Source organism: Schistocerca gregaria, chromosome 4, assembly GCF_023897955.1.
Source record: "Schistocerca gregaria isolate iqSchGreg1 chromosome 4, iqSchGreg1.2, whole genome shotgun sequence".
Lineage (NCBI taxonomy): Eukaryota > Metazoa > Arthropoda > Insecta > Orthoptera > Acrididae > Schistocerca > Schistocerca gregaria.
The window spans coordinates 51654109-51726197 of NC_064923.1; positions in this window are offsets into that span (position 1 = coordinate 51654109).

Here is a 72089-nt window from a genome sequence, read left to right on the forward strand (position 1 = left end):
CTACACACCAACGTGAATAGTCGTTTTGTTGCCACTTCCCCTAATGATTTTAGAAATTCTGATGGAATGTTATGTATCCCTTCTGCCTTATTTGACCATAAGTCCTCCAAAGCTCTTTTGCATTCCGATTCTAATACTGGATCCCCTATCTCTTCTAAATCGACTCCTGTTTCTTCTTCTATCACATCAGACAAATCTTCAACCTCATAGAGGCTTTCAATGTATTCTTTCCACCCATCTGCTCTCTCCTCTGCATTTAACAGTGGAATTCCCGTTGTACTCTTAATGTTACCACCGTTGCTTTTCTTAATGTCACCAAAGGTTGTTTTGACTTTCCTGTATGCTGAGTCTGTCCTTCCGACAATCATATCTTTTTCGATGTCTTCACATTTTTGCTGCAGCCATTTCGTCTTAGCTTCCCTGCACTGCCTATTTATTTCATTCCTCAGCGACTTGTATGTATGTATTCCTGATTTTCCCGAAACATGTTTGTACTTCCTCCTTTCATCAATCCACTGAAGTATTTCTTCTGTTACCCATGATTTCTTCGCAGCTACCTTCTTTGTACCTATGTTTTCCTTCTCAGCTTCTGTGATGGCCCTTTTTAGAGACGTCCATTCCTCTTCAACTGTGTTGCCTACTGCGCTATTCCTTATTGCTGTATCTGTAGCGTTAGAGAACGTCAAACGTATCTCGTCATTCCTTAGGACTTCCGTATCCCACTTCTTAGCGTATTGATTTTTCCTGACTAATGTCTTGAACTTCAGCCTACTCTTCATCACTACTATAATGTGATCTGAGTCTATATCTGCTCCTGGGTACGCCTTATAATCCAGTATCTGATTTCGGAATGTCTGTCTGACCATGATGTAATCTAATTCAAATCTTCCCGTATCTCCCGGCCTTTTCCAAGTATACCTCCACCTCTTGTGATTCGTGAACAGGGTATTCGCTATTACTAGCTGACACTTGTTACAGAACTCAATTAGTCTTTCTCCTCTTTCATTCTTTGTGCCAAGCCCATATTCTCCTGTAACCTTTTCTTCTGCTCCTTCCCCTACAACTGCAATCCAGTCGCACATGACTATTAGATTTTCGTCCCCCTTTACATACTGCATTACCCTTTCAATATCCTCATACACTTTCTCTATCTGTTCATCTTCAGCTTGCGACGTCGGCATGTATACCTGAACTACCGTGGTCGGTGTTGGTTTGCTGTCGATTCTGATTAGAACAACCCGGTCACTGAACTGTTCACAGTAATACACCCTCTGCCCTACCTTCCTATTCATAACGAATCCTACACCTAGTATACCATTTTCTGCCTCTGTTTATATTACCCGATACTCATCTGACCAGAAATCCTTGTCTTCCTTCCTCTTCACTTCACTGACCCCTACTATATCTAGATCGAGCCTTTGCATTTCCCTTTTCAGATTTTCTAGTTTCCCTACCACGTTGAAACTTCTGACATTCCACGCCCCGACTCGTAGAACATTATCCTTTCGTTGATTATTCAATCTTTTTCTCATGGGAACCTCCCCCTTGGCAGTGCCCTCCCGGAGATCCGAATGGGGGACTATTCCGGAATATTTTGCCAACGGAGATATCATCATGACACTTCTTCAACTACAGGCCACATGTCCTGTGGATACACGTTACGTGTCTTTAATGCAGTGGTTTCCATTGCCTTCTGCATCCTCATGTCGTTGATCATTGCTGATTGTTCCGCCTTTAGGGGCAATTTCCCACCCCACAAGAGGGTGCCTAACGGTGCTGGAAACGTACCAGGGGTAGGGAGGAGATCAACTGATCACACATCTACTGACACCAAGTATGTCGTAGATGGGTCATCAAGCACAATCGTAGAAATCGGAGTGCTAGCGAGTACACTCCAGCAGCCTGTCCAAAACGGCAGTGCCTGCTCGGCAGCAGCCCGCCGCGGCTAGAATCCGGCCCACCGCTGAGAGAGCGAGGCATGAGCGGAAGAACGAGGACTTAGAAACATTGTCAAAAAATACTGATGTCTAATAACGTTTTATTAGAGCAGTTGACACTTCACAGGTTCCTCAACAGCTTTGCCCACTTCTCGCAGAGGTGTCTCCACTTGGCCCTCTGCAGCTCACTAGAAACAGGTTACTCGTTTTGAGCGGCCTCGCTCCGCCACAGGTCACACTGCGACAAGTGGTTCCACTAGCGCAGGAACTCAGAACCAGCTACTGTCCGATACAAACCGCTGTCCGATACTAAGCGACCTTCGTCTGTTTGTCGTTGTTTGGAGCAGGGAAGGGACGGGCACGCCCGTTAGCACTGTTCCGCTGTGACCCTTTTGTCCACTGCGATCGGAGAGGAATCAGGTGTGGGACCCGGCCTCGGCGGCTGCAGACGAGGGAATTCGGTTAGCGGCGCGTCCAGCGGGCCAATCAGGAACACGTGGTGTCGGCGCGTGGAATCGCATTTGCACATTGAGTGGGGCGGCAGACAGCGCGCCGTCTCGTAACGCCGTTAATGCAGCTGCGACGCAGGTCCGGGGCGCGCCGCTAACGCTGTTAGGCCGGCCGCCGCCGCCGCCACCGCCGCCGACGCCCTTCACGCCGGACGCCCACCGGCGCCGGCGCCAGGTGCTGGCGGCCGAAGCTGCGGCGCTAACGAGCCGCGCGCACAGATTCTTCGCGCGGCCGAATTTGTTGCCGTCGTGTGGCCACGGCATGGGCCGGTGTATCCACTCTGCGTAACAGTGAAATGCAGCAGTCTCTGACTGTATTAGTCCTTGTAGCATGTTAAACACGTATAATTTGAAACATCTAAATTGTAATCTCATGCCCGATGTGTTTTACTCAGTGTTAATGGAAGGGTTTATTTGAATAGTGGTACCAGTCCATTTTTGTTTGTTCTGAGGTACATAGTCCTAAAGTTAAATGAGCTCATTCACGTTTAGGATTGTATATCTCAGAATGGACAAAAATGGACTTGTACCACTACTCAAATAAGCCCTTCAATTGAAACAATTGTTACTGGTAGCGATCGGACTTGAGCAAAGGATGGTTAAAAGAGAAAACAGGATTTGTCAGAAACCTATCTGTGTTACCTACAACGAAAAAGGGGCGTGTTATGTACAAATGTTAAACTTATAAGTTCTTCAACTTATGTAAGAAAGTTACACAGAAACTATAACAGTTCTTTACACGTACTTCGTTTATTGAGTTCGTTACCCACATCCTGACAATGGGTACGCCTGAAACCACCCCTTAGACAATTATGAAAATGATAGTGTTGGTAAACCCCTTACCTTATTTGATTTTCAAACAGGTGAGCAAAACTGAACGTACTCAGACATTTCTCTGTTTACTTATTCTCATCATCACTAAACTGACACACAATATTTTTAGCGCAACGCAATCTGACTTTCAATAATCCCTACAAAACGATGGTCCTGACTAAAAATAGCCTATACCTTTCATGAATCGCTGACCTCACAAAAATCTTCGTTACTCCAACTAGTGCAATACAGAGAGCACCAATACTGCCAGCTAAATAAAGGATTCTAACTACTGAAGGCACTATCCACTGATAGGCATAGTTAGCAAATGACAGATTTTGATAGGGAACAAACAATGTATTTACCTTAATAATGTTCAAAAGTCATCAGAGATTTTGATAGAGAACAAACAATGTATTTACTTTAATAGTGTTCAAAAGTCATCAGATATATAAATGTTCATGATATCCCAAATTACAAATTTACTCTTTCTCATAGACACACGTCCAGATCGTCCGCTCTCAAAATTCTGCTATCTCTCTCCCCACATCCACCACTGCTGGTGGCTCACCTCCAACGGCTCAACGCTACGCGCTGTTCACTTCCAACTGCCCAACACTACAATAGGAAATATTCCAATAATGCAAACCAGCCACAGACTGCGCACAGCACAGTCAGTGATTTTCATACAGAGTGCAACATGGCGTTACCAACATAAAAACCTAAACAGCCTACTTACGCACCCATCTCAGATCTTATTCAATGGCTTACCAACCATAAGGTTGGGGAGCGTGCCGAGGGTAAACCCACCTTCCCCCCCTACCCCAACTTTAACGTCTGGAAAGTTTTGGTCCTATTTCTTTCCCCCACCCCGGCCCACTGAAATGGCGCAAATGCAATTACAAAGAAATATCACTAATATGACCTCGTATCTTATGGATGAAAAAAGCACATTAGCAAAGTATCAGCCCCAGAAATAGGTCCCGCGTGAAAGTTTGGACCATAATAATATTCTGATAATACGCAGTTCTGAACATCTGAATGTACTGCTTTCAAATATGTCGCGGCCCCGTTGCCTGTCACTCCCTTCTCGTCACTGTAGCCACCCCATGGCCGAGCTCGAAGTGCATACAGCAGAGTGACTAAGAGGTACGTGTTCATAATTTCGATGAACCAACAAACGATAGCCCTTGTTCGTTGCACCAAAATACGTGGTTTCCATCCTGTAGCTGGGCATAGAAATCACTTTGGTTTAAAAACTTTCATGCCTCGATACACATATACATTGAAAATTAATGAAATGAATGATTGGGTCGTTAAGAAGTCTTTTGCCTGGAAAGCTGGCACTGTTAATGTGAAGGAGCTGCGTTATTCTTCAAATTGACTGCCATGATTAAATTGTAAAACGAAAATCATTAACTCCCTTTCATAATACACTGAAGAGCAAAGGGAACTGAAACAGGCATGCGTATTCAAATACAGAGATAAGTAAACAGGCAGAATACGGTGCAGCGGTCGGCAACGCTTATGTACGGCAGCAAGTGTATGGCGCACAACTTAGACCGGTTACTGCTGCTACTATGGCAGGTTATCAAGAGTTAACTGGGTTTGAACGTGGTGTTACAATCGACGCACGACCGATGGGACACAGCATTTCGAAGGTAGCGATGAAATGGGGATTTTCCCGTACGACTGTTTCACAAATGTACCTTGAATATCAGGAATCCGGTAAAACATCAGATCTGCGACATAGCTGCGGTCGGAGAAAGGTCCTGCAAGAACGGGAACAACTACGACTGTAGAAAATCTTTCGACGTGAACCCTCCCGCAAACTGCTGCCATTTTCAGTTTTCGCCCATCTATAAGTGTCAGCGTGCATAGCATTCAACGAAACATCATCGATATGGGCTTTCGGAGTCAAAGGCCCACTCATATATCTTTGATGACTGCACTTGGCCTGACTGTTGATAACTGGAAAGATGTTGCCTGGTCAGACGAGTTTCGTGTCAAATTGTATCTAGCGGATGGACGTATACGGAATGGAGACAATCTCATGTACCCATGGACCCTGCATGTCAACAGAGGACAGTTAAAGCTGGTGGAGGCTATGGTGGGACCTCTGATACGTCTAGATACGACTCTGGAAAGTCACACGTATGTAAGCATGCTGTCTGATCTCCTGCAACCATTCATATCAATTGTGCATTCCGATGGGAAATTCCAGCACGACTGTGCGACACCCCAGACGTCCATACTGCTACAGAGTGGCTCCAGAAACAGTATTCTCAGTTTAAACATTTGCGCTAGCCACCAGACTCCCCAGTCATGAATATTATTGAGCTTATTTGGGATACCTTGCAACATGCATCCGTACTCTTACGGATTTATGGACGGCCCTGCAGGATTGATAGTGTCCATTCGCTCCAGCACTACCTCAGGCATCAGTCGAGTCCATGCCACGCCGTGTTGCGGCACTTCTGCGTGGTCGCGGAGGCCCTACACGATAGTAGGCAGGTGGACCAGTTTCTTTGGCTCTTTATTGTAATTCTTCAGTTGCTTATGTTTATTCATTGTGATTTTCAGGCATCATATTGAACATATATGTGCGTCATTTTGTCGCGTAGAGCGATATGTTCGCGAACACGGTTTAATAACACGTTTGGCAGATGTGAGCCCTTCTTATCTCGCCATCAACTCTCCACAGGAGGACTCTCATTCATTTCCGCTGTACAACGTATTGTGCTCGAGCATGGAGTATGAGAAAACAATGAATTTGTCCACAGCAACATCTTTCTGCGACACCATTATAAAATAATCTGTAGAAATATTTCTGGCAGAAAATCTGTTGAACCGTGACAGCGGCTACCAGCTGGACAGTGCATAGAATCCCATCATCTCCACGATTTGGCCAACTCGACGACGACAGAGTGCGCCGACGGCCCCGGCAAACGGCAACACAGAGGGAGACTGAGTTATGCTGTTCCACCAAGGAGGGCGCTGCCGGCGGGCTGTGTCGTCCATCTATTAAGTTTTCGACGCATGGGCAGAACAGTTACAGTGCGCTATATATTGCGGAACGGAGGACGTTTTCGCCCACCCCGCATAACCCTATCCTCCATGACGATCGACCCTTTCCTGATAACCTCAGTAAGGCTAACATTTTGCTTCCCACTTCTCCAAGGTCTGCTCCATTCCTGACGATCCCCATTTCGATTACTCCCTCTTCCTCACCGTCCTTGATCGCACTGATACCTCTGTCCCACCGTTCGCCCCCAGCTTCCAGTACATGGATACGTTTCCCCCCACAGACATCAACACTCCCATCACTGAACATCACATCACACTCATCCTCCATGCCAAATGCAACACTGCTCCTGCTCATAATGGCGTCACCTACAGCCACCTCAAGGAATCGCCCCCAACCTTCCTGGATGTCCTTGCTACCCTGTACAATGTCCCCCTCTCCACTGGACTTTACCCCGACCTGTGGAAGGCTTCCTGCGTCCTGCTGTTCCCTAAACCCAACAAACCCTCCGCTGTTAGCTCTTCCTGCCGTCCCGTCTGCCTCACCTCCGTGTTCAGTAAGGTCTTCGAGACCATCCTCTCTCAGCTTCACCGCCACCTTAACCAGCACCGCCTCCTTCCTCTTAACCAGTGTGGCTTCCGGCCTTCCTTCTTAACTGACGACCAGATCCCTCACCTTACCAATAACCCCCGTCGCTCTGCTATCTTTGTTTCCCTTCACCTCCAGAACGCCTATGACCATGTCTGGCAACCCAGGCTCCTCTTCAGACCTATGCTCTCCCTATCAACTTCGTCCATCTCGTTGCTTCCTTCCTCTCCCATCGTCCCTCCTATGTGACTATCCACAACTCTAAATCCCGTACTTTCTATCCCTTTGCCAGCGTGCCCCAAGGCTCCATCCTGCCCCCTCTCCTTTATCTCCTGTACACTACTGATAAGCCCAAACCTCCCCTGCCTGTTGATCGCCTCTAATTTGCTGATGACGGCGCCTTCCTATCCTTTTATCCCACCCTGCAACTGTCCCAACGTACCATCCAAACCCAGCTCGACCAATTCACTGCTTGGTGCAACCAGTGGTTCCTCCGTATCAACCCCTCCAAGACCCTGGCCACACCAACCACTCTTTCCGTCTCCATGGTTTCTACCTTACCATTTATGGCTGTCCTATCCACCTCACTCCTACCCTCAGATTCCTTGGCCTCACCTTCGACTACCCACTCATCTGGACTCCCCACCTCCTTACTGTCTGAACCATCAATTTACTTTCAAAACTTTTTCTTAAGAATTTACTTTATTTACTAGCCATTCATCAAGAACATTAACACATTTAATCACACTATGTGAGTGTGGAAGTAGTTGCCAGTGGGTAACTGATGAAAACAAATAAAATTTCTTTCAACAAATGGAAATTATATTCCTAAAATCCCCTTTAAAAAAATACAGATTTAAAATTATAATCAGAAAATACCCTCTAAATATAAAGGTAGAATTTATTCAGAGGCAGAAAGAACAAATTTTTGACAGTATGAGCTTTCAGGCTGAGAACCTTGCCGCACCCTTTTGACACGGCTGTAGTCGCAACTTCTCACAACAACCTCTGAAAGACTACACTGGTTCAAATCTGCAACACACCATATTACTTTCAACGAAAAATTAACAACTTACACAAGCACATAAACTATGTACTCCGTAGGAGGGATGGAAATAGTACAAAACGCTAACATTAAAAGATTAACTTGCCACCGAAGGTGCAGCTTGAATGAAAAAAAAAAATCTTACGGTGCAAGGGTGGCAACTTTATATATCAAAATAACTATTCAAATAAAAACCCATGAAATGTAGTCTTACATAAAATATACAAGATTAGCCAAATATGCTCTACATTACACATATACCGCATCTCAAGATGATAGGCAAGATAAAAACATATTTCAGGAATTCGGCCGTTACACTTCAAGGAATAAATTCGTTAATACCGAATCCGACAAACATGACAGAGGCAGCTATTAACGTAAAGCAGATTGATGGGGCGATTACTGAGCAAACCGAACCGCAGGTTGCTCTAACCCGCCCATACTCCACAAGGGAAAACGGACCACCTAATTCATACATAACCACCTTCCCAGGGGTGGGCAAATGGAGAAGAATGGTAGAGCACTTGCCCACGGAAGGCAAAGGTCCCGAGTTCGAGTTTCGGTCCGGCACACAGTTTTAATCTGCCAGGAAGTAGAATATTACAAGTAAATAAAAGAACATATCTCCAATCACTTAACTTCTAATAAACAGCGATTTGTGGCGAACACCTGGCCCAGCACTCCCAACGCTCTCCCGAACCGTCGACAGCCAGCCACTTCAACTGACGCAGGAAGGCCCGCCAATCTCCCGTCTCACGGCGTCGCAGCTCGCGCCGGCCAGCCCGGTGTCATGGGTTGACTCCTGTTGCTCTCGTGTCGGCCGCGAAGTCACTATCCCTCGCTGTACGAAGCGGCCCACTGGACTCACATGGCGACCTCACATGTGCCGACGCTCAAGGCATTGTGCGACCGACCAACCGATCGATCCAACTGCCAATGACCGTTGCCTGAGCAACTTGAGCACACTGGCGCCCTAACGCGCAGAATCAGTTGCAGGAACTCAGCCTCGACCGGGCGACCACTAGCTGAGTTCTGTTACTGACAGAATGTCAAGACTCTCATTTCACCGGCTTTAAAGTTTGATCCAAACGACAGACATACTAGCACTCCGAACGACACTAACTGCTGCACAAATGCGAACGTGAGACAGAAAAACTGACCAGACTCCTGGAGAGCTTATCGCGCCCCTTAAATGCACGTGAACAGGCAACCTTCCCCCTTTTCCATCTGAGGGAGACACCAAAGCTGTGATTGCTACAGCGGCGCCACCGCCAGTATCGGAGGGAGACTGCTTTACACTAGGCGCTGCGGTGCGCTCTTCAAAACATCAGATTTTAGCATGGATCACAGTCCAGCACAAATCTCACAAGAGACTCCACCTCTTGAAACTCCTGTCCAGCCGGACATGAAGTTTGCATCCTTCCACCACCCTTCACACCTACAAATCCTTGATCCACCCCATCCTTTGTTATGCCAGTATTGCCTGGATTTCCTCCCCTCCCAAGTTCTATAAATCCCTCCAAATTCTCGAACGCCATGCTATCTGCCTCACCTTCCACATCTGCCTTCCGTCCCCCAGACGCATCCTCTATGACCTCATCCCCTTCTCCCACCTTCTCCTTTTCCTTGAACACTTCTGCAACCTATACATTGTCCGCCGCCTTGACCCCCCTCAACCCCTGCTGTCTCCCTTCCTCTCCACCACCAGCCCATTGCTGCAACTTTACCGTTGCGTCACAACCTCTCTCCATATCCACACCCTCTGCCTCCTTTCCCAATGCATCTTCCAACATCTACCCCTCCTGGATGATGAACTTCGCTCTGATGTCTACCCTTCCTGCCAACTCTAATGCCACCTTCCCCCTTCTCCTGAGCGGCTTTCCCCTCCTACTCCCCCTCCCTCTCCTGTGCTCCCCTTCAGCGTCCATGCCCTCCCTCTTCATCTCCTGCCCCACCTGTTTCCTGCCTCTTGGTGCACCTGCTGACACCCCTACTCTCTTCATCCCGCCGCGTCATCTGCTCGCCTTGCTCTCCCCTCCTTTTCCATAATCTCAGGCCTCTCCCTCGGTAGGTCCCACCTGGTAGTTTTATTCTTCATCGTGGTTTAAAGTGTGTTGTTCTGGTGTATTTTTAATACTGTGGCCAACTTTTAATCTGTGAGTGTGACTTAAGTGTCTTTCTTGTGTTCTACGAATCGCCAACTGTGTTTTTAACTTTATGTCGACTTTTTAAATTGTCCCCCTAGAACGTATCCATGACAGTGTATTTTTACCTACATTATTTCCCATTACTTTGTTTTATGTCAACCTTTTTTATCGCCTTATGTGTAACATTTTCGTCGACCGCTGGTGGCCGAGCGGTGTTAGGCGTTTCAGTCTGGACCGCTACGGTCGCAGGTTCGAATCCTGCCTCGAGCATGGGTGTGTGTGATGTGCTTAGGTTAGTTAGGTTTAAGTAGTTCTAAGTTCTAGGGGACTGATGACCTGAGATGTTAAGTCCCATAGTGCTCAGAGCCATTTGAACCATTTTTGTAACATTTTCTTCTTGTATTAGCTGTCTTGTCACTCGGCTGAAGAGCGGCGGATTCTGCTACTGACAGGCCTCCCCTGTCCATACGGGGATACCTTCAGTATTTACAAGTCTGCCAATGTAGGGATAACTTTGCGATTTGATGACTAGAAATCACGAGGTTTAGAGGCGATGAACATGCCACGTTCGAAGCATATTTTCATCCTGAAAAGTAGTTCCTTGAAGGTTGTTCGATAAAAAGTGCAAAAAGTGAAAATGTGCGGGCGCAAGATCAGGTGAATAAGGTGGGTGCGGGACGACATCCCAACCGAACCCCTGTACAGTGTTTTTTATCGGTCTTGCAGAAAGCGGGCTGGCGTTACCTTCGTGCAGTCTTCCTGGTCGCTGTTCTTAGGCTGCGTCTGCAAGACGTCTCAGTTGTTGTCAATAACAGTTATCAGCTGTGGTTACACCTCAAGGAGGCAGTTCGTATTTCACCACGCCGCCGCTGCTTCGCCAGATGCGTAACGTAATCCTTTATGGATGCGCGCAGGTTTTTGTACGGGGAGTTGCCGCTTTCTTTTCCTTGTGTTAGCATAAAGAGACCATTTGTCGTCACCAGGAACGATACACGACAGGTATGGTCGGTGTTGTTCACGGGCCTACTGGTGACTAGCAGGAAGGAATGAGAAGTATGCGCACCCGCTGATTTTTGTGATTTTGGCTCAGAGCATATGGTACCCATACACACGATTTTTGAACCTTCCCGGCTGCACGCAAATGTCGCACCATGGTGGTGGAATTATCACAATTAATCACATTTGCCAGTTGTCGAGTACACTGACGTGGATCATTCTTAGTTAATACATTTAAAAGATCTTCATCAAATGCTATAGGTCTTCCTGAACGTGAAGAGATACTAATGACAAAACGATCCTCCATAAATTAAGAATAGCATTTTCTTGCCGTATTCTGTCCAGTGGCATTATCCCCATACACGGCACAAATGTTTCTGGCTGCCTCCGTTGCTGTCATCCCTCTATTGAACTCAAACAGAAGAATATGTCGGAAATGTTCCGAGTTCTTCCCTTGGTACTCCAGTTTCTAGCGTACACAGCTCCACTCACCTAACAACAGCAAATTTCAAATGCAAATGACAGTCGATAAATAAACCCATAGCAACCGGAATTCCGACATGTAAAACGAAAACGCTAAGAACCCATGCACCAACCTAATATACAGGATGACTTTTTTCACTGGGTACAAGCTCCAGGACCTGACAGATGAGAGGATACGGAACAAAAAAGATATAAAGAACTTACGTCCGGAAATGCTACAAACCATTTATTTAATCATACTTTCTTACAAAGAATGCGCTCTAATACGCGCAGAATCGTGTATCCTCAGTTACGGTATGCATGGTTTCTTCCTACAAGCAGGTACCGTTCCTCATACGTCATGCACTAACGGCGTCTCCTGCCTTTTTTTTAAGTCTTCTGATTAGTTTGATGTCGACCTCCACGAGCCAACCTCTTTAACTCAGAGATGCAGTTGCAGCCCACGTCCTAAATATTTTGCTGTACTCTGTCCTCTGCAGTTTTTGCCCTCTAAAGTTCCCTTTAGTAACATGTAAGTCATTTCCTGATATTTTAATAGATGTCATATTCTTCTTGTCAGTGTTTTCCACATATTGTTTTCCTTTCCGATTCTACGCAGAACCTCTTCCTCCTTTACCTTATCAGTCCAGCCGGCCGGAGTGGGCGAGCAGCTCTAAGCGCTACAGTCTGGAACCGCGCGACAGCTACGGTCGCAGGTTCGAATACTGCCTCGGGCATGGATGTGTGTGATGTCCTTATGTTAGTTAGGTTTAAGTAGTTCTAAGTTATAGGGGACTGATGACATCAGAAGTTTAGTCCCATAGTGCTCTGAGCCATTTGAACCATTGTTGAACCTTACCAGTGCACCTAATTTTGAACATTCGCCATTTGCCACAGTCCATGTTTCACTGCCGTACAATGCCGTGCTCCAAAAGTGCATTCTTTGGGATTTATTCCATTAATTAAACCCTATGTTGGATATTAGTAGACTTCTCTTGGGCAGGAATTCCGTTTTGGCCTGTTTTTGATGTCCTCCTTCCTCCATCCATCATTGGTTATTTTCTGCCCTAGATGGTAGAATTCCTTCCTTCATCTACTTCGTGATCATTAATCCTCATATTAAGCTTCTCGCTGTTCTCATTTCTGCTGCTTCTAATTATTTTCATCTTTCTTCTATTTACGCTCAACCTATGTTCTTTATTCGTTAGATTGTTCATTCCATTCAGGAGATCATGTAATTCTTCTTTACTTTCACTCAAGATAGCAATGTCATCAGTGAAATGTATCACTGATACCCTTCCACCTTGAATTTTAATTCCAATCCTGAACTTTTCTTTTATTTCCATCATTCCTTCTTCGATGTACAGATTGAACAGCAGGGGCGGAAAACTACAACCCTTACATCCTTTTTAATCTGAGCACTTCGTTCTTGGTCGTGCACTCTTATTATGCCCTTTTTGCTCTTGTGCATATTTTATATTACCAGTCTCTCAGTATAGCTTACCCCAATTTTTCTGAGAATTTCTAAATCTCCATCTACATTAATGCTTTGCAGATCACACTTAAGTGCCTGGCAGAGGGTTTATCGAATAACTTTCATAATAATTCTCTATTGTTCCAATCTCGAACAGCTTGTAAAAAAATGAATACCTGTATCGTTCCGTGCGAGCTCTAACTTCCCTTACTTTACTATGATCATCGTTTCTCCCCATTTTCGTCGGCGTCAACAAAATATTTTCGCACACGAAGGAGAAAGTTGGTGATTGAATGTTCGTGAGAAATTTCCGTCACAACGAAAAACAGGTTCTTTTAATGGCGTCCACCCCAAATTCTGTATCATGTCCGTGACACTCTGGCTCCTATTTCGCTATAATGCAAAACGTGCTGCTCTTTGATCTTTCTCTATGTTCAACGTTTATTTTATCTAGTAAGGATACCAGAACGCACAAGAGTACTCCAAAAGAGGACAAACAATCAAAATGTAGGCAGTCTCTTTAGTAGTTCTGTTATTTTCTAAGTGTTCTGCCAATAAAACTCACTATTAGATTTGCGTTTCCCACAACATTTTGTATGTGTTCTTTCCAAATTAAATTGTTCGTAATTATAATTCCTAGGTATTTAGTTAAGTTTCCGGCCTTTAGATTAGGCTGATTTACAGTGTATCCGAAAAGTTTAACGGGTAGCACTCATATCGATGAACCCACATTTTTCATTATTTAGGGTCTGCTGCCAAATTTCGCATCATTCAGACATCTTCTCTAAATCGTTTTGCAATTTGTTTTGATCTTCTCGTGATTTTATTAGTCTATAAATGACAGTGTCATCTGCAAACAGCCTAAGACAGCTGCTGATATTGTCTCCAAAATCGTTTATATAGGTAAGGAACAGCAAAGGGTCTATAACACAACTTTGGGAAACGCCAGAAATCACTTCTGTTTTGCTGGACGTCAGTTATTACGAACTTTTACCTCTCTGACAAGAAATCACTAATCCAGTCACATAACTGAGACGATATTCCACGACCACGATAGTTCACAACAAGTCATTTGTGTGGTACAGTGTCAAAGCCAGTTGGAAATCTAAAAAAAAAAAAAAAAAAAACGGAATCAATTTGAAATCCCTATCCAACACAACTTAACACTTTGTTTGTGTAAAGAGCTATTTGTGTTGGACAAGAACGACGTTTTCTAAATCCGTGTTGACTGTGTGTCAATAGACCGTTCTCTTCGAGGAACTTAATGATTTACCAACACAATATATATTCCAAAATCGTGCTGCATATCGACGTTAAAGATATGGACCTGTAATTTCGTGGATTACTCCTACTATCTTTCTTAAATATTGGTTTGACCTGACCAACTTTCCTGTCTTTGGGTGCGGATCTTTCGTTGAGGGAGCGGTTGTGTATGATTGTTAAGTATGGAGCCTGAAAGGGATCTAATTGGTATACAATCTGGATCAGAAGGCATGTTTTTATTAAGTGATTTAAGTTGCTTCACTACTCCTCGTATATCTAATTCTAAGTTACTAATGTTGATAGTTATTCGTGATTGGAATTCTGAAATATTTACTTCGTCTTATTTGGTGAGGAAACTTCAAAAGCCTTTGTTTAGTAACAATGCCTTGGCAGCGCTGCCGTCGATAGTGTTTCGATTGCTATCGCGCCGAGAAAGTGTTGGCTGTACTTTGCCGCTAGCATATTTTACATACGACCTGAATCTCTCTGGAATTCTGACACTCCTGTTGACACTATTTCTTTGAATTCAAGCCAAAGCTGGTCTATAGCAACATTGTTTAGTAACAATGCCTTAGCAGCGCTGCCGTCGATAATAATTCGATTGCTATCGCGCCGAGAGAGTATTGACTGTGTCTTGCTGCAAGCATATTTTACATACCACCTGAATCTCTTTGTATTTTCTGTCGGGTTTCGAGATAAAGTTTCGTTATGGAAACTATTATATGCAGCTTGCGTTGAAGTCCGTACTAAATTTCGTGATTCTGTAAAAGATTGGCAATAGCAGAGATTTTTGTTCTTTTAAATTAGGCACGCTTATTTCATTGTTTCTGCAACTGTGTTCTGACCCGTTTCGTGTTCCAAGGAGTATCAGCACCGTAGTTTGTTAATTTGGTACAGCTTCTGTTGACACATCTGATAATTTGGAAAGAGTGGAGATTGTCTCTCAGGAAGCCTTGAAATTAATTTTTTCTGCTTTTTTGAATAGGTCAATTTTCGTTTATTTTTGGAGAATTTGGGGTTTGCAGTATTGAATCTCACGTGTGGGCTCATGAACTAACTGCTGGAAATAATTTTCAGAGAATGCGATTAGTACAATTTCGGATGACCTCTGCCCTTCCTAACTCACAGGGACTATCCACTTCCATTTCTACATCTACATCCATACTCCGCAAGCCACCTGACGGTGTGGGGCGGAGGGTACCTTGAATACCTCTATCGGTTCTCCCTTCTATTCCAGTCTCGTGTTGTTCGTGGAAAGAACGATCGTCGGTATGCTTCTGTGTGGGCTCTAATCTCTCTAATTTTATCCTCATGGTCTCTTCGCGAGATATACGTAGGAGGGAGCAATATACTGCTTGACTCTTCGGTGAAGGTATGTTCTCGAAACTTTAACAAAAGCTCGTACCGAGCTACTGAGCGTCTCTCCTGCAGAGTCTTCCACTGGAGTTTATCTATCATCTCCGTAACGCTTTCACGATTACTAAATGATCCTGTAACGAAGTGCGCTGCTCTCTGTTGGATCTTCTCTATCTCTTCTATCAACCCTATCTGGTACGGATCCCACGCTGTTGAGCAGTATTCAAGCAGTGGGCGAACAAGCGTACTGTAACCTACTTCCTTTGTTTTCGGATTGCATTTCCTTAGGATTCTTCCAATGAATCTCAGTCTGGCATCTGCTTTACCGATGATCAACTTTATATGATCATTCCATTTTAAATCACTCCTTATGCTTACTCCCAGATAATTTATAGAATTAATTGCTTCCAGTTGCTGACCTGCTATTTTGTAGCTAAATGATAAAGGATCTTTCTTTCTATGTATTCGCAGCACATTACACTTGTCTACATTGAGATGCAATTGCCATTCCCTGCAACATGCGTCAATTCGCTGCAGATCCTCCTGCATTTCAGTACAATTTTTCATTGTTGCAACCTCTCGATACACCACAGCATCATGTGCAAAAAGTCTCTGTGAACTTCCGATGTCATCCACCAGGTCATTTATGTTTATTGTGAATAGCAACGGTACTATGAGACTCCACTGCGGCTCATCTGAAATCACTCTTACTTCGGAAGACTTATCTCCATTGAGAATGACATGCTGCGTTCTGTTATCTAGGAACTCCTCAATCCAATCACACAATTGGTCTGATAGTACGCATGCTCTTACTTTGTTCATTAAACGACTGTGGGGAACCGTGTTAAACGCCTTGCGGAAGTCAAGAAACACGGCATCTACCTGTGAAACCGTGTCTATGGCCCTCTGAGTCTCGTGGACGAATAGCACGAGCTGCTTTTCACATGACCGTCTTTTTCGAAACCCATGCCGATTCCTACAGAGTAGATTTCTAGTCTCCAGAAAAGTCGTTATACTCGAACATAATACGTGTTCCAAAATTCTACAACTGATCGACGTTAGAGATATAGGTCTATAGTTCTGCACATCTGTTCGACGTCCCTGCTTGAAAACGGGGATGGCCTGTGGCCTTTTCCAATCCTTTGGAACGCTTCGCTCTTCTAGAGACCTACGGTACACGGCTGCAAGAAGGGGGCAAGTTCCTTCGCGTACTTTGTGTAAAATCGAACTGTTGTCCCATCAGGTCCAGCGACCTTTCCTCTTTTGAGCGATTTCAATTGTTTCTCTATCCCTCGGTCGTCTATTTCGAAATCTACGATTCTGTCATCTGTGCGACAATCTAGAGAAGGAACTACATTGCAGTTTTCCTCTGTCAAACAGCTTTGGAAGAAATTTAAATTTTTGGCCTTTAGTCTATCATCCTCTGTTTCAGTACCATTTTGGACACAGAGTGTCAGGACATTTTGTTTTGATCCACCTACCGCTTTGACATAGGACCAAAGTTTCTTACGATTTTCCGCCAAGTCAGTACATAGAACTTTATTTTCGAATTCATTGAACGAATTCATTTCGCTACAAGATTCAAACACGCCATCGCCGACAGTGTTGGGCTAACCTTTCGGAACACCGTTAGATTCCTCGCAAAAATTTTGGCTGAACATATCTCCGGCCTTAGCCAGCTTTCAGTGCATATAACGATTAGAGCATTAGTGCTTTGTATTAGCGCTTGGAGCTGTGGCACCTTCTCAACAAAGCTACGACAATTTACAGCTGTTATAGCTTAAGTTCTTCCTATGTTCGACAAGCACTGTTTGAGACAAAAGTCCTTTTTGTTTTTACTCGCCTCTAACACAAAAAAAACAGCCCAGTCCATGCCACACAGCCCCTGCCTCCCGGGTAGCCGCCTCTTGACCTGTTCAGTGAAACCTGAAACAACACCACACTATCTGCAGTATACACAGTCGCAGAATCGTTTGAGGCTCCATTCGGCTCTGTACCAGAGGTCCGCTATCGGTCCTATCGACTATGTTGCAAACGATGAGCTGTGCTTTCATCTCGCAAGCAAGACTGGCAGCATTTACCACTTCTGCTTGAAACCAGAGAGAATCTCTTCCTGTGCAAAGTGACACATATTTTACATTGTCAAACGCTTTTTGCAGGTGACTAGATGCTATGAACTTTTTCTTTAGTCTTGTTCCCGAGCCGTGGCGGGACCGGTACCAGTAGTATCTCTGACCATCGATTTCCTAGTAGAGAGGTTTGTCTTGGGGCTTGGGCCGGCTCGGGATATAAACGAGCGCCGGCGGCGAGTAAGGGGAACAACGTTTTGAGTAAGGAAGGCGGCGGTGCGCGAGTCGGTGACTGGCTGGCGGGCAGAAGCGAAGACGGCGTGCCTGAGGCCCGGCGGCGGTTGTCACGTGGTTGCACTGGGGGATGAGGGGGTTGGCCGGCGCTGTGCATTCTCCGGCAACCTCGTGAGCTGTGAATGTGCCCGCTTCCTTGGAGGGTCACTCTGTTAATGTCTTGCGAAGTGATGGTCTGACATTTTCTCAAAATCCCCCCAGCGTCAAGACACCCAGTTAAGTACTCTAATTATTAAGAGCGCTTAGTCAACTGTGATTGTGATCGCTCTTGGTATAGTAAGATGCTGCCGGACGCGTGATGTTATGTGTATTCGATTTCACTTGATGCCTCTTACTAGGCGTGTGCTCTATTTCCGCAAAATATTGATGTATTTGCAGAGTGTCAGTTCATTAGCTATAATTAGCAAGTGTTTAATTTGCTTACGACATCGGTTAATCCATGTCAACATGTCCTCTGCGGGGAATCTGAGACTTTATTTGTAAAGGTTACCGTGTTGAGCTCTGTATGCCCACTTAAGGCAGGCAATATGTGTGTCATTAAGTTCTAGTGAATGTCGATTCTCGTGGGCCAGTTCATTTCCCACTCTTAGCGTTTGTTTAACAGATACTGTTTCACTTAAAGAAAGGACATGCGAGTGAAATTAGTTGTTATGAAGGCTTTTAGGGCCGGATGGTACTGTTGTTCATAATTCTTCCGGGTTATATGGCCGTGGTCCATGAAATTCTTCTATTCCTAACGTTTCGTCCAATACTACGTTGGACATCTTCAGAGGTTGGCTGGTCCTGCTGAGTCCTCCCGACTGTTTAGCCTTGGCTTTACAGTGCTATTTACTGTTCAATCTTGAATGTTAAAGTTAAGATAAGTTTTTTGGCCTTCTGTTGTCGGTTGTGGTCTGTGTTTCAGTGAGCTGAGGCAGCAGGCAACCGAAGCACAGATCTTCCCTTTAAATTACAAGTGTGGCTAACTCGATGTCGGGTTGCAAACGGAGCCACGTCTTAGTTCAAAGTTAGGTTTTACTTCTCTCAGTTGGTTCCACCGTTCGGCCTTACAAGCTTGGGCCTTACTTCTGTTGTTACACATTTATTATTGTACAAAGATGTAACTTTATATGTTCGAAATGCCCTTCTTACAAGCTAAAGGGCATTTGAATAATTTCGTCGTTCGCTCTGCAAGGTTTTCTAGCCTAGTAATTTGCAAGATTGCCCAAGTTACGTTTTAATAAATATGTTCTAAATACTCGTGTTAAAATTGAGGCTGTATGTCTACTGTTATTTTACACCTAATGTTAAATTATTGGAATTAAAAGGGTCTTAAATAACGTGTCTTAACTAGAGTTGCTTCGTTAAAGTTATGGTCAGATTTAGACTCAGTAGCTTATATCAGTTTTTATATGAGATCGTTGCTAATGGTTTATTACTTTGTTAATGATTTTATGCAATGACAGAGTTTCTTAAATACTTTGCCTGAGTGGCCGTTTGTTAAGGGTTATGGGAGATCGTTGGCTAATGATTTATTATCTTGCTTGTGATTTTATGTGGTGCGTGTTGCTTAAATAATCTTGTCTGAGTGGCGTCTGTAAATTTTTATGTGAAATTGTTTTTGGTAGTTAATAAACACATTGCAATTGAAATGTTCAATTAATTAGGTCAGCCCTTCCAATCCCTTTAGATTAAAGGTTAAACAAAGCAGGTGTTAAGTAAAAACATTCCAGTTTCCTTTATCAACCGCAACATCAGAATTTCCACTCTGATGTCTTTACCTTTCCTTAAGCCAAACTCATCGTCATCTAATACATCCTCAATTTCCTTTTCTATTCTTCTGTATATTGTTATTGTCAGAACCCCGGGTGCATGAGCTGTTGAGCTGATGGTACGATAATTCTTGCACTTGTCAGCTCTTGCAGTTTTCGGAATTGTGTGGATGATATTTTTTCCGAAAATCAGATGTTTTATCGCGAGTCTCACACATTCTACACACCAGCGTGAGTAGCCGGTTGGATGCCACTTCCCCCAACGATTTCAGTCTTTCCGATGGAACGTTATCAATCCCTCCTGCCTTATTGGACTTTCAGTCCTCCAAAGCTCTTTTCAATTCTGATTCTAATAATGGATCCCCTATCTCCTCTAAATCGGCTTCTGTTTCTTCTTCTACTGCACCAGACAAATCTTCTGCTCATGGAGGACTTAATGTACTCTTTCCACTTATACACTCTCTCATCTGCATTTAACAGTGGAATTTCCGTTGCATTCTTAATGTTACCCTCCTTGCTTTTAATTTCACCGAAGGTTATGTTGACCCTCGTATATGCTGAGTCAGTCCTTCCGACAATTATTTCATTTTCATATTATATTTTTAATCCAGCCATTTCGTCTTAGCTTCCCTCCCCTTTTTTCTGCTTCATTCCACAGCGACTTGGACAGTGAAGAGCCAAAGAAACGGGTACACCTGCGTAATATCGTGTAGGGCCCCCGCGAGCACGCAGAAGTGCAGCACAACGACATGGCATGGACTCGACTTATGTCTGAAGTAGTGCTGGAGGAAACTGACACCATGAATCCTGCAGGGTTCTCCATAAATCCGTAGGAGTACGACGGGGGGGGGGGGGGGGGGGGGGGGGTGGAGATCTCCTCTGAACACTGAACAGCGATTTGCAAGGTATCCCAACTATGCTCAATAATTATGTTGTCTGGTGAGTTTGGTGGCCATCAGTAGTGTTTAAACTCAGAACAGTGTTCCTGGAACCACTCTGTAGCCACTCCGGACGTTTGAGGTGTCGTATTGTCCTGATTGTCCTGCTGGAATTCCCCAAGTTCGTCGGTATGCACAATGGACAGGATTGGATGCAGGTGATCAAATAGGATGCTTACGTACGTCAGAGTCGTATCTAGACGTATCAGGGGCCTCACACCACTCCAGCAGCACACGCTCCCCCCTCCTCCTCCTGCCCACCACTCTAGAGTCTCCACGAGTTTGAGCAGTCCCCTGCTGACATGCAGTGTCCATGGATTCATGAGGTTGTCTCCATACCTGAACACGTCCATATGGGTCAAATGTTGAGAATAAATTTGTTATCATTTTCAGTTTAAGTTTTTTTATTTCAATTGTTCCTTTTTCTGCTCTTTTAATAAGATTAGGCTTAAATGAGAAGAAGTTTATTTGATTAAATAGGATTAATGTAGCTGAAAATACGCTCGATACAACTTGAAGCGAGACTCGTCCGACCGGGCAGCACGTTTCCAGTCATCAACAGTCCAATGTCGGTGTTGATGGACCCAGGCGAGGCGTAAAGCTTCATGTCAAGCAGTCATTAAGGGTACACGAGTATGCCTTCGGCTGCGAAAGACCATAACGAAGATGTTTCATTGAATGTTTCGCACGTTGACACTTGTTACTGGGCCAGCATTAAAATCCGCAGCAGTTTGCGGAAATTCTGCACTTCTGCCACGTTGAACGATTCTCTTTAGTCACCATTCCTACTGTTCTTGCAGGATCTTTCTCCGGCCACAGGAATGTCGGAGATTTGATGTTTTCACGGTACGCTCGTGAAATGGTCGTACGGGAAAATACCCACTTTATCGCTACCTATGAGATGCTGTGTCACATCGCTTGTGCGCCAACTATAACACCACGTTCAAACTCACTTAATTCTAATAACATGCCATTGTAGCAGCAGTAACTGATCTAATACCTGCGCCAGACACTTGCTGTCTTATATAGGTGTTGCCGACGCAGCGCTGTATTCTGCCTGTTTACATATCTCTGTATTTTAAAACGCATGCCTATACCACTTGAGTGTACTCCCGCGTTCCTGAATTTCCCTGAATATTTTTGTACTTACTTTCTTGTTCGGCGAACTGAATGAAATATTTCTCCTGTTACCCATGATTACTTCGGAGTTACTTTCTTTGTACCTATGTTTCTCTTTCCAACTTCTGCGATTGCCCTTTTTAGAGTTGTCCATTCCTCTTCAACTGTACTGCGTACTTAGCTATTCCTTACAGTTGTACCTATAGCTTCACAGAACTTCAAGCGGATCTCGTCATTCTTTAGTGCTTCGTATCGCACTGCTTTGCATATTGATTTCTTTAACTTTAGGATACTCTTCAAAACTGTTACATTGTGATCTGGGTCTGTATATGCTGCTGGGTACGCCCTACAATCCACTATCTGATTTCATAATCTCTGAAATGAAATGAAACGTCGTGTGGCTAGACCCTCCCGTCGGATAGACCGGTCGCTTGTCGCAAGACATTTTAGTTGACGCCACTTTTCTGATTTGCGTGTCGAATTTCAGAATCTCTGTCTGAACATGATGCAGTCTAACTGAAATCTTCCCCTATCACTCGAACAGAGTATTCGCTGTTACTAGGTGATATTGATTGCAGAAATCAGTTAATCTTTGGCGTCTCTCATGCATGCTTTGACGTACATGGATATCTTTTACAGCAGTTACTTTAGCTGTGGCTGCATGGTACAGCGCGTTTTAGACTACAGTCTCTGTAACAACGTATGCTTGAATAAACTGTCTCCAGCATGGAAACGAAACATTTCAGGACGTACGTTCATTAGACTTTTGTTCCGTGTCCTCACATCGATCAAGCCCTAGAGTTTGTGCAAGTGGAAAAAATCGCCGTGTACTTTCATGAAAATATTGTGATGCGTAACACGATGAACACGTTAAATCTGACAGCACCCATATGTTTGATGGTAACCTGCGTGCATCCTGAACGTAGAGCGCTTAGAATATTGAATATTACAACTGTGGCTCATTTTTTTTTAGTTTTATTTTCAGCTTACGCTCTTGTATTGATCATGAAGTATTAAGAGAAGCTATGAACGCATTATCATTGCTTGATAAGCGTTTTAAATGACAGAAGGTGGCAAGAATAGACTTTCAGGGCTAGCCGTTGCCTCTGCCCCTTGTTGACGCTACCTACGACGCTTCTACGCATGCGCTGCGCTGTTCCCAGGCGCAGTGTGCAAAGGATGCAGGCGGGCAGCAGTTGGCTGAATCGTTGTCTGCCACAAATTCATATGTATTTTTTCGCCGTACGTTACAGTTGTGAAATATGTTCACGTCAGTATGATGATACTTTCTGTGGTCAGTACGAGACATTAAGAATCGCTAAGGAAACTGACTGCGGCATTTCTTAGTCTTGCTGTCATGGGTACTCTCTGAATTCCTAGCATACCGTGAAAGTAAGCTACAGTCGCGAAATTTGTGTACTGCATGAAATAATTCGTGAGTTGGGTTCTTCATTAAGTTGAATGCATTTTTTCTGTTTATCGACAAAAGTGACTTAACATTAAGGAAATCAAGCAAAGCAATCGCGTTTCCAAACTAGGCAACCACTTTTAATTTGAACAAAAGGATGATTACTATGAAATGATTTTCGTAAATACACAGCAGACTTTAGTACGAGAGGAGAGTGGGAGAGTTGAGGGTTGTTTGGGCGCACGACAGCAAGGTCTTCAGCGCTCGATCAGTAACAGATTGAGACGGATGTCAAGAAAATACTAAGAACAGTAAGATAAAAGAGAACCTAACACACGGGTAACAAGCTTGGAAAAATATGTACCTACCCACGCCGAAGCGTGGGAGGAAGGATTTCGTCAGCAGTAAAACATGGACAACACAGGTAGAAAGTGGTAGAGGGAGCTAAAACAATATAGCAGATGGAAGTGGCTGGCTGACCGCAAGGAAAATGGGAGGAGCTAGCCACTCTGCAATACACTACAACTTCCAGTCTAACAGTTTAGGCCAGAGTCCAGTCACATCACAAAACTTTAAAATCCTAGACACACAAGTGTCATCATTAGCTAAAGGCAGATCCCCTCAACTTGTGCTTCTGCCCTTGCATCACGGTATAAAATGCAGTTTGTTAAAATGTGGCGGACAGGGATGTACACACCACAAGCGTCACAAAGTGGGGGTTCCTTCCGCCGTAATAGAAAGCTATGTGTGAAAGGACAGTGCCCAATCCGAAGACGCGTGAGGGTCACTTCTTCCCGCCTGAGCAACCGGCAGGAGGAACACCACGGCCGAGTTGTTGACTTCACCAACCGCAGTTTATTGGCCGTCACAGCCAGCCATTCGTCCTCCCACAACTCCATGCAGCTCTTGTGGAGTGCAGAAATGACGGACTGCAAGGGAATAGGACACTGGACCACATCCTGCTCTGTGCAGGCCTCCTTGGCATCCCGATCGGCCTCTTCATTGCCCCATATTCCCACATGACCAGGCACCCGGCAGAAGGACACTTGCTTACCCTGCCGTTGGAGCAGGTAGAGTTGGTCATATATCAGCAGGACCATCTCCTCAGTTGGGTACAGATTCTGAAATGATTGTAAGGCACTAAGAGAATCCGAGCAGAGGTCAAATTGAGTGCTCCGAACACGATTAATCTGCTCCAGTGCCTTCAGGCTCGCGTGGAGCTCAGCTGCGAAAACGGTACATTCATCAGGGGGGCGAATGATTGGGGAACACAACAGAACATCCAAGGAAATTCCATTGTTTGGAGCCATCAGTATAACCTACGGTTCGTTTCGTTTCGTTTCATAGCATGGAAGAGGCCTTCGTCCTTCTGAAGCGGGGCTTATACTTCAGGGCGGTGCTCCTGAACGATTCCAGAGTGTTCGGCAGTGTGTGGCACGCATGACGGCCTCTTGTTCAAGTTACCTGAGACTGGAATACATGTGTCAAGCGTCATCTTATCCGCTCGTACGCCGACGACATGACCCACCGAGTGCGAGCTAAATCTGGACTGTCCATAGCCCGCCGCTTACGTGCCACAGGACTGAGTCCTCGAACCAATCACATACCCGCTATAGATCGCTGACACATCTAAGACCAACCCCATACGGCCTGCGATGTACGCTTATGAGACCGTGGCCTTCAGCCGAAGCATGAATACCAAAACTGTCCAGCGTCGATTGCCATTTGCCTATGACAACCTGGAAGCTCCAGCTTGGCAGTTACTCTCCAAGCCATCGTACAGTGCTGTCACATCAACATAACACGCAGTCCCTTCAAAGGGTGACGCTGTACGGTGTCTTCGAGTCATGCTAGGCCGCTGTCTAACGTGGCTCCAATATATTCGAGACGCCAGGAACGAAGCCACCTATAGACTCAGCAGGTTGTACTCTTTGTTGAATCTCTTCCCAACCCTACCAGCTCAGCCTGGTGTCAAGCTGCACAAGACTTTTTCCGCCTTTAATGGAATACGATGCTGTAGTGTAGGGTCTAGCCGCCGAAACGCACTTTGCAGATGCAATAAAGAGCGCACAAACGAGCACAGCGGTTACCTATGCACCTACCACGAATCTTCCCAAGAGCTCAGCTGCATGAAATGGCTGAGACCAACATCTTCCACAAGTAAGCGCGGCGGTCGCAGAACACGAAAGTTCGGGTACTAGACACTGTGTTAGGCATTTATCTTTGGGGGGTAATTTTGGAGCGATATCGTGTAATAGCACCTGGTAGCGTTGAAGCAGAAACTAAAGCTTGAGCGTTGTGACCCAGCACGAAATAATAGTCCAGGTTTGGCTACAATCGATCACCAGCTGAGGGAGGCAGTAAGAATATTGTACGGGGTATTATGGAGCATACAGTGTTGATAACTTTCCGCCGAGTCGGACATCGACACGCTGAAAGTTAGTGGAGCCATACAAACAGCTGTTGAATTCAGACCCACTGGATGGTCCACTCATTTCGTACAGCGAAATTTCGGAGACACGAACGGGATCAATAGAGGCCTCGCTATGGAATATGCACGGATCATGGGCGTAAGTTTACACAAAAGAAGAAAAGAAGGAGACGGAAAGTACAGCCAGACCTAACTATAGTTTCATTTTAAAGATCTCGGCATCAGTACGTCCCACCCCCCCCCCCCCACCCCCCCCCCCCCCTCACTATTACTCTACGGATAACCCTGAATAGAGTGGAGTATGGACAGGAGCAATCAAATGGTTCAAATGGCTCTAAGCACTACTGGACTTAACATCTGAGATCACCAGTGTCCTCAGAACAACATAAACCTAACTAACCTAAGGACATCACACACAGCCATGCCGAGGCAGGATTCGACCCTGCGACCGTAGCAGCAGCCCGGTTCCGGATTGAAGCGCCTAGAACCGCTCGGCCACTGCGGCCGGCAGGAGAAATCCATGGAGCACTTATTAAAAAACAAGACATACGGATTCAACGGACACCAACCAAACTTGCAATAATTTTGAGTTTCGGATGTGAAGTGACAAAAGAAAATTAGTCTCTCAATGAAGAAACAGGAATCCTTCCTTTTTAAATCATGTAAAAGGAGTTGTAATAAAGTTTTAGTTACCACGTGGAAACAATTTTTATATTCTGCAGGTACATGTTGGCAGTCCTGCGAAACTCAAATAACCTCACCACAGTGGAAAAAGTTAAAAATCAGACATGGAGCAAGTGTCCAACACTGAACGGTACGAAGATCACCGTCCAAGCAGTTCCACGACTGCTCACGCCAATTCAAAAAGCCCGTTGAGCAGAGGCAGTAACGGAAAGCTTTCAGGTTTGTTAGATGACCTTAAGACACTTGATAACCATGGACTGAGACTGCACGTATCGCTACGGCGTGAAGGCGAAAGAGGAAACCAACCAGAGGAAACACGTGGACTCATATCCATCGAAAATGGCGAAGATAAAACTATCTCCGACCTAAATGATGCCGAGAATACTACTGAAATGTCTTAACGAGGATATTGGAGGTTGGAAAGCCGACCCGTTGCTCGAAGCTGACCATTAAGGTGTTTTCGTTCAACGACATGGCCGCAGCTCAATTTGCAGAGCTTACCATCACATACAGTTTCTTTGAGCTATGATCCCCTTCCCTCCTGCCCCATCTTTTCCTATATTTTTTGGAATGATACATTGTCTCTCCTTCCTCTTTCCTCGAATGATTGCACCATTGTGTGGCAATCATTTCCAGAATGACGAAGAGGAGATTTTGGAGGTGGAAAATCTGCAAAGCAGCCAAATTCAGAATTTTACAACCAAGTTCTCAAACAAAGAATCTTTGTTTTCGGACAATGTATCGCAATGAAGTGTGAGTATGTAGATAAGGACTAACTCCATGTACCAGTTTTATGGTCGCAGCTTGATTTTAATTCCGTAGGTGATTAAATCTTTACGAGTAGTGTTCATACTATGTATGTCAAATAGCAGGCGGGCCCGAAGCAGAAACTCGTCTCAAAAACTCACGATCAACGTTCCCTGTCTCTCGGAACCGTCGCCAATGCCATGAAACAGCACGTTGTGGAAATCAAACAACCTGTTTATTATAACGGGACACGGCATTGCGAAAGAGCACAGAATTTAAGCTGACAACACTCAAATCTTAGATCACGCTTGCCTTTAGATAGTCTTGTAACACAATCTGTTGGAATTCTCATGAATTTTAATGCTCTGAATAAATGCACTGGTCGTTTACCTGCTACTCTATTGGTACTGTAGTAGTGCAGCCGGTGACAGCTGTGTATTGAGTGATAACTTAGCGAAAGTGGCGGCACGGGTCACGATTCCCTCTTACTCGAGCTGGATTGAGTATGACACAGCGAAAAACGGGAGTGCCTGTGTTTATTCATTAACACAAGCTTCTCATGCAAATGCTGTCGTCTCCACCTCCTCATGTTGGCCTTGCTAGTGGTAACTACTGGGCGAAGAGAGCGGGAAGGAATCAGATTTCCCTTTGCATTCTTCCAACTGCAGTCAGACTGTCAGATGTTTGTTGTAAGGGACATATCTCTGAAAGCAGTAGACTCGCAATATTCCATGCTGTTGGTGATAATGATGGTGCATGATTTAAAGTATGTCTCGTCTCAAGCAACAAGAATTTTCACACCGCAAATAACGTATTTGCTCTGTAGACTTCAAAGGAGCCTGTACAATGAAAATGTGACGAGGATTGTGATATCTATTAACGCGACTACAGTATTACATTGTTATCGTACTTTTTTACGATACTCTCATTTGCTAGCATGGATAATCTGGTGTTTTACAACACGGATATAAGTATACCCAGTTTCCGTCACTCGATGCAGTCATAAAAATAATTACTCTCCTTATTTCCGATATCTTCAAACGATTTGTGAGCCAACCGCTTTTTTGGTGTCTTGACGCTTCGTTATATAGCCATGGTATCCAGAAGACACGAACTTACACACCTGCAGACATTTTTTGAGATGTACTGTGTCATATTATCGGTTTCAAAACAGTATAATTTATACTGATACTTTTCTATATTTCAGCTATGCTTTCAACAAGCTTAATGTTAAATGTTTTTTATTCCAGTCTTTGATCACACTATCAAATCTTTAGAGGATGACCGGTTTCAATCCGGAATGACTTTCCTCAGATATTTTTTACACGATGTCCTAAAGTGATGAGGCCGTAGTGGCGTCACTTTAGGACATGGTGCAAAAAAGATCTGAGGATGGTCATTATGAACTGAAACCTGTCATCGTCTAAAGAGTTGATATTGTGATCAAAGACTGGAATAAAAAAACATCTGACAGTATTGGACCACTGTTTGTATACGCGACTATGTTGCAGTTGGTAAAAGCGCAGTGTTGTTGTCTGTGACAATACATTTTGAATTCTGTGATGTTATCGTTGATAATATTTCTGCCTCTGAATTTGCACATATTTCTATTTTAACAGCTGTGATTTATTCCCTAAAATAAATTCAACGACGAAAATGAAAATATTTCTTTTGTATCTGCCAATCGAAACTGTGAAAGAAGTAGCAGGTGACACCAGCTCAGTAATTTATGTACACTTAACTATTTTCTAGATTCGATGATATTACTCTGTAATATTGTTACTCATTAAATCCCGTGTGAGACTCGTGCAACTGTAGTTCCTTGGTGTAAAAGCACGTACAAAGGATAAAATTTAATCCATCAAATTTTATCTCAAAGACTGACATTTAATTTTGTGATAAGGAAAAAAGAAATTCATTTCGCGTGTTTAAACTCCGCTGGGAGCGGGTGGTCGTCCGATAAGAAAGGCTGGCCGCACGACACGCCTGGGCCACACGTGGCTCCCACGTGCTCTTGTCGGAGCAGCCACGCTCCGTACTGTCGAGAGGGCTCTCTTTGATTTCCTGTAATGGGCGTGAAATAATTTTAAAAGCATGGGAAGATCCTATCGACAGTGTTTATGCTGTCTCGGAGGAAGTTATTCGAATTTCCTGGAATAGTACACAATTCATTGATTAATGAATCGTAGGAAAGCTCTTATAACACAGTTTCCTTCTGTATTTTACCTTCTTTCTAGCTGCCTTCACATGAAATTACGGGTACATGAAGATAATTTGTGAAAACGTACGAGCAAAGATCCTGATAACACAGTTATCTTCCGTATTTTTTAAAAAAATGGCTCTGAGCACTATGGGACTCAACTGCTGTGGTCGTTAGTCCCCTAGAACTTAGAACTACTTAAGCCTAACTAATCTAAGGACATCACACACATCCATGCCCGAGGCAGGATTCGAACCTGCGACCATAGCAGTCGCACGGTTCCAGACTGCGCGCCTAGAACCGCGAGACCACCGCGGCCGGCTTCCGTATTTTACCTACTTTCTTGCTGTCCTCAGCTGAAATTACCGGCACATAAAGATAATTTGTGGAAACGTACGATTATTGTGCTCACTTGTTGACTCGAGAAGATTTAATGAGCTAAGTTCGTCGATGAATGCTGCATATCCATGTAACTACTCTGACAAATGTCGTGGGATAGTGACATGTAGATATGCAGTGTGGTGTATTGCTTTTTAGAAAAGATATTTATATTTTGATCAAATTATTATTCTCTTGTAAAGATTCAGAAATCTGTTGTGAGTTTTGCACCACTTCTTGGCGGGAAGAGCAAAGGCTTTTCAAAAAATCTTAATTACTGTAAGTTATAGTTCATCTATATTTCACCTGAAATCGTCTGCAGAAGGCTTAGCGTCATCAAGATCAAGAACAGAGTTCGCATTGCCACTTAATTTATTTGTGTCGTGATCATGTTCGATCACGACCAGGTATGATACATACCAACTATGAACAGAGAAACCTAAGGGACCAGACAGAGCTGGAAATTTTCTTTGCTATACTACATCATACATTAAGAGAAGTAGCCGAAGCCGGCCGCGGTGGTCTCGCGGTTCTAGGCGCGCAGTCCGGAACCGTGCCACTGCTACGGTCGCAGGTTCGAATCCTGCCTCGGGCATGGATGTGTGTGATGTCCTTAGGTTAGTTAGGATTAAGTAGTTCTAAGTTCTAGGGGACTAATGACCACAGCAGTTGAGTCCCATAGTGCTCAGAGCCATTTGAACCATTTGAAGTAGCCGAAATGCAGTCGGTCCTTGGTAGCTGTATGAAACCTATAAAGACACCGTGATTTCTGTTGCCATTAATAGGAGACGGATAGTATAGAAATACTTGAAGTAATAAGCGGGCACTACAGAATTTGAGAGCACAGTAACCAATTTAATTACATTAGTCAGTATATCTAACCATAGGGTCCGTACATTTCAGTTTCGTATCTTGCTGGCTGTTTCTTTAAATAAAGTCCTTTAAGATTTTCGACATTTCATCTTAGCTGCACACATCAATTCTTACATAGCACTGCACAGTAGTAATATTTTATAATACCTAATTAGTGATTGCGGACCACGCCATAAACGATACCGCCGTCTTTAAAAAATATCACGAATGTCTTAACAGAAGAGGATTACAATTCTTCAGCTGTCAATAAATAAGAAACACAAAATATCTTTATCGATACAAATTATGAACAATTCGTATTCCGCGCCGTGGCGCGTAAGGTATTCTTTGAAATATCAGGTGGTCGCTGCTCAGCGACGATCTAAGAAATTTTCTTCGCAGATGAGTTTTTTGAACCTGCATATACCCGTGGTCTAGGGCTAGCGTCTTTGATTCATAATCAAAACGTCTTCAGTCCCGAGTTCGATCCCCGCCACTGCCTAAATTTTGATAAATAATCAGCATTGGCGGCCGAAGACTTCCGGCATAAGAAGTCAGCCTCATTCTGCCAACGGCCTAGTCAAAGAGGGGGGAGGGGCGGATAGAGGTTCAGGGCACTCTCTTGTCCTAGGGGTGGGAAATTGCCCCTAAAGGCGGAAGAATTAGCAATGATCAACGACATGAGGATGCAGAAGGAAATGGAAACCAATGCATTAAAGACACGTAACGTGTATACACAGGACATGTGGCCCGTACTTGAAGAAGTGTCATGATGATCTCTCCATTGGCAAAAGATTCCGGAATAGTCCCCCATTCGGATCTCCGGGAGGGCACTGCCAAGAGGGAGGTTGCCATGAGAAAAAGATTGAATAATCAACGAAAGGATAATGTTCAACGAGTCGGGGCGTGGAATGTCAGAAGCTTCAACGTGGTAGGGAAACTAGAAAATCTGAAAAGGGAAATGCAAAGTCTCAATCTAGATATAGTAGGGGTCAGTGAAGTGAAGTGGAAGGAAGACAAGGATTTCAGGTCAGATGAGTATCGGGTAATATCAACAGCAGCAGAAAATGGTATAACAGGTGTAGGATTCGTTATGAATAGGAAGGTAGGGCAGAGGGTGTGTTACTGTGAACAGTTGAGTGAGCGGGTTGTTCTAATCAGAATCGACAGCAGACCAACACCGACAACGATAGTTCAGGTATACATGCCGACGTCGCTAGCTGAAGATGAACAGATAGAGAAAGTGTATGAGGATATTGAAAGGGTAATGCAGTATGTAAAGGGGGACGAAAATCTAATAGTCATGGGCGACTGGAATGCAGTTGTAGGGGAAGGAGCAGAAGAAAAGGTTACAGGAGAATATGGGCTTGGGACAAGGAATGAAAGAGGAGAAAGACTAATTGAGTTCTGTAACAAGTTTCAGCTGGTAATAGCGAATACCCTGTTCAAGAATCACAAGAGGAGGAGGTGAACTTGGAAAAGACCGGGAGATACGGGAAGATTTCAATTAGATTACATCATGGTCAGACAGAGATTCTGAAATCAGATACTGGATTGTAAGGCGTACCCAGGAGCAGATATAGACTCAGATCACAATATAGTAGTGATGAAGAGTAGGCTGAAGTTCAAGACATTAGTCAGGAAAAATAAATACGCAAAGGAGTGGGATACGGAAGTTCTAAGGAATGAAGAGATACGTTTGAAGTTCTCTAACGCTATAGATACAGCAATAAGGAACAGCGCAGTAGGCAGTACAGTTGAAGAGGGATGGACATCTCTAAAATGGGCCATCACAGAAGTTGGGAAGGAAAACATAGGTACAAAGAAGGTAGCTGGAAAGAAACCATAGATAACAGAAGAAATACTTCAGTTGATTGATGAAAGGAGGAACTACAAACATGTTCCGGGAAAATCAGGAATACAGAAATACAAGTCGTAGAGAAATGAAAAAAAATAAGAAGTGCAGGGAAGCTAAGACGAAATGGCTGCAGGAAAAATGTGAAGACATCGAAAAAGATATGATTGTCGGAAGGACTGACTCAGCATACAGGAAAGTCAAAACAACCTTTGGTGACATTAAAAGCAACGATTATAACATTAAGAGTGCAACGGGAATTCCAGTGTTAAATGCAGAGGAGAGAGCAGATAGGTGGAAAGAATACATTGAAAGCCTCTATGAGGGTGAAGATTTGTCTGATGTGATAGACGAAACAGGAGTAGATTTAGTAGAGATAGGGTATCCAGTATTAGAACCGGAATTTAAAAGAGCTTTGGAATACTTTTGGTCAAATAAGGCAGAAGGGATAGATAACATTCCATCAGAATTTCTAAAATCATTAGGGGAAGTGGCAACAAAACGACTATTCACGTTGGTGTGTAGAATATATGTGTCTGGCGACATACCATCTGACTTTCGGAAAAGCATCATCCACACAATTCCGAAGACGGCAAGAGCTGACAAAAGCGAGAATTATCGCACAATCGGCTTAACAGCTCATGCATCGAAGCTGCTTACAAGAATAATATACAGAAGAATGGAAAAGAAAACTGAGAATGCGCTAGGCGACGATCAGTTTGGCTTCAGGAAAAGTAAAGGCACGAGAAAGGCAATTCTGACGTTACGGCTAATAATGGAAGCAAGGCTAAAGAAAAATCAAGACTCGTTCATAGGATTTGTCGACCTGGAAAAAGCGTTCGGCAATATAAAATTGTGCAAGCTCTTCAAGATTCTGAAAAAAGTAGGGGTAAGCTATAGGGAGGGACGGGTCATATACAATATGTACAACAACAAAGAGGGAATAATAAGAGTGGACATCAAGAACGAAGTGCTCGTATTAAGAAGGGTGTAAGACAAGGCTGAAGCCTTTCGCCCCTACTCTTCAATGTGTACATCGAGGAAGCAATGATGGAAATAAAAGAAAGGTTCAGGAGTGGAATTAAAATACAAGGTGAAAGGATATCAATGATACTATTTGCTGATGACATTGCTATCCTGAGTGAAAGTGAAGAAGAATTAAATGATCTGCTGAACGGGATGAACAGTCTAATGAGGACACAGTATGGTTTGAGAGTAAATCGGAGAAAGACGAAAGTAATGAGAAGTAGTAGAAATGAGAACAGCGAGAAACTTAGCATCGGGATTGATGGTCACGAAGTCAATGAAGTTAAGGAATTCTGCTACCTGGGCAGTAAAATAACCAATGACGGACGGAGCAAGGAAGACATCAAAAGCAGACTCGCCATGGCAAAAAAGGCATTTCAAATACCGGCCTTAATTTGAGGAAGAAATTTCTGAGGATGTACGTCTGGAGTACAGCATTGTATGGTAGTGAAACATGGACTGTGGGAAAACCGGAACAGATGAGAATTGAAGCATTTGAGATGTGGTGCTATAGATGAATATTGAATATTAGGTGGACTGATAAGGTAAGGAATGAGGAGGTTCTACGCAGAATCGGAGAGGAATTGAATATGTGGAAAACACTGATAAGGAGAAGGGACAGGATGATAGGACATCTGCTGAGACATGAGGGAATGACTTCCATGGTACTAGAGGGCGCTGTAGAGGGCAAAAACTGTAGAGGAAGACAGAGATTGGAATACGTCAAGCAAATAATTGAGGACGTAGGTTGCAAGTGCTACTCTGAGATGAAGAGATTAGCACAGGAAAGGAATTCCTGGCGGGCCGCATCAAACCAGTCAGTGACCACCCTAGACGACTGAAAAACCGTGGCCTGCTCAGGCGATTCCCGATCTCAGTTGGTAAAGCAGATGGTACGTTTCAGAGTGGCTCAGACGCCTCAAGCCATGGACCCAAGTTGTTACAAAGGCACTGTGCAAGATGGTGATGGCTCCATAATGGCGCTGGAAAGGACTGGGTCGTGTGGTCTAACTGAACAAATCATTGACTGGAAATGGTTATGTTCGGCCACTTGGAGGACATCTGCTGCCATTCATGGATTTCATGTTCGCAAACATCGATGGAATTTTTATGGATGACAATGCGCCTTGTACCTGACCACAGTTGTTCACCATTGATTTGATGAACGTTCTGGACAATTCGAGCGAATGATTTGGCCACCCATATCTCTTAACTTGAATGATGTTGAATATTTATGGCAAATAAAATCCTGAACTGACAATATCTTCATCATTATGGACGACAGCATGACTAAATACTAAAGTAGCTCAGGAATAAAAAGGTTATTGTGGCCCTACATGCGGACAAATGAACGCTACCGTTCTTATGGACACTTCTGAATATGAAAAAAAGATTGACGAACTGCTAAGCGATCCCATTTACAGCGTACTAAGGAGTGACCCGACGGCGAGGACAGGTAGAAATACAAAGGTCTTGGTAAAGGAATCGAGAATTGATACTGACACAGCCAAGAGACTAATCACCAAGGTGCTTGTTCCTCCTAGAATCTACGGAGTACCTAAGCTCCATAAGGAGGGTTATCCGCTGAGGCCCATAGTGAACGGAATAGTTTCACCTACGTATTATGTTGCGAAACATCTGGCACCTAAGTTACGCCGTCTTGTGTGACAAACAAACTCCTACGTGAAGAACTCTTCCCACTTCATGCAACTGATTAGGGAACAGCGAATAAAGGCATCAGACATTATGGTCAGTTTTGACATCAAGTCTCTTTTCACGAGCGTACCTATTGAGGAGAGTATGGGCATTCTACAGGATCGGATCCCACCAGATATCTGCGATCTGGTGCGATTATGCCTGTCATCTACGCACACTAATTGGTACCTGCACGCGGAGAGCCACCACCACTCAATTCAAAAGTATTCTGTTTGCGTACGTTAACTGCCCTAGCTTACCGGATAAGCGATGAAAATAACATCAAAGAAGAATTAAAGGAGCTACAACACACATTTCGTGCACACGGCTATGATGACAATATCATAACAAATGTAGCTAAAACCAAAGGCAGCAGAATACGAGAAGAAGGCAAAGAAGAGAAGCATCCTCTGGTACACTTACCGTATGTAAAAGGCGTCAGTGAACGGCTAGGCAACATCCTCCGCCGACGAGGTTTCAAACTGATTTTTCGAAGCAGTCACAGGATCCGCGAAATGTTAGGTTCCACCAAGGATGTAGTCAACAATCTTAACACTGCAGATGTTTTATAACTACGGTGTGAGTGCGGAGCTGCCTACATAGGAGAAACAGGGAGACCTGTCAGCTTACGAGTAGCAGAACACGATCGCCATGTACGATTACAACAACATAATAAATCGGCGATAGCGGAACACCACCGTGACTGTGGACAACCTATTAGGTTCCAGGAAGCCCGAGTACTGGCGTAAGACCCGTCGGTGCGAGAACGCAAAATACGGGAAGCGATCGAAATCATTAAGTAGCCTGACAACATCAACAGAGAAGATGTCTACTAACTCCCGGCGTCCTAGCTGCCGGCCATCCCATTCCAACGGGCCGCGAGCGGTCGCGGGGCAGAGGCTACACGGGACACAGACGTACCTGCACAAACAGCTGTAGAGCAACTGTCAGTCCACTTCCGCGCACACCAGGAGGAAAACTTGCCGAGCAGAAGACGAACGCTGATTGGCGGACAGCTAACAATCGTTGACGACATAGACATCCACGAATAGCCTCTTTCCTTCCATCTCCCTTACGTCATAACTAGCCAATCATATGAGAAGGCAAATTTAAAGTTTTACGACAGTGATGTCAGAAATCGATGGTCTGCAATAAATAAAAGCACCTATCACCATGCAAAGCCAGTCGTGCCCTGAGGAAGGCCGTTGCAATTCGGCCGAAACGTCGGTTTTAGTTTATCATTGTTGTTAGTTTTTTAGCAATGACGCCGCATAATACCAAGAAGAATCTTAATGGCTATGACACCGGCCGCGGAAGCATACGTCCTTATAAATACTACTTCTTCATTCGGCATCCAAATACTTTTTGAATTCTTTCGACATCGTGGTACTACGCTAGGCCGGCCAAAAGGAGGTCCGACACGATGTTGTATCCCACGACTTTCGCCCCTTCAGTTTATAAAGACGATTCTCTCAGAGCAAGCCATACTTCCGAGTGCGGGTAGTTTGGAGATAAAAATTTTCTTATATGTTAAAACTATATTCCGGATCACAGCTGCATTTTTAGCTCCTCCCTCTTATTCATTCAGATTCTACAGAAGGGAGTATGTGATTTGCATAGTACACCCTCACATGGTTAACTGGTATAGATGGAGATAATCTCTCGCTCTGTAGTGAGTGTATTTGGTCATGAAAGTTGCTGATACTTCAGAAGTGTGTGCCAGTCTGTACTGGAACCCAGATTGTTGGTCGGAGATGCTGTCCGACTTACGGTGTGAAATTAACCAGTACTTTCATGACAGTGTACAGTACTTTGCAGAGAGAAATATTAATTGTGTTCGGTAAGTTGCGAGGGCTTAGACTTTTGAATGCGTGATAACAGTACGAAAACTCTGTAATATCATACGTACGGAACATGTATATACTGAGTCTCTCCTCTCCTCGTGGTTGCCACAAATTCGAGTCAACGGACGACGGCGCTGTAGGTTAAAGAGTCGTCCACCCCTTGTGAATGGGTCTCCCTTTTGCCAGCTCCCTCCAGTTGTAGTTACATGTAGGTAATTGAAAAACTCTGCAAACTGTTTTATTCACGTTCTCATGAATGCGGAGAGCTGCATATTGTGGCACAGTACGTAGTGAAAGTTAAAAATTCCCCAACATTTTGTCCATCATCTCGTTAGCTGTTACCTCTCGCTGTTTATTTGTGGTCATTCACCCTCTAGTCCCAGGGGGGTCATGACCTCGATACCACGCCGCCCACCCTTTCGCATCGTCGTCTCACCCTCCGCATTGCCAGCGTCCCCAAAACGACGCTAATTCTCCGTTACCTGAGCCGGCTAATGGAAGATCGCAATTATTAAACCGATGCGGCCCGGCCCCCAGACGTGTTCCTGGTAGGGGGTGTGAGAGGTTCGAATGCTAGGGGAGCAAGTACAGCACAGCGACCAGCAGTGTAGGGGTTGGTGGTGGGGGGGGGGAGGGGTAGTCGGCATCAGGTGCGCGCTGGCCAGCCCCGGATTACAGACGTCAAGGAGCTGCCAAGAGGATTAACTGCCGCCATATTTATTGTGGGATTAATCTTGCGCCAGGAGCGCCGCTGCCTGCTTTCAGTGAGAGGACAGGGGCGGCGGCGGCGGCGGCGGCGCAGACGTACAGGGGGTTAATGCCGGATGAGCGCGCCGATGCAGGCAGAATTTGGTAGCATTTCAAGCAGGCAATAAACCCACAAGCGGCAGTCGCCCAGCCGGATACCGAATGGAAAATAAAAATCACTCCCCAGAGTGGCATCTGCTACGAGAGAAAAGGTAGCTGCAGCGGCGGACATGAGAATTGAAATTATGTATCACTGCCACACTCCTGAAGCACGTAGTAATTCAGTTCCACTGAATTTTTTATGTATCACTCTAATCCAAAGTAAAAACCATTGGACAGCTTCGTGACGATCATCTGCGTTCTGTTTACAAGCGCGTAGATCGCAAAACACAATGTACGAGAGGTAGCCGTTATCTTTTCATTATCAGGCAGCGGTCGTGATAATTGGTGTCAGTCTTCTCTACAAATTCACCCGTCGGAGACATTATCCCCACCGATGGATGGGTTGGCGGAGACTTTGTTTGTAGAAACCAGCATATTAGTTGTTCAGGACACTTTGCACCTCGCAAATATGCCTCGTCACCATCACTGAAACGCCTGCCACGCCAGTAGTTTTTTCATCTGAGAAAAGAGTAAGATAAAAAAAAAACGCCCAAGCATGACTAGAACTCACATTCTGACGGTTCATTACAAATTTAATTACGAGAATAAATAGTTCTCCCAACCTGGGAATCAAGAATCTCAAAGATTTTTGCCTGTTACCAATATCGATACTGGCAAGATGTTCGCCACGGGAATTGCAAATCTCTATAGTAGTTCCTCAGTCTAGCCAGGACAACGAAAAGGAAGCGAACACGTGGCTTCAGTTTACACACATAGAGAAAATTTTATAAAATCCTGTCTTTACTTTTTCATCATCATTATCAGTTATCTGCTTTATTAGCAGTTCCTTTGACTCTCCATTTTCTGCGATCCATTGCTTCCTTCTTAAGGCTGCTGTATGTTGTACCGTCCATCATGTCATCCAGTATGTGGAATTTCTTCCTTCCTCGCTTCCTTTTCCCTTCTACATAACCTTCTAAAACTGTTTTTATCAGTCCGTCATTATTTCTTAATATATGCCCAATCCAGTTTCTTTTTCTTCTCTTCCTCATAGTGCATGTTTCAGAGCCATGTAAAAGAACGCTCCATACAAGACATTTTATGAGTCTCTTCCTGAATTCTCTGTCCAGACCGCTGCAGAAAATTTTCATTTTCTTGTAAATCCTCGTTTTAATTTCTGTGGTGCACTTCCAGTCGGTGTCTATCCTGCTTCCAAGATACTTCCATTCACTTACTTAATTTACTTACTTAATAAAATATGAGTCGAAGTTACATTTTATGTTTGCATGCAGTAATGTTCATGTATTATGCTTCTGACGGATGATGAGTGCAATGTATGTTCAAATGGCAAAAAATTATTTCTATGTGATATAATTGCAGTTTAAGAGGTCAGATTTCTCTACTTTTCTTGTACAATGAAACCTTGCTTCTTGCCAAATTTCATGATTCTACGTCAATGGGAAGTACTGTACGGGTTTTGATGAGTGAGTTTTCAGGTTTCGAAATATGTGACAAATCACCGAATCTTTTGACTACATTGACTGCAAGGCTTAATTTTTTTACATCGACAAGGGACCACATAATTCAGTACGTGACATAAATTTGAACTTGGTACACCTACCTGTTCTAGAGAAAAATAGGTCTTAAAAGACTGGTAAAAAAGACAAAATACATTTTTCGTGCGATAAAATTACAAACCAACAATTTTCGCATGTTTTCATTTATATGTACTGTGAAAGCGACTTTCTTCTTGCAAAATTTCATGATTCTAGGTCAAAGGGAAGTACTCTACAGGTTTTCAGCAGTCAATTTGCGATTTTTAAAGTATGTCACATAACTGGCCGAATCTTTTGTTATGTTTGACATAGAGATTTAAAATTTTTACACTGCTAAGAGATCATAGCCTTTAAAATCAGACATAAAGTTGAACTTGATACGTCTACCATTCTCTGAGGAAAAGAGTTCTTAACAGACACACATTTAAACTGTTAAAAAATTACCAAAAATTAGTTTCGTGATACATAATTACAAATCGACTGTTTTCGTACTTTTTTCCTTTCCTCGTACTGTGAAACCTTACTTCTTGCCAAATTTCGTGATTCTCGATCAACGGGAAGCACCCCATATGTGTTTACGACTGAGTTTTCGAGTATCAAAATGTTAAACAAACAGCCGTTACCGTTTGATTGTGTTGCGATAGAAGCTTACAATTTTTACACGTCGAAGGGATAGTAGAATGTCACAATAGTATGAGACACAAATTTGAACTGGATGCACCAAACTGTTCTAGAGAAAAAGTGTGTTAGCAGATGGGCAATCGAGCAGACAGAGTGACAAAAAAAATTTATGATACATAATTACAAATTAACATTTTCCAATTTTTTTTCTTTTTCTTGTACTATTTAACCTTTGCTTCTCGCCAAATTTCATGCTTCAAGGTCAACGAGAATTATTGTATAGTTTTTGACGAGTGACCTTCCTAGGATCAAAATACGTGAAATAAATTGCCGTGTCTTTTGATAAAATTGACTTAGACGCTTAAACATTTTACACCACCATCATAGACGTCAATAGGTGACACAAATTTGAACCTGATACCTCTACTCGTTCCTGAGAAAAAGGGTTCTTAACACCCGAACAGACAGGCAAACAGATAGACAGATGGACAATAAAGCTATCCTATAATGGTTCCGTTTTTTCAAACTGAGACAAGGAGCGCTATTTAGTAGGTACCATGTGTGCAGAATGCAGTCCATAGAAGCAGCATGTACCGTGAAGAATGAGCTCCTCTTTGTCGTGGAACAAAGTATCCCCTTGGACAGTTTCTAGCCACAATGCGACTTAACACCCTCTCGTGACCAATTGTGATGTAGTTCTATTTAACTCTCCGCTTTTTTTTAATTTCTTAATCTATTGTTACCGCTCGAACTATTCCTAATCGATCGCTTCAGAAGAAAGCTAAATTCTACGTAATATATGTTGCTTTTAGCGTTAACGTAACAGACGTTTTTGCACAATACATAAAACTGCTTAAAATTATCCAACCCGACCCATATATATTGTTTTCTTTGTATTTACTTTTCCTCATGTGTCTGACTGTTTCGTATTTGGTTCCTGATCTATGACTTACACTATCTAGCGCTAGTAACATACACTGAAGTGTCGTAGAAGCTGTTACACCTGCCTTATATCGTATAGGGCCCTCGCGAGCACACACAAGTGCCGCAAACGACGTGGCCTGGACTCAACGGCTGTCTGAAGTAGCTTTGGAGGGAACTAATACCATGAATACCACAGGGCTGTCCATAAATTCGTAAGATAATAAGGGGGTGGAGAACTCTTCTGAACAGTACATTGTAAGGTATACCTGATGTGCTTAATAATGTTGATGTCTGTGGGGTTTGGTAGCCAGCGGAAGTGTTTAAACTCAGAAGAGTATTTTTGAAGCCACTATGTGCCGATTCTCGACGTTTGGGGTGTCGTATTGTTGTACTCGAATTGCTCAACTCTGTCGAAATGCACAATGGACATGAGTGGAAGCAGGTGATCAGACAGGATGCTTGCGTGCGTGTCACCTGTCAGAGTCGTAACTAGACGTCTCAGGAGTCCCATATCAATCCAACTGCACATGCCCTTCACATCATTACACAGCCTCCACCAGCTTCAACAATCCCCTGCTGACATGCATAGTCGATGGATTCATGAGGTTGTCTCCATACCCGTATATGTCCATCCTCTCGATACAATTTGAAAATAGGCTCGTTCGACCAGGCAACATGTTTCCAGTCATCAACAGTCCAATGTCGGTGTTGATGGGTCCAGTTGAGACGTAAAGCTTTGTGTCGTGCAGTGATTAAGGGTACACAATTGGTCCTTCGGCTCAGATGATGCTTCGTTGAATGACTCACACGCTGATTCTTGTTAATGGCCCAGCATTGAAATGTGCAGCATTTTCAGAAGGGATGTACTTCTGTCACGTTGAACTATTCTTTTCAGTCGCTGTCAGTCCCGTTCTTGCAGGATCTTCTTCCGGCCGCAGCTATGTGGGAGATTTGATGTTGTTTCGGATTTCTGATATTCGCGGTAGACACGTGAAATGGTCGTACCGGAAAATCCCCACTTCATCGCAACGTCGAAGACGCTGTGTCCCATCGCTCGTGCGCCGACTATGACACCACGTTGAAACTCGCTTAAGTCTCCCATTGTAGCAACAGTAACCGATCTAACAACTGCGCCAGACATTTTTTATTTTGTAAAGGTGTTGTGTGACTTCAGCGAGAGTATACAAGAACTGTCATGTAAGCAAGGGATTAATGTGGCATTCTCGCCTTTCCAACGTGAATACGGTAAATCGGGAAGCGTGAACTATAACGATGCTGTTCTTGTGGTCTTCAGTCCAGAGACTAGTTTGATGCAGCTCTCCACACTACTCTGTCCTGTTCAAGCTTCTTCATCTCCCAGTACCTACTGCAACCTGCATCCTTCTGAATCTGTTTAATGTATTCATCTCTTGGTGTCCCTCAACGGTTTTTACTCTCCACACTGCCCTTCAATACTAAATTGGTGATCTCTTGATGCCCTGACAACCGATCCCTTCTTCTAGTTAAGTTGTGCCACAAATTTCTTTTCTCTCCAATTCTATTCAGTACCTCCTCATTAGTTACGTGATCTACCCGCCTAATCTTCAGCATTCTTCTGTATCACCATATTTCGAAGTATTCTATTCTCTTCTTGTCTAAACTATTTATCGTCCACGTTTCACTTCCATACATGTCTACATTCCATACGAATACTTTCAGAAACGACTTCCTGACACTTAAATCTATACTCATGTTAACAAATTTCTCTTCTTCAGAAACGCTTTCCTTGCCATTGCCAGTCTACATTTTATATCCTCTCTACTTCGACCATCAGTTATTTTACTTCCTAAATAGCAAACCTCCTTTACTTCTTTAAGTGTCTCATTTCCTAATCTAATTCCCTCAGAATCACCCGATTTAATTTGACTACATTCCATTATCCTCGTTTTGCTTTTGTTGATGTTCATCTTCTATCCTCCTTTCAAGACACTGTCCATTCCGTTCAACTGCTCTTCCAAGTCCTTTGCCGTCTCTGACAGAATTACAATGTCATCGGCGAACCTCAAAATTTTTACTTCTTCTCCATGGATTTTAATACCTACTCCGAATTTTTCTTTTGTTTCCTTCACTGCTTGCTCATTGTAGAGATTGAATAACATCGGGGAGAGGCTACAACTTTGTCTCACTCCCTTCCCAACCACTGCTTCCCTTTCATACCCCTCGACTCTATAACTGCCATCTGGTTCCTGTAAAAATTGTAAGTAGCCTCTCGCTCCCTGTATTTTACTCCTGCCACCTTCAGAATCTGAAAGAGAGTATTCCAGTCAACATTGTCAAAAGCTTTCTCTAAGTCTACAAATGCTAGAAACGTCGGTTTGCCTGTCCTTAATCTATCTTCTAAGATAAGTCGAAGGTCAGTATTGCCTCACGTGTTCCAACATTTCTACGGAATCCAAACTGATCTTCCCCGAGGTCGGATTCTACTAGTTTTTCCATTCGTCTATAAATAATTCGCTTTAGTATTTTGATGCCGTGGCTTATTAAACTGATAGTTAGGTAATTTTTACATCTGTCAACACCTGCTTTCTTTGGGATTGGAATTATTATATTCTTCTTGAAGTCCGAGGGCATTTCACCTGTCTCATACATCTTGCTCACCAGATGGTAGAGTTTTGTTTGGCCTGGCTCTCCCAAGGCTGTCAGTAGTTCTAATGGAATGTTGTCTGCTCCCGGGGCCTTAGTACCAAATACGTCCAAACAAGACCGACGTGCAGTTATTCTTTCCTTCGTTGCCGAAGAAGAAACACTGGTAGTCATCCATCGGAGAATGAAGAATGTGTGTCGGCCAGCACATCTGTCGCGAAACGCCGCTGTGAGACGGTGCGTCAGGTTCCTCGCTGGTAGCGATTCGAGATAAGGCGTCGGCCGCATCATGTCGCAGCTGTCGTAAGCGGAAGTTAAGCCAAATCAAGTGGACTACACTCGAGCACAGGCCCTGTAGTCTTCAACTCTCCCTATCCGATTATCACGCCTTCTGTCCCTTTAGAAACGCCTTGAACGATCGACGATTCTTGTCGGGCGAGAAGTTGCAGAATGCAGTTACGGACTTCTACAAGTAGCTGGACACGGTGTCTTCAACATGGTGCGTGAGCGGGTTACGTGCTTCAGTGTTCACGGTGATTTTGCCTGATTGGAATTTCAAATCGGAAATGTACGGTCTTTGATAGGAAACTATGTGATCACCCTTAAATCATAAACAGTATTTTAATACTAAAAATTTGTAAGAGCCTCCGGTCGTCATTTGGAGGCATTGATGTACCGATATAAGTAGTCGTCAGCATACCTTAAAATCACATGAAACGTAGTTTCCCATTCATAAGACACGTCGTAATTCTGACCTAGGGGGTGTTTGATGCCACGGAATGACGTCAAAACCCACCTCAACTGCAGGTGGGTGCTACAGACGTGAAATGTAACCGTCAGGAAGAAGATGCTGTGATATGCAAATGATTATCCTCTCAGAGCATTCACACAAGGTTGGCGGCGGTGGCGACACCTACATCGTGCTGACATGAGGAACGTTTCCAACCAATTTCTCGTACACAAACAGCAGTTGTTGTGATGCCTCGTGTAAGGAGGACAAATTCGTACCATCACGTTTCCGACTTTGATAAAGGTCATATTGTAGCCTACCGCGACTGTGGTTTATCGTATCGCGATATTGCTGCTCGCGTTGGCCGTGATCCAATGACTGATAGCAGAGTGTGGAATCGGTGGGTTCGGCAGGGTAATACAGAACGCCAAGCTGGCTCCGAACGGCCTCGTATCACTAGCAGTCGAGGTGAGAAGCATCTTATCCGCATGTCTCTAACGGATCGTGCAGCCACGTCTCGCTCCCTGAGTCAACACATGGGGACGTTTGCAAGACAACAACCATCTGCACGAACAGTTCGACTACGTTTGCAGCAGCATGGACTATCAGCTCGGAGACCGTGACTGCGGTTACCCTTGACACTGCATCACAGACAGGAGCGGCTGTGATGGCGTACTCCACGACAAACCTGGGTGCACGAATGGCAAAACGTCATTTTTTCGCATGAATCCAGGTTCTGTTTACAGCATCATGACGGTCACACCACTGTTTGGCGACATCGCGGTGAACGCACATTGGAAGCGTGTATTCGTCATCGCCATACGGGCGTATCACCCGGCGTGATGGTAGGGGTTGCCATTGGTTACACGTCTCAGTCACCTTTTGTTCGCATCGACGGCACTTTGAACAGTGGACGTTACATTTCAGGTGTGCTACGACCTGTGGCTCTACCATTCATTCGATCCCTGCGAAACCCTACATTTGAGCAGGATAATGCACGACTGCATTTTTCATGTCCTGTACGGGCCTTTCTGGATACAGAAAATGTTCGACTACTGCCCTGGCCAGCACATTCTCCAGATCTCTCAAGAATTGAAAACGTCTGGTCAATAGTGGCCAAGCAACTGGCTCGTCACAATACGCCAGTCGCAACTCTTGATGAACTGTGATATCGTGTTGAAGCTGCATGGGCAGCTGTATCTGTGCACCCCATCCAAGCTCTTGAAAGGCGTATCAAGGCCGTTATTACGGGCAGAGGTGGTTGGTCTGGGTACTGATTTCTCTTAGGATATATGCACCCAAATTGCGTGAAAATGTAATCACATGTCAGTTCACATTTGTCCAATGAATACTCGTTGATCGTCTTGGTGTATTAATTTTAATGGCCAGTAGTGTAGATAAAACTCAAACTCGTGGAGAGGTTTCGGTAGAGAGCTCCTATGAGCATTACTTGTTAGCACCACACCTTGGTACTTTTCGATAAAAAAACACTCTGCTGGATTGATGACGTACGCTTTCACCACCTCACCACCGGCTGTTGCAACATTGTTCTCCCTTCAAAAATAGAAAATGAATTACTGCATACTGCTCTTCTTTATCTCTGCGTTGTGCCGTTTTGTTTTGTTTCTGTAGTACACCGCTGACTGTTGTGAAGCGAAGATTTCAGTGTGTTCAACATTTACTTAAAAACAAACGAATGATTGATTAAGCAACTTTATTTTTTAGAGGTAGTAATTAAAACTTTGTGACTACTTCCGGTACAGGTAAATACTGGGAACGATGCACATGACATGTTATGTTATGTCGTAACGTATCAGTTCGTTTTGGGAATTGGAGAAATACGGCCTAATAGCGTTTCTGATCTGGACGTGGTAATTTTAATTTAGCTATACAGCGGCCACGCGAATAACGGCATACCTGATCTCTCACATACTTCAGTTTGTGGAGACCGTTTTATTATTTGTTGTTGCGTATCTTCAGTACAGGAGATGACTAATTATTTGTTTTGAATAGCTTTTTCGATGTGAAATGTAACAATGTGAAATGTAACGCAATTAACCTTTACTTGCCCTAGTCTTCAGTGTAAACATATACGTAAATATTAACGGTGATGTTTTGTGGTCAGTGTACTTGAAATAGGTGCAGACAGCCCTGTGCCACATACCCGCACATATACGTCCAGTAGAAACACAGCAATAAGAGCAGTGTAACTGTACTACAGTGATCATTAATGGTACACAGACTGAACCCGAGCTCCAAACACAATATTTCGGAGTCCGGGAGTAGATGTTTTTGAGTATTTTGGTACAACCGTCCCTTGATTTCCGGTAGCTCGTAACGGAGTAAATGAATTTCATTTCATTTCTTACGTCTATTTATCTTTGTATATATATGACACTAAAACTATCTGTACAGCAGTGTAAATGTCAACGGTACCCGCTTCGTGTCTATTTGGTAAACAACAGTTGTCCATTCACTGACGATACTTTCTACCGACAACAGTAACGACCACTTCACTCTTAGATTAAACCTTCATTTAGGTGGGTTCTGCCGCGGTTTGTTTTGTCTGCCGATTGTCGCATGATTCTGTGTTGTAGGTTTTAATGCGTTTTCAATTTGGTAGGGTTATTTCCATATAAAAAAGGGTAACTACCTTAACAAACAAAATCAATAAAAATTGCATTATTACTCTCTAACTAGCTATCATAGACCACTGGTTCGTTATCTGTATTCCAAAATACTCAGGCAATACTCATGAGCACCTCCAAAGTCATGTCAGTGGAGTTCGCCTTCAACCTGCTTAGGTCCCTAAGGATGGTTGCGAGTTGTCGAAACGCCTTGCGCAGAACTAACACTAGAAACAAAAATGGAGTAAAGCTTTACAAATTTAGTAATAAAGTCGCATTTTACTGTGTGCAATAGTTGCAAGCGAACATTACCAAATGTTAATAAACGATCTTGATGTAACTAGGCTGGTGTGTAGAGGGATATCTTTAGTGCACTACGTATTTTTTTGGTTATGCCGAATTTCACTTTTAAGAGGTAATCCACACCCCGGCAGTTAATTTGGCATGTTAGTATTGTAGGGACTATATTAGAAACGATGACATATAAAAAATGTTTCTCACATAAAGCCTATGTAATTAATGTCCTTGAAAACTGTATAATCAAATTTTTTAATAATCTGAAATTGTGCAAAATACTCCAACACAATTAACTAATTTTGAAAAATGAAACTTTTGTTACAATACAAATTACAGAAGATTCCAAGCGCCATAGGGCCATGTGTAATAAAGCTGGTTTGTGACATACCATTTTTTGAAAATTAGCTGCGTACCGTGCGCTGTCAAAGTATTTTCAAGACACCTAATTGCCGTATCGTCTGAACAAGACGCAGCCAGGGCAAAGGCACCACAAGCGCAAAGATTCGAGCTGGGGCCAGGGCCAAAGAGACTCGCCACTTGGGTGAGTTCCACGGGCGGCGCTGAGGATGAAGATATCGACTTCGCCTCGGCGGATTACAGGCACCTCCCGTCCACTTGATTATAGATCATCTTCCAGAACTGACTTAGACAGGGAACGTCGTTTAGCGAACTCTTAGAATTGAACAGACAGTTTTTGTAAACTGCATTTGCTATGTACTGTGAAGAGTACCTACGATTGTTGGCACTTAGCAGTTGAGGGCCTTTTATGTGTTATATTACATGCAGTGTTACAGACTTAATTATACGACAAATCACAAAGATAAATGAAACTTTTTAACTCATTTGTGTGACTTTGTTACTAATTTGTAGGAGTGTTGTAGAACCTTCGTTACCCTATCCTGTTACCTGACCCTGGTGCATACCGGTGTAATAGTGTCAGGGAGAAATTGTGTTAGCAGTACGCTGCACCAGAAGCTGCTGTTTCATGAATTCACAAACGGTGGCTACCGTAATAATAGTGCAATTCGGCCTCCACAGCAATAGTGACCAGGCCTTTACAAAACTGGCTACGAGGTTTTATAAAACTAATAAAAATAACAAAAAATTCATTGTTAGTCTGGTTATTTATTTTACTTGTATTTGTTTTTAACTAATTTAGGAAATTTCCCTGAAGCAGCGAAATCAAAAGGCTACAGCATACAGTGAGTTATAGTCCATTTCGAATGTCACTAACAAACTTTGTTATTTCAGTGTAGGCGGAAGCTGTGCCGTAGTCATAGATGATTGACATGTATGACTGTGAAAGGCGAATGCACAGTGGTGTAGACCACCCCGGTATTTTTATTGAGCGGTAGATTTGTGCTAGATCAGTGAACTAATAATTAGCTCGCAGAGCTGCTGGGTGAAGAAATGCAGTTGGTGAGGGGTTTTATCGTGGGAATAAACTGCGTTGTTTCGGGGGTGTAAATTGGCATCTTTGATTTTTGCGTAAATTTGTAACCAGCAAATTTTTTAACAGCTATCCCGAGACGCTTTTCTGCATTGGAGATGACCCAGGACGAGAGCCTCGTAGGGCCAGATACACGTTAGCTGAAGGTTAGTAGTTTTGTACGTTTACAAGGCAGTGTTCGGGTCTTGGAACATTATAGTAGCTATCAGATTACCACAGGGAGTCATTCATACCACAGTTGTGAGTTTGACATCGGCAGCGGTACAATTACATGGCGCAGGGGGGATCGTGGTGCACAGAGCAGCTGGCGTTGCCCCCAGCTGCCAAAAAGAGGAAGAGAGTCGTTTCCACATGAATTCTAGCCCTTGCAGACAATATTACCCTTCTTGGCAGTGACATCATATCAGACGTCATTTTTTTCCTCTGTTTAATATTCGAATACGGTCGGGAGATGAAACTGTCGTTGCCACGATTCGTATGCAAAAGTCTTTCACCCTTTTAGGAACACAAAGTGAACGTATTGGATGGCGTCTGTAGGAAGAAGAGGATTCTTCCTCTCCTCCGCGGGGAACAAATGGTCCCCCTGGGCGCTGATTGGCTAAACGGTCCCGCATCCGCCACGAGCAGGAAACGAACCCCTGTGGTGGTCGCCGCGGGGAGCGAAGTAGGGGTCTGGCCTTGGGGTGCTTGCGCGCCGCTGATCCGACCCCACCCAGCTCTCAGCCGCAGGGAGGGGGCAACAGGAGGCAGTTCAAAGTCCACTGCAAAGTGCAACGGATGCGTAAGTCTCTACTATAAAGCAATATGCCCAAAAGGTAGATAATTTTCTGAGTAGGTACTTTAAATGTCGTTGCATTATGTGTCTCAAAACTTTGTTAAATATTAAGATTTATACAGAAAAACCAGTTACTTAGGAGCAGCAAGTGGTCATGTTTCAACAGAGAACTAAGACGTTCTACATCATGGCGAGTTGTCACAAATAGGATTAACGGAATATACAAAAAAACTGAACTACATTTAACTCTTTTAAGCCAAACAGCAGTGACAAAATGTGGAGTACTTTGTTTTACGTCGTGAAACATGGCAAAAGCTATCCGACTATAAACGGTCTTCTTACACTACAACGCCAAAGGAAATGGTACACGGTCGCAGGTTCGAGTCCTACCTCGGGCATGGATGTGTGTGATGTCCTTAGGTTAGTTAGGTTTAAGTAGTTGTAAGTTCCAGGGGACTGATGACCACAGCAGTTGAGTCCCATAGTGCTCAGAGCCATTTGAACCATTTTTTTTTTTTTTTTTGGAACTGGTACAGGCATGCGATGCCTATTCAAATACATACACATTTAAAAAGGCAGAATGCGGCGCTGCTGTCGGCGACGTCCAAGTAAGACATCAAATGTCTGGCGCAGTAATTACATCGGTTACTGGTGCTACAGTAGCAGGTTCTCAAGATATAAGTGAGTTTTAACGTGGTGTTATGGTCGGCGCATGAGAAATCCGGTAAAGCATCAAATCTCCGACATCGATGCGTCGTAAAAGATCGTGTAAGAACGGGACCAACGACGATTGAAAATAATCATTAAACGTGACGCAAGTGCAACCCTTGCGCAAATTGCTGCATATTTCAGTGCTGGGCCATCAGCAAGTGCCAGAGCGCGAGGTATTCAACGAAACATCTTCGATATGGGCTTTCGTTAGACGAAGGCCCACTCATGTACCCTTGACGACTGCACGCCACAAAACTTTACGGCTTGCCTGGGCCCGTCAAAGCCGACATTGGATTGTTGATGACTGGAAATATGTTGCCTGGTCGGACGAGTCTCGTTCCAAATTGTATCGAGCGGATGGACGTGTACGGGTATGGAGACATGAATCCATTGATCCTGCATGTCAGCAGGGGACTGTTAAAGCTGGTGGAGGCTCTCTAATCGTGTGGGGCGTGTGCAGTTGGAGTGATATGGGATCCCTGATACGACTCGGACAGGTGACACTTATGTAAGTATCCTGTTAGACCACCTGCATCGTATCATGTCCATTGTGCATTCTGACGGACTTGGGCAATTCCAGCAGGGCAATGCGACACCCCACACGTCCGAACTCCTACAGAGTACTTCAGGGTCATTCTTCTAAGTTTAGACACTTCCTCTGGCCACCAAACTCCGCAGACATGAACAATATTGAGCATATCTGGGATATATTGCAACTTCCGGGTTTATGGACAGCCCTTCAGTATTCACGGTGTCAGTTCCGTACAGCACTACTTCAGACATTAGTCGAGTCCATGCCACGTCGTTTTGCGGCACATCTGCGTGCCTACACGACATTTGTCAGGTATACCAGTTTCTTCGGATCTTCAGTGTAGAACATTTACTGACATTAAAGGCGATAGCGTAAATTATCCAGAGTTGTGGCAGACAGTACCTGCGAACTAGCCGATATCTTTGCACGAAGGAAAGGAGAGTATCTTGTCCCTACCTAAGTGTGTAACGGGGAACCATCAGTTTGTCGTAAACAGTACACAGTAGCGAAAGAATTTTGTCATGTAGTTTTCGGTTTATTAAACAAATCGATAAATATTACGAGGTACCAACTAACTGAAAAATAATTGTTGGATTATAATGTTGTAGACGGTTTTTATCACTACACATAGAAAGAAAATGTCTTAAAGGTTGCTCTGTGTGAAGCAGCCAGTGCATATATGGTCTCATTTTATAAGACGGCGCCACTGCATCAGAAGCCATTCTACGCATTTAAGAAATTCGTTGCATAATGCGGGTGCACAATATAGAACGAACATCAGATAGATCACGAACATGTTACCTGTGGAAATGTCAAAGTACTTTCGAAGCAAGTGACACCCACAAACACCTTTGGCTTCTGAGATGGTATTTCGTGCGAAACCCTAACCACCAGCGTTCAAATAGGGCATACTTGAGGCGTTCGTGAGTTGCAGTTGTTCACAAAGTAAACTGCTTAAAAAAGGTTTTGCACTAACTGCATGTCTCTGAAAGGGTGTAGGCTTCGATTAAAAGAGAGCAGGGAATAAAAGAATAAGCCTCTTATAACCAAAGAAAAAATTAATTATTAAAAAAATAGTAACCAAAATAAAGGCTATTTCAAATTACTAACGTTATACCTGTATGAAAACAAAATCTGCAACTGGACCACATTCAGTACTGCCTTTCTCCTCCCCTTGAGTTGTAACGTACTTGCATCCACCGGAAGTTCATCAAGACGTCGCCGGCCGAGCCTGCGCAGTTATTCAACAGCAGCCCTCTTGAGCTTGTCCACTATATGACGAAGGGTCCTGCGATGACACATTGACCCTTCAACTGGAGTTCAACCCTCGAATCACCCTCGGTAGCGAAGAGAAGCGTCAGACATCGGTACCTGGTACTGGCGCCCAATGCAAAACCAATCGACCGCTCTGCGAAGCTCGTGGTGTCGCATGCCTTTCCCGTGAGAGGGTACCTCGCTCTCTACACAAGCTTCAACGACGATCATCGGGAGTCTCCCAGTTAATTAAAAAAAAATAACACCATCCTCTTGACGTTATTTTATTATAGTAAACCATCTTTGAGGTGTCACTACACCATCTTCAGGCTTGCATACATAAACAGTAATGATATCGTCATCAACTTATCAACCATGAAAAATACAAAGACAGATGGAAAAGAGAATGAAAATCAAGTACTGTGCAAGTGAATTTATAGTAATGATTTGATAAAAACCGACAGATCCATCCACTGTCATAGACATAAAATAGGATTATGTGTAGTATACCACGACACATTTCCACTCTATACATTGTGCAAATGTAGTATTTATTAATAAAATCATTAACTACATTTTCCATTATTAAAAAATGGGCAGTTAGATGACACAGTAAACTACTACACTACAAGAATAACTGTAGAAAATGATAGACGTACGAAACAAACTGCAACAACCTCAGAAACAAGCAAACTAAAGAAATACACATCTGTCTGCAAGTAGTCCTTGCAAGGACGGAATCAACAATATCTAAGTGTTAATGTAGATAAAGTTATCAAATTGACAATATAAATATTGCTGTGTGTCAAAGTCATATGTATAATATTCATAGGTATAGCCAATTTTAAATTTTTTATATTTTATTTTCAATGACAAACGTTTTGGATGGTTTACTGCGTTTCTGACACCCGATGAGTTGTTACTGTGAAGCTAAGCTTGCTACAGCACTGGATCCTCACAGACTAGCACATCCCATTTTGGTAGGGTACAACGTAGATGTTCAGGGTGTGCCTTCTAGTGGGTACAGTTGTTACAGAGTATCGACCTTAACATTTTTCTGACTATGTTCTGTTACGACTTGCATTTTTCTGACTAATCTGTTACGACTTGTCTACTGATGTTAAGTATAGGCTTCCACAGCCATTGTCATTGACAATAAAAATTTTCTCACCATTTTATATACAGACAATGTGGTCAACAGCCCAGAAGATTTTTATTGTCCGTTAAAGCCTGGGTCAATTGCTGTCTTTATAGTATATTACTATTTAATTTTGCACCTGGCTACTCTGATCACACTGAGTATGCTGTACGTAGTTGCCTTACACTTTTACACCATTTGGGACTTTACTCAGTCGTTTTATGGGTTTCATACAGGTATCCTATGTTTTTTGTCTTCTTTTTTGACATTAATATTTTCTTCACACGTTCAGACCACATCTGGCCATATTTGGCGCAGTTTATGTGGATAGGTCTTATTTATTTAGTTTCTGTTGTCTGCTTTGCCTACACATAACCTGTTACTGAGTTATGTATAGGCTACTGGGGAGGGTGCAGTATTTTAGTTGCATCCAGTAAATGTTGTTTACTGTTCAAATATTTTTCTGTTATTGCATGATTCAATGAGGTATTCTTTATGTTGTACTGCATCCTTGCAGACTATTACCATTCTTTTTGGTATGATATGACGTAGACGCTCTGCGTGGGCCTTCTTAGTGTTTTTTTTTTTTTTTTTTTTGTCACCATAACGTGCGTCTGCCCGTCCCCTATTTAGTCTTGTGACCGTAATGACTGTGACGTGACGTTTGATGGTATTATATTATGTTACTAACTTTTTTACCTGGTTACACAATTTATATAGATGTTGGTGCAAGTGGTTGTCTTAGACTGTTATATCTTTTTGTGACATAAGCCAGTAGTGTATGTTGGTTTCATGAAGGTATTCATCAGCTTTTTTATGACAAAAATATTTTCTTTACATATCTACGCTTTATTTAACCACTTTCGATACGAGTTTTGTGGTTGTTGACCGCTTTGGCTAGATAGGAATAGTTAATAATGCCTTACACACATTTTACTAGGTATAATATTATTTCTCATCTGTATCTAATTCTTGCATTCAACATTGATACGTATGAAGCTTTTTTCACCTTTGGTGTTAGTGATAACTTATCGTGCGATTATCGAATGTTATGTGGATGTATATAATTAGTTTCCGACATTTACACGAGGTAGACAGGTATCTGTTTTAGAGAAGTTTATGATATAAGGAGGATACACTCACAGATAAATTTTGTTCACTCTGAAAAGTATCTAGTGGGCGTTTAACATATATTCTGTAGGTGGTTTTCTATATTTGGTGTTATGATACTTTATCCACACTCATTTTATGCACATACAATGGAGATGTGCGTCCGAGCCCACTTTTGATTCACCTAAGGGGTGAAATGGCGGAGGTAGCTGTCCTAGCCGTGGGATCATCAGCTGCTGTCTTCCAGTGCCTGTGGCTGGCTGAGCAGCTAATTCAGTATGTCCATCTGCTGGTGATTCGCTAATTTTGAATCACTAATAGTAGCTGTAGTGTAGTCGTTGGCATATATTGTTGGTCTAATAGCTTAGCCAGAGACGAGACCTTCCCGAAGTCAGCTCTTGCGCGTTTCTAATCTTCTGTGTCAACATGTATTTCCGCCCACTCACCATAGTACATAACACAATCACATACACAGTCACCCGAGACCTGTAGCAGAATTCTGGGCAAGCTCACACTCGCCTGTCAGACCGTTTGTTCCGAAGTAGAGTCTGATAAATGGCTATTACCGGTTAGTCTGAGTGCTGATCCGTAAGCAGAGTCTGTGGGACAGAGTCCGATAGACAGCAGTCACTACCTAGACTGAAGATTAACCTGCAAGCGAAATTTGTAAGACTCATAGATAGCAGTCACTAGTTTGTTTGAACGTTAATGCACAAGCTGTCCTTACAAGGACTACTTGCACATTGATGTATGTTTCTTTGTTTTACTTACTTCTGATGTTGCTGTAGTTTCTTTCACACATTTATCGTTTTCTACAGTCGTTTTAGTAGTTTGGTAGGTTACGTGAGAGTATTGCAGTTTAGTGTACCATCTAACTGACAAATTTTCAACTACGGAATATTTTGTTAACTATTTTATTAATGAGTAGTGCGTTTGTACAACTTACAGAGTTGAAATTCGTCATGGTTTACTATACACAATACTATTTTAGGTATGTGACAATGAATGAACCTGTTGGTTTTTATCAAATGATTACTATAAATTCACTTAAACAGTCTTTTATATACTGATTTTAATCTATCTTTGTGTTTGCATGGTTGGTAAGTTGATGATGCTATCATAACTATTTAGGAACACAGGATCGATGATGGTGAATGGAGTCACCGAGTTTGGTTGTCGCAAAACTATATACATATAATGCACTATTAAAGCTTACTGTTCAGCTTCCAAATAAAGAGGCATGTGTGGTTAAACCCATTCCAAATTTTTTGGCGGTGGTAGTTACCTCTGCCTGTTGTGATAGTATTTATTTTCGCGATTAAAAGGTGTCACAGAATTTCATTTACCATTTTCCTCGTTTTGTAAATAGAATTCATTACAGTAATGAGGAACTCCTACAATGCTCGAGTGAGAAACGTGCCATACTTCACAGCACGCTGTGGAGTCCAGTCCAATTTTAACCTCGAACCTCTGTGTCGTAGTGTTGAAAAGGAACATGGCGCAAAGTAGAATTGTGATGGTGAGATTGCAGGAGATGGGCAACAGTGATGTGTGCATATAAATCGTACTGCACTGCGGAGTACGTGGCAGAGACTACGTTGCGTTGTGACAAGTATTATGATTTCCTGCCGTTCAATTCTTGTACAAAGTGCAAGAAGAGCTGCTGCTTAAACATCTCTGTAATTAGCCTAGTCTTGCTTTCGGGGTCCCTAAGGAACACACTCCTAGATTCCTGACTTCATATATGTTGTGATTCTTGAGTTTCTCCCGGCGTATTTGATAATCAAAATATCCACGGGTGTACTGCCGGTCTATAGTGTCCAACGGGCACAATATTTCGGCGATCAAACATTTCGCCATCATCAGGTGAACTGACGGACTGAGCTCCTGTGAACGTGCCGGCACGGAGATCCGTACGCTATGGCTGCTCAGGGGGAACTGGGTTCGGTCGCGGCGGTGGCCGATTTAAATACCCTCCGCCCGCGGCACGCTCCCTCCGCCGTCCGCGCCCCGCGCCACGGTCTCGCGGTGGAACAGATTGCGACGGCGTCTGAGATGACGTCGGTGTGATGGCTCTGTCCGCCGTGGTCGTCACAACTATGCGTTTGCTCGATTTACTCTTGATTAACCCAATCGCTGGTTCCCAAGCCTTGCTAAGATTATAGCCACAGTCACGGTTTATGAGGTCGTCATTGGTGCGAATTTCGATGGCCTCTCTAACAACGCTGTCCGTACGGATCTCCGTGCCGGCACGTTCACAGGAGCTCAGTCCGTCAGTTCACCTGATGATGGCGACATGTTTGATGGCCGAAATATTGTGCCCGTAGGACACTATAGACCGGCAGTACACCCGTGGATATTTTGATTATCAAATACGCCGGGAGAAACTCAAGAATCACATCATTTTGCATTTCATCTTAGGTACATTAGTTATAACGGGATGTAGTGACATTTGCATGCGAGAGGCAGCACAGTCCAGTTACATTTACCTCATGTGATGTTGTGCTAATTGTATACTACACTGCAGGCCACTAAAATTGCTACACCACGGAGATGAAGTGCAGCAGACGCGAAATTTAACCGTCAGGAAGAAGATGCTGTGATATGCAAATGATTAGCTTTTCAAAGCATTCACACAATAACGTGCTGACATGAGGAAAGTTTCCAACCGATTTGTCATACACAAACAGCGGCTGACCGGCGTTACCTTGTGAAACGTTGTTGTGATGCCTCGTGTAAGGATGAGAAATGCGTACCACCACGTTTCCGACTTTGATAAAAGTGGGATTTTACCCTATTGCGATTGCGGTTTATCGTATCGTGACATTGCTGCTCGCGTTGATCGAGATCCAATGACTGTTAGCAGAATATGGAATCGGTGGGTTCAGGAGGATAATACGGAACACCGTATCACTAGCAGTTGAGATGACAGGCATATTATCCGCATGGCTGTAACGGATCGTGCAGCAACGCCTTAATCAATACCTGAGTTCGTTTTCTGGGGACATTTGCAAGACAACAACCATCTGCACGTACAGTTCAACGAGGTTTGCAACAGCATAGACTATCAGCTCGGGGACCACGGCTGCGGTTACCCTTGACGCCGCATCACAGGCAGGAGCGCCTTTGATGGTGTACTACACAACGAACCTGGGTGCACGAACGGCAAAATGTCATTTTTTCGGATGAATCCAGGTTCTGTTTAAAGCAACGTGATGGTCGCATTCGTGTTTGGCGACATCGGGGTGAACGCACATTGGAAGCGTGTATTCGTCATTACCATACTGGCGTATCACCCGGCGTGATATTATGGGTTGCCATTGGTTGCATGTCTCGGTCGCCTCTTGTTCGCATTGACGGCGCTTTGAACAGTGGACGTTACATTTCAGATGTGTTACGTCACGTGGCTCTACCCTTCATTCGACCCCTGTGAAACTCTACATTTCAGGAGGATAATGCACGACCGCATGTTGCATGTCCTGTACGGGCCTTTCTGCATACCGGAAATGTTAAATTGCTACCCTGGTCACCACATTTCCCAGATCTCTCACCAATTGAAAACGTCTGGCCAATGGTGGCCGAGCAACTGGCTCGTCACAATACGCCAGTCACTATTCTTCATGAACTGTGGTATCGTGTTGAAGCTGCATGGGCAGCTGTACCTGTACACGCCATCCAAGCTATGTTTGACTCAATGCCCAGCCGTATCAAGGCTGTTATTACGGCCAGAGATGGTTGTTATGGGCACTGATTGCTCAGGAAGTATGCACCCAAATTGCGTGAAAATGTAATCACATATCAGTTCTAGTATAATATATTTGTGCAATGTATACCAGTCTATCATCTGCATTTCTTGTTGGGGTAGCAATTTTAATGGCCAGTTGTGTATTTGCAACTGTGACTAGAGTTACATATTAGCTACTCCACTTCGTAACTGGTTCCTCAATCTCGTTCCCGTTTTCCATTTTTTTTTCCAGTGTTTGTTATGCGCACTCTGCTATCAATTTTCCTGTGGTGTTGCAGGGACGAGTTCCATCGTCAACCAACAGTGTGGGGTTTTAACCGTGGCGACACCTGCCGCGATCGGAGGTGACAGAGTCGGTTGCTGACCTGTCGGGCGCGGATCGCGGCAAACAGACAGGCAGCAGCCTAGCCGGTGCTGTTGACCCTCCGGCTATCTGGCGGATGCAGTCCGCGCCAGCAGGGCACGCCGGCCGGAATGGAAAAGAGGAGCCCTGGGACAGCAGGACAGGACAAGGCCCCGGCTGTTATCGCGGGCTTTCCAGCGAGAGTGCTGCGCGCGCGCCGCCGCCCGCTACAGCGCTAAGCATTTGCATCTGCAAACACGGCCTGCGACCTCGCCGGAGAGCCAGATAACGCCCGCCTGGAAGGCCGTCGCCCTCACGCAAAACGCGCGCCCGGACCAGAGTGCTGCCGAGAGAGCTTTACAAAACCTAAATTCCGTAACACATTTAGTCTGCAAGCACTCAGATTCAGTATCTCGTCTGCGTCCAACGAAAACAAGAAATTTTATAAAGACGAGACTTAAAATTATTTGTGATCAGGAGCGCGCCCATCTAGACGCAGATTCTAATGACATAAAATGCGTACAGTGGCACTCATACTTCTTCCGCTTCAGCGGCACCCAGTAATGAGAGCAAATAATATGTGAAATGGAATTTTCGTTCTACAGCTGAGTGTGCACCGATTTGAAACTTGCTGGAAGATTAGAACAGTGTGCCGCTCTGCTCAAAACGCACATCTCCAGAAATTTATGCCTCAAATTAAGACCTATGTCGCGTACTCGCAGGTTCCTCTTGGCCGGGAAACACGTTTTATCACTGCTAGTCTGCTTCTGATGTCCGCCTTGTTCCGTCAGTCATGTGTTATTTTGCTGCCTAGATTGCAGAATTCGTTAACTTCATCTACATCGTGATCACCAATTAAGTTTATCGCTGTTATCACTTCTGCTCGAACTCATTACTTTCGTTTATATTCGATTTACTCTCAAACCATATTCTCTATACATTAGATTGTTCATTCCAACCAAAGGTCCTGTAATTCTTCTTCACTTTCACTGACATCAGCGAATTTAAGAATGAATCTAACAATTATATTCTTTTTTTCTAATTTTAATAATACTCTTGAAATGTTCTTTTATTTCTGTCTTTGTCTCTTCGACGTACAAATTGAACAGAAGTGGCGAAAGACGACATCCCTGTCTTACACGCTTTTTAATCCATCCACTTCGTTGTTGGTCTTCCCCTCTTATTCTTCCCTCTTGGCTCTTGTACGTACTGTATTTTACCCGTCTCTCCCTATAGTTTACTCCTATTGTTCTCAGAATTTCAGACATCTGTCATTTTACATTGTCGAACACTTCTTCCGAGTCGACAAATCCTAAGAAAGTATCGTGATTTTTCTTTACCCTTGTACCCATTATCAACCGCAACGTCAGAACTGCCTCGCTGGTGCCTTTACTTTTCCTGAGGCCACACTGATCTTTATCTAACAGATCCTCAATTTTCTTTTCCAGTCTGCTGAATACTGGTGTTGTTAGAAGCTTGGATGAATGAGCAGTTCAGTTGATTCTGTGGTAGTTCTGGCACTTGTGTGGTCTTGCAATCTTCGGAATTTTGTGGACGACATTTTTCCGAAAGTCTGATGGTATGTCACTAGTCTGATACATTCCACACAACAACGTGAATAGTCGTTTTGTTGCTACTTCCCCCGTTGATTTTAGAAATACCGACGGAATATTTCCTATCCTTTCTGCCTTATTTGATCTTAAGTCTTCCAATGCCCTTGTAAATTCTGCTTCTAATACTGGATGCTGTATTTCTTCCCTATCGACTCCTGTTTCTTCTTCTCTCACGTCAGTAGAAAAATCTTCCACCTCGCAGGGTTCTTCATCCTACTCTTTCCACGTATCTGCTCTTTCCTTTGCATTCAACAGTGGAATTCCCATTGCACTCTTATTGTTACAGCCCTTTCTTTTAATTTCACCGAAGGTTCCTTTGACTTTTCTGTATGCTGAATCTATCGTTCCGACAATAATTTCTTTTGCGATTTCTTCACGTTTTTCATGCAGCCATTTGACCTAAGTTCCTATACGTCCTAGTTATTTCGTTCCTAAGTATCGTGTATTTTTATTCCTATATTTCCTTCTTTAGTCGTGTTATTCTGTTACTCATGATTTCTTCTTAATTACTTTCCTTGTTCCTGCGGTTTTCTTTGCAACTTCTGTGATTGCCCTCTTTAGAGGTGTTCGTTCCTTTTCAATCTAACTGTCTACTGAGCTATACATTATCACATCCTGAGAGAATTTCAAGCGTGTCTCTTCAGTCCTTTTGTATCCCACTTATTTTCACACTATTCTTCCTGACTAGTCCCTTGATCTTCAGACTACTCTTATTCATTGCCAGATTAAGATCTGAATAGATATCTGCCCCAGAGTACGTCTTACAATCCAGTATCTGATTTTTGGATCTGTGTCTGACCGTGATTAACGGAAATTTTCGTGTATTTCACTCAATTTGCCAAGTATGCCTCGCCCTCTCGTGATTCTTGAACAGAGTATTCGCTATTATCATCGGAAATTCATTGCAGAACTCGATTAGTCTTTCTCATCTCTCACTTCTACTACCAAGCCCACATTCTCCCGTTACCCTTACCCTTTATTTTACTCCTTCCCCTACAACTTCAATCCCCCACGACTATTCAATTTTTATCTCCCTTTACGTAACGAACTCGCCTACAATATCGTCATATACTTTCTCTATCTCTTCATCTTCTGCTTGTGACGTCGACATCTGTACCTGAACTACTGTTGTCGGTGTTGGCTTGCTGTGGATTCCGATGAGAAAAATCCTACATTGAACTGTTGATAGTAACTCACTCTTTGTTCTACCTTACTATTCATAACGCATTTTACCGCGTTATACCTTATTCTACTGCTGTTGGTACTACGCTATACTTATCTGACCATAAATACCTGTTTTCTTTCCATTTCAATTCCCTGATGCCCACTGTATCTGGACTGAGCCTCAACATTTCAATTTTCAGATTTTCGAGTTCCACAGTCACATTCAAACTTCTGACATTTCACGCCGTGACTCGTGTTCATTCAATCTTTTCCCCATGGTCGCCTCCCACTTGGCAGTCCGCTTTGAGAGATTCGAATAAGGGACTAGTCGTAATCTTTTGACAATGGGAGACATTTTTTAAATTACAGGCCGTATGTCGCGTGGATACACATTCTGTGTCTTTAATGTAGTGGTTTCCATTGCCTTCTGTAAGTTCATGCCGTTGATCATTCTTGATTAACAGAAAGGATGTTCCTACTTGTCTGGAACTTTGCAACGCCGTAGACAACTAAACTACTGCAGTCATTCCTAGGTTTTTAAAAACCATTCAAAGGCCAAGATCGCATTAAAATTTTATTTATTTAAGATAACCGATTTCAATCGTCATTGCTGTCAATTTCAGGTCATTAACATCTCTTTTTTGCTAAACGAGTTCATTTTACACTGAATCTCACGCACAAAATGCCATGTGGCTGAAACTCAGCATATTATAGACGTTTGCCATAGCGAATCTATTCGCTGTGATGACAAAAGTTGATGATGTGCTGAGTTTTATCCACTTGACATCTTGTGCGTGAGATTCAGCGTAAAATGTCTTAAGTAAAAAAATTTTTTATACCATCTTGGGTTTTAATGGGTTTCAGCAATTAAAACAGATCGCTCTTAAATATTCTGAAAATGAGAAAATTTAATTCCTGGGTTTGTGAAATCATTACTTTTGCACAGATGACAGTACGTTTGAATTGACTGTTAACAAAGGGTGTGATATTCTAATTTTCTGTGAGTGTCAAACAGCATTTGAAACATTGAAGGTAGCTTTAGTTTCTGATCTAGTGCTGGTCTCTGCTGATTTTGAGAAGTATTTTACCCTCCTATGTGGCGCCACCAAAGGGGCAATTGGTTACGTTTTGAACCAGATAATGGGTGAACAGGAACATCCAGTAGCATAAGCGTCAATGCATCTTGTAATGCTACTTGAATTACGTAACCATTACGGCACCTTACCTCAACCTCTCGATATCAGCAATATTCTACTGTGTTTCTGTAAAGTAGTTAACATATTTCTGTGACAAAATTCAGATTTGATTTCATTAATGTAGAGGTACTTCGATACATCGATACCTATATATTGCAATGATATTATTCTTATGTGTATTCTTTCTTTTGTCACTATGATCATTGACGTACTTGTAACTCTCATTTTTGGGCGGGTAAGCGGTTATTAGAGACTCAAGCTTTGGTCTTCATGTTAAAAAGACACAGATTGTAGCCAGTTTATGAAATGTGAACTTTAACAGTGAGGAAGATATTTTCAAGTATGTTTTACATTGTAGAGTGATGTCTTGGAACGAGTTACGTGATATTGCAACAAAAGTAATAAAAGAGAAGTGTAACTTCAATTCGGAGTGCTGATTACTTTTTTACGTCACCATTATCCTAACTTGCAAAAGTTTAATCTTCAAGAATGGTTTATGAAACACATCTATAAAACTTTTGAATATCGCAGAATAACACCCAGGCCTCTTTGCATCCGAGCTTGGAATCATCACCACCTAGATTTTCGACGATTGAGCCATGACTTCACAATGAGACCAGCATGGGAAACACGAAAAGATGAGTGCCTAGTTTATCCATTATTTCAAGAAATGACTTTATTAACTGTGCTCTACTGACACCTGCCACATAATATAACTTTGTTGTTGCCCGAAAATGCAGTGTTTAGCAGCGTGAGCAACACTACAATCATAATTAATTTTTGACCTTTGTTGTGGTAGAGAATCTGATCCGTGTGGAACGTAATACATGACAATGCGTACTTTCGTCTTTATTTGTACGTCCGGAAGTTTTAGGTTGGGATAGACCATGGAACATTAAACTTGCTGTTGGGACTGAAAGACCCTTCGAATAGGTTAACGAGATGTGCACTCAAACTCAGGATGTGGGATTGTGATGCAATCCATAATACGGGTAGGAAGCACACAAAAGCAGATACATTGAATAGGAAGATTGCAGTGCTGGGCACATTAGAGAAAAGTGTAATGGAGTGGCAGAGAGCACAAGCAGCCAACAAAGACTGCCAGGCATTCATGATAACCACAGTTCATGACGCATGAGGGCGTAATCTGCAGAACTATGAGTTGCGGACCACACATAGTGCTTGCAGCCGCTTTCAACGATGAAGTACTCCAACAAGCACTTAACCATGTGGTGTGATGTCTTGGAGGACGTAGAACGACAGACAGGTGCGTAGTGGAAAGATTCTGATGGAGAACAATAACACATGATCTCAGGCAGTACGTTAAGGTCTGTGTACCTGGTGTACAAGGAGCTGACCGTAGTCATAAACAAATCACTCAGCAAAGATTTCAAGCAGCATCTAAACCCTTTCACATGATTACACTTCATATCTTTGGATCATATACTAGGAGCTTTCCATAAACAAATACACACTAGTAATTATAAATCATTTTTCAAGGTTCCTGGTAATGGTGGCGATTCCTGATCAGCAGGCTAGTACAGTGACCCAGGTTCTAGTGAACAGCTAGGTGCTAAAATATGCTATGCCTAATACCTTAGTTGAGTATCAGGATACAAATTTTGTTTCAGACTTGATGAAGTAGTGATGTCGTGTACCTCACCTATCTGGAAGTTACCGACAGGTTTGTTCCACATACAAACTAACTGCAGAACGGAACGAGTTCATAAAATATTCATTTATTACGTTAACAGACAGCACAGTGACTGGGACATACACAAAAATTAAAGCAACACGAGGAAATTTTGGAAGGTTGTCTTTATTTTGACACAAAACAGTATAAAACGGTGACAGGAAAGTAAAAACAATGTGAAGAATACAAAATATAAACAACTGCTACATGCATATCGGTAGACAAAAATGTTCTTCGTTTTTTCCAAATTAACGGATTTGCACACACATTCCGACAACTGGTTAATGTGCTCAGTATGGAGTGTGACTACCTCTGGAAGTAATACAAACCTGACGAAGAGGGACATGCTGTGAATGATGTCATCAGTCTCATGCAGAGGCAATAATGTACATATTTCCTGCGGAGCTGCTCGTAAGTTTTAGAGAATGGTTGGTGAATGCTGATGTGATGCAACCCGTCTCCCTAGTGCATCCCAGACATGTTCCGAGGGATTCAAATCTAGGGAGCGAGCAGGTCATGCCATGGGTATAACACATTCCGTTCCACCAAAACGTCAACCACCTGTGTTCTATGAGGTCGAGCATTATCTTCCACGACTACGAAGTCTGGGCCCACAGCACCTCTCACCATCCGCACATGTGAACCCTAGATCTCATCACGATAATTGACCAAAGTTAAATCTTGCCGATTCATTCATACTGTTTCATGAAGAGGTGTTCGAGAGATCAGCACAATCCCTAGCCGCTCCATTAGGGATCCTCCTCGATATCAGTCTCTTTCCCCAATGTCTGGGTCCAGAAATCGTGTTCCACGTTCCCTCGAGATGTGAATCCGTCGAGAATCACTCTGCAGACGAAATCGGGACTCACCTGCGAAAAGAACATCGAGCCACTGTTCGAACTTCCAGGTGGCATGTTGAGCCAGACGTTTCCCCTCTGTGAAAAAGCGTAAGAGGTACACATAATCAGGTCTCCGACAATAAAGGCCACTCTGCCGAAGCCGTCTGTGCATCGTTTGCCTTCATACAACACGTCCAGTGCAATCCGCGGGATCAGATGTAAGTTGCCGTGTAGTACTGGGCTCTAATGGCTCTGAGCACTATGGGACTTAATTGCTGACATCACCAGTCACCTAGAACTTAGAACTACTTAAACCTAACTAACCTAAGGAGGTCACACACATCCATGCCCGAGGCGGGATTCGAACCTGCGACCGTAGCGGTCGCGCGTTTCCAGACTGTAGCGCCTAGAACCGCTCGGCCATCCCGGCCGGCTCGTGTAGTACTAAGGCTGTAACATCTTGCTCTTAAAACGAATGAACGGTCCTCTCTTCCTGATGTGATACGTGGTCGACCCTACCTTGGTCTTGGGCATACAGTTTCGGTCTTTATACAACGTCGCCACCACATACGAGAAACAACATAACGATTCACATTAAGCCATCGGGCCAAATCAGTTAGCGGATGGCCACATTCCAATCTTCCTACGGCTCCCCACTGAAGAGGGTCTAGTAGGAGTCTTCCCTGTGCTGTACTGCAGCGTATGTGACTGTGTACACACTGACTGTCGCTGTGGAACTAACCAGCAGACACTTCCCTGTTTCATAGGTGCCCTGACGTCACCGTTGGCGTAGTTGTCCGTTTGAAACGTCCCCTTAGAAAAATTATGCAAGACTGTGCTTAAACTGACACACAAAATTTTTTTAGCGCAACGCAATCAGATTTTCAGTAATCCCTACAAGAGAATGGCCCTGACTAACATTAACCTATACGTTTCACAAATCACTTACCTCACAAAAATCTTCGTTACTGTACTGCAGTACAGCAAGCACCACTACTGCCAGCTAAATAAAAGATTCAAACTATAGAAGGCACTAACTACTGATAGGTATAGTTAGCAAATGAAAGATTTTAATAGAGAACAAACAATGTATTTACCTTAATAGTCATAATATATATATCAGTTCATGACACCAATTGTTACAAATTTCAAAACTCCGCCATCTCTCTCCCCACGTCCACCACTGCTGGCGGATTACCTCCAACTGCGCAACGCTACGCGCTGTTAACGTCCAGCTGCCCAACACTACAATAACGAGTATTACAACAATGCCAACCAGCCACTGACTGCACACAGCACAGCCAGTGATTTTTCATAAAGAGTGCTATGTGGCGTTGGCGTTACCTATAAAAAAACCTAAACAGCCTACTTACATAGCCCCCATGCTTCCCACAAAAAATTTACAAATTGTTTTGGGCAGTGGCCAATACAGATTTGAAAATATTTTTTCATAATGACAATAACAAAGAAATGAAATGCACACTCTTATCGATACAATGTTGGTCAAAAGATAAAATTTTCTCACAGTCCATATAGACAGTCCTGATTATTCATCACAGTAAAATAGCAGTGTTTTTCTCAAAGACTGAGCAATAAAAGAAAATGCACATGGAAGTAGTGGATTTCCATGCAGTCTTGAAGAAGTAGTGTTGTCCTTCCAACGGAAAGACAGTGCTGACTCTTGACATGCAAACAGGTAATGGATCACAACAGAGCAAACCTACAGCAGAGTCAGTCGAAGTTTTGAAGAATATTGGTAGGTAGGTCAACACAGAGTAGACCCATTGTAATCCTGGTAGAGATTACGGTATTGGTGGGCCATCAGAGATGCAGACCCACTGCAGTCCTTGTAGAAATAATGGTATTGGTGAGTCATCAAAGGTGTAGACCCACTGCAGTCCTTGTAGAGATAGCCAGCAGCCATCTGTTGCGACCGTGCAGGTGCACAATCACCATCGAAGAGTCTTGCAGAGAATATAGCATGTCCATAAACCACCACTTGTCCACTCACAAAGAATTTGTTTGAAATGTCCTTAGAAGCAGCAATGCTATAACCAGTCCCTTGCTGAATTATTAACACATGTGCCAACACTAACAGTCCTCTTTTTATCACATATTGTGCATATACTATGACCAACAGAAATGTGTGCTGTGAAATGAATGCTTACAAGTTACTTAATTTGATGAACTGGTGTCAATTACAATTTTATAACATGAGAATACAATAACAAAGGTACAAAATATATCATTAAAGAACATAACAATACAGATAATATTTTCAGTAATACAGGCTTTACAAAATAATAGTAATATACATATACATCAGTGTTACAGGAATTATGACATAAATAAATACATAAAAGATCAGAATAATTATTGAAACATCAACTTCACACATGAGCATTAAAACAGAACAGAATAAATAATGTCTAAACATCTTTACAAAGAAAATAACATATTATCAGAAAAATTCTACAACGGAGATCTTATTACCTAAACACATAAAAACAGGACAAACACAGCCTCAAATAGCGTAATAACATGAAATACAGGACATTGTTTGTTTTCAGTGTGACATATGGTACTGCAGTCCAACCCAAAACTTCATTCTGTAGATCTTTCGTCATATCTCAACATTTGTTTCCACCAAAAACATCCTGTCCAAGCATGCTTTCTGTATTTTGTTTACATCCTCTTTCAAAAATAGTTTTTCTCCACTGTACACTACTTTTTTGCCAAATCATTTTCTTATAGCTTCTCAATGCATTTCTTCCAATTCATCACAACTTGTTCTCTTTTATAGTCTACCCCATCTTAAGCTAACTTAAAGCTACTGAGTTCAGATGCTAAACTAAGGGACGAGGCAATGCAGCAGTACAAAACAATTAATACAAACAGCAATTAAAAAAATTGAAGCTATCAAAGCAAGCAGCAATATTACAACTAATATAAGGCAATGCACAGCAAACAAGAAAAATAAATCCGTAGTAAAACTTGCTTAACAGAGTAATACAAAGTCAAATTCAGTAACATTATGCCTGGCAAACAGCAGCAGCAAATGCAGTAACTTATATCTAAACATGACAAAGCTGAAGCAGAAAAAATATTACAGTAAAAATGTTTAATACCTATGTCACATCTTAACACTAGAGTGATGCATCACGAGAACATACGCTAGCAGATAAGTTACCAAATCGTAAGAAAATTATTATTGCAATTCCTGTGAAGGGAAATGTCTATTTGTGCTCTCTTTTCTAAGAAAGTACATCATAAAATTATTCTTTACTGTGTCGGTAGACAGAAAATAGTGATATCAGTACATCTATTAAATTTTATTTTAACCAATGCTGCAGTGCAGATAGAAACTGGATATTAAACAATATGAGCAATCTCTCAGCTAGAAAGAAAATAGATATAAAATGTTTCTCATCATTTCATTACAGTAAATATCATAAATTAAGAGCTTCACAGTGTAACCATATGTTTTCAAGTTTGGGCGTGTCGTATTTCTGATGCTTTCTACAAAGGAATGTCAATAGCGAGGATAATGGCCTCTGTTTTTTACTCCACCTATGCCTCTGAAAGGCACACGCTAATGACTTTTTCTCAAGGCGGCTGGCACACCTGGACGCTCGCAACGCATTACGTCACGGTCACTTACCTTTGATAAAGAAATATTTACGACAGCAGTTTCCGCTACAGTGACAGTCTCATATGAAAATATTTTCACAGGCTGAGAATATGTAAGTAGGCTGTTTAGGTTTCTTAAAAAAAAATTTCAGAGTGTCCATTTGTGTTGAAATCGTATCTACTGTGTCCTTTAAGTTTTGCTGAGTTTTTGCAAGTTGCGTAACCGAATCGGTAGATGCAACTGAGTCAATTTTGGCTTGCAAGGTCTCATGATTTTCATGAACAGTAGTTTGCAGTTCTTTTATGGCTGCTTCGTGATTCTGTAATGCATGTTCATGCCGCGAAGAAATAGGTTGACAATGCTCACAAATTTGTGTTTTTACGTCATTACAGACTTTTTGACATTTCGATTCAATGTTATGTAACTCAGTAGTTAAATCTTCACGTGTTTTTCAAGTGTGGTGTCTAACTTCCGAAGATTTTGTTCCATTGTGTCAAACGTTTGAAGCTTTTGCTGTGTTGTCTCTGATTTTGTTCCATTGTGTCTAACTTTTGAAGATTTTGTCCCATTTCTTTCTGGTTTTGTTCAAGCGTTGTGTCTAACTTCTGAAGATATTGTTCTATTGTGTCTAACTGTTGCTATCTTTATCTCTGATTTTGTTTCATTTGTTGCATTAATTGCAATAATAATGTATTAGTGTCTGGAGTCTGTTCCTCTATGCTTTTCGGCAGTGCATTTGCACCGGCAACATTCACGTTTTGACAAGCAGAAAATGTGTCTTCACTTATTTGAGAAAACGGTGAGGACCAAAAATCTGAATGTACAGTATTTGCAAGATTGTGTCCTGTTATTTCGGATTCCTGACGCGAGCTATTGCCGACCGATCGATCGATAATGCTTCCCTGTTCACTAATTGTTTCACTGCCTACACCATTATTTGCAGCCCGCTCCATTTCCATATGCACAATTACCAAATTACTACTTTGAACATTAGGTAATTCACTACACGGTGGCGCTAACACACTGCTTTCGTCTTCACTGTCATTTCTCAGTTTACTTTGTAGCCTAGTATTACGTTTTACACACGCCATTATTGTCACAATATTTCACACGACAACACAGAAAAACACAATTTGAAGAGCAAAAATAAGAGAACACATCAACATAGCAAATAATATCTAGTTAATTGCAAGCGCAGCTGCGAAATACTTGGTGCAAATCTACATGCATGCCACAACTGTTTTACTGTACAACAATGAAAGACTACAACTACAAAGGAGATTCTCTCTACAATTACGAGCTAGCAATAAACAAAAGCTACACTAATTACACAAACTACAAGAAAAAATCAGAAGATTCCAGTGAGGTATCCTCGGCTAAGGGTCGACATATGAAACGTCCCCTTAGAAAAATTATACAAGACTGTGCTTAAACTGACACACAATATTTTTTTAGTGCAACGCAATCTGACTTTCAGTAATCCCTACAAGAGAATGGCCCTGACTAACATTAACCTATATGTTTCACAAATCACTTACCTCACAAAAATCTTCGTTACTCGAACTACCGCAATACAGCGAGCGCCACTACTGCCAGCTAAATAAAAGATTCAAACTATGGAAGACACTAACTACTGATAGGTATAGTTAGCAAATGAAAGATTTTAATATAGAACAAACAATGTATTTACCTTAATAGTCATAATATATATATATATATATATATATATATATATATATATATATATATATATATATATATATCAGTTCATGACACCAATTGTTACAAATTTCAAAATTCCGCCATCTCTCTCCCCACGCCCACTACTGCTGGCGGCTTACCTCCAACTGTGTAACGCTACGCGCTGTTAACGCCCAGCTGCCCAACACTACATTGGCGAGTATTACAATAATGCCAACCAGCCATTGACTGCACACAGCACAGCCAGTGATTTTTCATACAGATTGCTACGTGGCATTGGCGTTACCAATAAAAAAACCTAAACAGCCAACTTACACGTTGACCGTACAGAAGACGACCGTACTGACACCTGTTCACAGTTTGATTTTATCGTGAATTAGACAAAGGACGAGGAAATAGCGGTTTCTTGTTTTGATTTTGGACACCAGTGTAAAATCAATAAATAGTTTGCCTGTATAGCCCTAAAGTACATATTGATACAAGTCTTGTCACCTTTTGAGTTGGTGCATGGCAGTAAAATGCCTTCCCCTTTGATTTTTTGAGTCCTAAATTAAGACCTATATGCAAATTGGCTCAGAATTTGCATATAGAACATATGGCAGAAGGTAAAGCGAACCAGTACTAAAGCTTTGGAACGACAGGAATTATCCGTACAATGTGTGGCTCAATTGCCATAATATCGAATGGATCAATGGTTGTTAGTCACTGACCTCTATGAAACTTTCGGCAGGCACTAGCAAAATCATAGTAGTGTGGTTCAAATGGTACGTGACTTAACCACAGAGTTAGCTCAGTACACCCAGGATAAAATAAAAATAGTAAACAGTAATTTGGAGAAACAGAGAATGGACTGAGCTTAGTGGACAGAAAACTAGCAGTAGCTAGAATATTAAGAGCATTGCCAAACAGACTCTACGACGGGAGAATGGGACTAGAAACGTATTTGTCGGACTGCCAGTGGTAGAAATAAATACGCAGTATCTGTGTTATACAGTCGTCTCTTATCCGGTAAGACGGGGAACAACGGTTAAATGGGTACAAGTGAAGGTGCGAGGATCGTTAATAATTTCTGGGCATGGAAAAGCTCGTGCACATATCTCACTGGAAGACCTATGAAAGTGGCTGAAGGGAAACATCACCTTTTGTCCAACCAGACTAATGCAAACTGATGTGCAGACATGCGAAGTGCAACTGCTTCTGTGAAAAACAAAGGCAGCGGAATGTCATAAAGAAATACTGGGATCGAAAAGGTAGGAGCACATTGGATCTACTCAGTTCTTGCACTGGAAACCGTGATTATGAATTGCTATGAGAATGGGAACTGTCAGAGCATGGTAAAGTTCTAGTTACGTAATAGTGATATTTTGGTGAATAACATAACTTGTGAAATAGCCGGAACGAACTTACACCTCCTGCTACACTGAAGGGTACGACAGCACTGTAACTAGTCCAGTCTGCTTTGTATAGGCTAGCACATGACGTAACTTAATAACATCCTGATTTCTGAGTGCATACACTCTTTAGATAAACTAATAGCATCTCAGCAAACAAAATTACCATGGGACAAATAATCCAACACCTTCATCAGTAACAAACTAACTGATGTCGAAATGTGGTACCCATAGGTATTACTACCACCAGTCTTCCCTTGATCCTGATAGCAATTAGCCTACTTTACTTTTGTCTCAGACATATAAGTATGCTTCTCCAGAGGTACTGACATGTCGGATACCTGTCGAATGGTTAAAAGAAATGGTTCAAATGGATCTGAGGACTATGGGACTTAACTTCTGAGGTCATCAGTCCCCTAAACTTAGGACTACTTAAACCTAACTAAGGACATCACACACATCCATGCCAGAGGCAGGATTCGAACCTGCCACCGTATCAGCAGCGCGGTTCCAGACTGATCTGCCTAGAACCGCTCGGCCAGAAAGGCTGGCTAAGAAAACGGCTTTCGGAGATCAAAGGCACATCCAGTCGTGCCGCCGTTCCACTCGTGACTGCAGAACCACAGTTTCAGTGTAACCACGACGAGCCTATCGATGATGGTCTGCTAGCT